Below are 72,089 nucleotides of genomic sequence, written 5' to 3'. Positions count from 1 at the left end.
CTTACGAAGTCAAAGACTAAAGTATACACATGGGCTGCATCATCACCATTTAAGAGTCAATGTTCATTTGTAGCCACGATGAAACATAAGAAAACTGTGGTACAAGCGTCTTTTCATGTACGTCAAGAAACAACTTCAAGTGCCTGTTTGCTGAGTTACAACACTGCTGCTGATATGAGACTGATATCAGTGAACTACAATATGAAGACTCATCATGAAATTGTAAGCCAATTTCTCTCATTATTTAATGGGTTAGGTAAGCTCAAAACAATTTAAGTAAAGTTACACATAAATGAGGGTGATTGTCCTGTTTCTCAAAGACACAGGAGAGTTGTGTTTCACTTGCAAGAAGCTGTTGAAAATGAACTTAATTCACTGCTTAAACATGATATAATTGAACACTCCAAAGGTCCAACACCATGGGTTTCCCCATTGTGATAAGGCCTAAAAGAGACAGAAAAGGAGCTGTATGCATATGCATTGACATGTGTCAGGCCAACAAGATAATTGAGAGAGAGAGAGACAACCTGGTCCACACATTGCTGATTTAATAACTCAATTGAATGGTGCAAAGTTCTTCACTTGACTCCACCTAAATAAAAGATATCACCAATTGCAGGATGAGGAAAAATCCAGGTACATTGCAACCTTTTCTATGAATATTGGTTTGTTTTGCCACAAGCACTTGGAGTTTTAATATATCCTCTGCTGCCAAACTTTTCCAAGACTCCATTTGACATATCATACACCCTGTAGTAAACGCATTTAACTATAATGATAACATATTGGTTTTCAGAGCTACACAGAAAGAGCACGGCAAAGCTCTCATGCAAGTATGTCATTTGGTGAATGATGCAGGTTTAACTCTAAATGCTGACAAATGGGAATTCCACAAGAAAAGCTTGAAATTCTTTGGCTATGTCTTTTCTGATGGGGTTATGACACCTGATCCAGCTAAAGTGCATACGTTGTCTACTGCAAATCCCCCTCAAGACGTTTCTTTGTTATGATCATTTCTTGGAATGGCCAGTTATTGTTCTAGATAAATACAATTGTTTGCTACGGTCAGTGCACTGTTACGAGAACCTAACGAAAAAGAATGTGTCTTTTCATTGATCACAAGAATGTGAGAAGAGCTTTCAAATGACTAAGCAAACTATTGAGAGTGCCACTGAAATTGCCTACTTTGATCCCAAACTTCACACGCAGGTTGTAGTTGATGCTAGCCCTGTCGGGTTAGGCGCAATCCATGCACAGTACAATGGACAGCCCAATGTCTGGAGACAAATTGTGGCATACGCCAGTAAAAGCCTTTCACAAACAGAGCGTGCTTATTCGCAGCCTGAATAAAGAAAGTTTGGCAGTGGTCTGGGGTTGTGAATATTTCCATGTGTTTTCGAATGGGAAGCACTTCACATTAGCACTGATAATGAAGCACTGTTAGCGATATTCTACAATCCCAAAGCCAAAATGCTTCCTAGAATTGAACGTTGAGGTTTAAGGTTACAAGAATATAACTATATGATTCTTCATCGTCCAGGGAAAGATCAGAGTCCTGCTGATTACTTTTCAAGAGTGCAATTACAATGCCCTGGTTCCACATCTAAAACAGAGGAGGCTTACATCAATTTTATTGTGAATTTGAGTACGCTTGCTGCCATGTCTTTAGAACAAATTGTCACTGCCATGAGCCAAGATGGTGACATATTAAAGTTCAAAGATTTATTGCTCATCAATCATAGACCCAGCACTCTAAACCTCACACTATTGACAGCGAGTATGCAAAGTTAAAAAATGTAAGAGATGACCTTTCAGTGACTCAAGAAGGCCTCATTCTGCAAGGTACATAAACTGTTATACCCGAGAGTCTCTGACAACAAATAATCAGCATTGCCCAAGAGGGACATCAAGAAATAGTTACCACTATGAGAGCTCTCCATGATCGAGCCTGGTTGGTATCTCGATGAAACGGTCGAAAAAGAGTTGAAGACTTGTCATATGTACAATTGTCTTTCATCTCAAGTTATTCTGCACCCTTTGAACATATCAGGATTGCTACATCCCGCTTGTGAGAAAATTGCTATTGATTTCTTTGGTCCTCTTGGAAATGGACATCAACTTCTAGTTATTGTTGATAAAAAAAAAATTCCCTTGGTAGAAGTCCTTTCATCCATTACACTTGAAAAAGTTATTCAAAAGCTGGATGGCATCTTTGCGACATGGGGTGTACCTACAATCTTAAAATCTGAGGCCCACCTTTTAATAGCCGAGAATTCAAAGACTTTCTAAATCACCTCAATATAAAGCATCAAAAAAGCACTCCTCTTTTACCATCCTCAGATCCAAGAACGAGGAAGATATTCATGCTATGGACTTTGGTAGCAAACAGAAGCTGAAAATATATGCTGAAAGACAATGTCATGTAAAAGATGTCAGATTTACAAAAGGAGATTGAGTGCTTGTCAGACAACGCAGAAAAAAAGTCTGATGGTCCTTTTAAGGCTGAACCCTTTACCATCACTAACACCAAAGGAGACATGGTGATGGCCCAGCGTCTGTTGAAGTCCCTTACGTTATGTTATGTTATGTTAAAAATATTTGTACCGCGCACTTACACCATCGGTTTCTTGGCGCTGAATGACAAATGACGGGGAGCCAGGATGAGAGATTAGTCGTATGCAGATTGGAAAAACAGAGTTTTTAAGAGTCTTCGGAAACAGTCGTACTTGGGGCAGATGCGAAGAGCAGATGGCAGAGAGTTCCAGGTGGAGGGAGCCAAAACAGAAAAGGATAAGCCACCATGTTTTTTCCTTTTATACTTAGGGATCTCAAGGAGGTTGAGAGATGAAGATCGGAGGGTTCTAGAAGGGATGTAACGAGACAGGCTTGAGGAAATAAAGGCCGGGGCAGCATCTGAGAGGGCCTTAAAGGTGGAACATGCCAATTTGAAAATGCAGCGTTTGGAGATAGGAAGCCAATGCAGACTGTGAAGGAGGGAAGTGACATGCTGAAATTTAGGCTGGTGAAAGATCAGGCGGGCGGCTTGATTCTGCACCAGCTGTAAACGGTGAAGATGGCAGACAGGGATGCCAGCGTACAGTATGTTAGCGTAGTCGAGCCTGGAGGTGATGAGTGCCATAACAACTAAGGTCAAGGCTTCTTTGGTGAGGAACCTACTGATCTTACGGACCCGTCTGAGGTGGTAAAAACAGGCAGAAGTGACCGAGTTGATTTGAGGCTTCATCGAAAGGTCATCAGAGATGATCACCCCCAGGCTTTTGACTGAGCGCACAGGGGCCGGTGCGGTCCCCAGAGATGAAGGCCAAAATGAGGAGTTCCAACGATGATTGGGGCTACCTACCAAGACGAGCTCAGTCTTGGTAGGGTTCAACTTCAGGTGACTATGATACATCCATTCCGCAATGGACAACATAGTAGACTGGAAATTAAGACGGGAGGAAGGGGAAGAATCGATAGAAAAGATTAACTGAAGGTCGTCAGCATAGTTGAAGGTAGTAACTGGCGAATTGTGGAGAGAGGCTAGGAGGGGTTGGAGGTACAAATTAAAAAGAAGGGGAGATAATGCAGAGCCCTGTGGGACGCCGCAAGGGAGGGAAGTGTAAGGTGCGGAAAAGGAGGAGAGATGGACGGACTGTGATCGCTGGTGAAGAAAGGATCTGAGCCAGTCAAGGGCCACTCCCTGGATTCCGGCATTGCGGACACGGTCGATCAAGATGGTATGATCGACCGTGTCGAAAGCCGCCGAGAGATCCAGAAGGACGAGGGCATGAGAGGTGTTATTGTCGGCACCCTTCCTAAGGGTGTCCATGACTGCTACTATGACCGCCTCGGTGGAGTGGAGGGGTCTGAAACCCGCCTGCTGAGAGTCAAAAAAGGCAGATTCCTCTATGAATGAACTCAGACAGCGGGTGACATGGGTCTCCAAAATTTTTCCCAAGTAAGGAAGAAGGGAAATAGGTCTGTAATTACTGAGTGTTAAGGGATCAGTGTTGGGTTTTTTTAAGATAGGAACAATGGATGCTTGCTTAAAGGAGAGAGGGACCTCACCTGTGGCCAGAGAGTTGTTGAGAAGAGCAAGGGGGGGGCTGGACATGTAAGGAAGGCTTCTCTCAGGATATGGGGGGGGGCAGCAATCATTAGGGGAGCCCGATCTGACTTTAAGAAGGAGAGAGACGAATTCTTGTGGAGAGATGGGGGGAAACTTAAACAAGGAGCTGGTGTTTTTTGGGGGAAGGAGAGGGGGAGTGGGAGATGCCGGGGTCGGAAAATTGTTTTTTATTGTAGTGATTTTCTCTATGAAATAAGAGTTGAGTGAGTCACAGAGGGATTGAGTCGGCAGAGGCTGGGGGGTAACTCTGTCCGGCAGGGATAGCTCATTTACGATAGAAAAGATGGTTTTCGGATTGTTGTTGGAGTCCAAGATAAGTTTAGAGAAATATTCCGTTTTGGCTGCCAGGATCGATAGTTTGTAGGACTTCAGAGCCTCAGTGTAGACTAGTTTGAGCTGAGGGTCATAGTGGCGACGCCAGCGGCGTTCAATTTGCCGCAGGGCGAGTTTCTCCACTTTAAGTTGGTCCGTGAACCAGCGTTGAGCGTCATGAGGGCGCTTAGCTTTGATCTTCTTAAAAGGGGCTACTTTGTCACTGGCCTGGCGTAACCAAGTATCGAGATTATCCGCCTGAACCTTAAGTGTGGTCGAAGAGGTAGGTGCGGTAGAGGCTAGTGAGGCGTAGAAATTGGACAGATTCGCTCTGTTCCAGTTTCGAGCCATAAAATTCTTGATACGGGGGGGGGGGACACATAGTGTGTAAGTGAAGGACAATGGAAATAAAATAATGGTCAGACCAAGAACAGGGAAAAACTGAAGGAGGTGAGATGTCGAGGTCGGACGTCCAGACCTGGTCTAGAATGTGACCTTTCTGGTGGGTGGGAGTGTGAATGTGTTGGGAGAGATTCATTCCTTTTAAAAGGTCTGTAAATTCCAGCGATAGTTGACTTTCATGGATGTCCGAAGGCCAATAGTTAAAATCGCCAATTACCATAATGTTAGCATGGCTAATTGCCAATTGGGCGATGGCGTCGCTAAAAAGTTTAGGAAAGAGGGGCATGTGGTCGGGAGGTCTGTAAACAAGAAGGCAAGTAAAAGACAACTTAGGAGAGGTAAATTTTAGAACTAAGTAGTCAGTTTTGGGGATCGGGGTTGCCGTAATCTCGGAAAAGATGTGAACCGAGCGAATGATCGCTGCCACTCCACCACCGGACTTCCCTGCAGGCCGGTTAGCATGTATGATGTAATATCCCGTAGGGATTGCTGCAAGGATATCAGGGGCCGAAGTTTCTGAGATCCAGGTTTCTGCTAAAAAGAGGACATCGATAGAGCTCTGATGCAGTAACTGGAAGATCTCGAGCTGGTTGCGGATGAGTGACCGGGTGTTAAGGTAATAGATGAGTAAAGAGGTGGTGGTCTGCTGTGTTGGGAGAGAAGGATTGGGGGGAGAATCAAGTGTCGGACAACCAGAGGGAACAAAAATGTCACATGCCTGGGCCATACTTGCAGCGCGGGCGGGTATGGGTCCTGTGGATTTAAATCTCAGGAGATCAGAGGAGGAATATGAGTAGAATTGGGCATTATGGCAGGGCCCTGGGCCTGGTCGGCCGCGGACGGGCGCAGACGGGCTTGACTTGTACGCGACTTCGGCGCGAAGTCGGCGCTCCCGCTGCGCTCGTCCGCTGCGCTTCCTCCATACTGCCATTAAATACTAGGGGGCAAGTGAACACTAGACCGCTAACCTGCGAAGGCTTCGTGCAGGGCGGAAGTGGTGTCACGAGCGGAAGTGACGCTCCTCGAACTGACCCTCCGCACAAACGGCACAAGCCGGGGCGGAACGGGGTCACGAGGTGGTGAAAATACAGGTCAGTGCAAAGTAATTTTTAAAATGCTTTTCAGCGTGCTCAATTAAAAATAACTGCAACAAAAGACACAAATGAGAGACAGCATCCACAACAGCGCAATAACACGCAGCCTAGCTCGCCGCGATTGTCAAAGGGCCTGGGAGCGAGAGTCTCATCTTAAATACTCAGCGAGCTCAGCAACACTAGACCGCTAACCTGCGAAGGCTTCGTGCAGGGCGGAAGTGGTGTCACGAGCGGAAGTGACGCTCCTCGAACTGACCCTCCGCACAAACGGCACAAGCCGGGGCGGAACGGGGTCACGAGGTGGTGAAAATACAGGTCAGTGCAAAGTAATTTTTAAAATGCTTTTCAGCGTGCTCAATTAAAAATAACTGCAACAAAAGACACAAATGAGAGACAGCATCCACAACAGCGCAATAACACGCAGCCTAGCTCGCCGCGATTGTCAAAGGGCCTGGGAGCGAGAGTCTCATCTTAAATACTCAGCGAGCTCAGCAACACTAGACCGCTAACCTGCGAAGGCTTCGTGCAGGGCGGAAGTGGTGTCACGAGCGGAAGTGACGCTCCTCGAACTGACCCTCCGCACAAACGGCACAAGCCGGGGCGGAACGGGGTCACGAGGTGGTGAAAATACAGGTCAGTGCAAAGTAATTTTTAAAATGCTTTTCAGCGTGCTCAATTAAAAATAACTGCAACAAAAGACACAAATGAGAGACAGCATCCACAACAGCGCAATAACACGCAGCCTAGCTCGCCGCTCGCCGCGATTACGTGAGAGTCCTCTCACTTTCGACATGTGGCCCATCACTCACAAACTATCTATGTCAATGCAGAGACTGGGTCCCGACAGATGATTGATGACTCTGTGCCTGCTGATAATTCCATCTCACCTATTCAGATCACTGTCACTTCGACTGCCAGTTCCCAGTTTCCAGTGACACAATTTGGACCACAATGCTTAATTGAAGAATTGCAATTGCCTGTATTATTTATGATTATCTATGTATTTATTCATGTATTTATTTTGGGTATTTATTTATTTATCTTTTTGAAAAGTTATCATTTTTAATTTAACAAAGGGGGAGATGTAGTGTTTTGTAAATAAAAAAACTCTGAAACTCTTTTGCTTCCCACTGTACACAATAGGCTTGTGAAGTAAGCGTTAGAGTGATGAGTTGAAGGTAGGTTTAGAATGTTGGGTTCTGACATACATGCGGCAGAAAAAAGACGTGTACAACTAGTCTTCGTGCGTCGTTTGGTTATTGGTGAGTACCTGGGCTGGCAGGACGCCATAATAAAGTATTCTGATTTTTTCTTCAAAACCTCTCTTTCCTCTTCCCAAATGTTGGCATGTATGACATAGGTCTGCAGGAGATGATTTTTGAAGCTAAAAATGTCTTTATTTTAGGTGTTGCCTGCCTAAAATTGTGTTGGCTTCAAAATAATTTTTTCAGAGGCCTACTTGGTTTAGGGAAGGGTACTCCAATGGTTCCCCTGTGCTTGGATCTTGGTATCCATGAGATATCATCACTGATAGCTTCCAGACCCATATTGTTCTGGATTCGTATTTGGAGCACTCATGAACTGAGCCATCTCAGGGAGGGCTTGCAGGAAGTTTCATTACCAATGGGATGGAGAAAGTTAAATGGCTGGGATCTCTCGAAAATGTCTGGATCGACCTGGGCCTAGAAAAATTCTGGAGTGAGCCTCATTCCATTGTTGAGGTGACGTACCTAAATTCAAATACTGGCTCAGGTAAAAACTGTGAGTCGCAGTGACCACTCCTCCTCTCTAGGCACAATAACAATTGCCTTTTTACTCTACAAATCTGCAAGTAAGGCAGAGGAATTCTTGGATTTTATCCCTCTGGTACATGCTCGGTTCCTGTACCTTCAATTTAGGCATGAAATACTCCCAGTAGCATCCTTCACCATCAACTGGGGTAGGACGAACCAGGGATATGATTACTGCTTTCACTTTAAAAATATTTCAGAAAGTGAGGAGCATTTGCTGTTCTTTTGCCCCCTCTATGCCAAACCTAGAAGCTAATGGATTGTCCCCCTGTGAAGATCCCGTAGTTTATTAAATCGAGGAGAAGTGTACACAGTATATAAAAGTGACACCTCTTCGATTGTGGTGGTGCTTGTTTCGAAGATTTTGGATACAGCTTGCTCACTTAGACATACATTATTAGCTACTGTGTAAAAGTCATGCCCCAGATGAACCTCTGCGCGGCGCCGTTCTCTTGTGATTGTAACTGCGTGTGAATTGTCATATGGGATTTCTATAGATATTTATTTTCGTTTAAAATAGTTTTTAAATTTGTAATGTGTTTTTAATGTTATATTCGTGTATTTTCTGATGATGAAACGATTGTTTTGAACTGTCAATAAACGGTACCATACGATGCTATGCAAAACCAGCTCTCAGCAGGTTACAGTATGCATTGGCGAGCATTCCCCTGGCCAACACCATTCCGGAGGGAGTTGTACAATGTAGACCTGCTACATCTTGCGCATTGTGTGCGTGGCGGGGTTTGGGGTGCGCTTTGCACTGTTCCCGGGTGTGCGTTCCCTGGTGCGGAGTGTGGCTACACTGGTGTAGCTAGGATGCCTCGTTCTGTAGTTTACGTGTGGCTGAACATTTTGAGTGAATTTTTAAACAAGTAAACTTGCCTCTTTTGCTTTTTCAGCAACGGGGGGAAAGTGGGAGTTATCTGCTACTCCGTGGACATTAAATCACCCAAAAATAAAAGTAAGGTTGTTTTCAGAAGCACTGTGAGGGACTGCGCAATATATTTACTGTAATGCAAACTGCATTAAGATAAACACATTGCCTGAACCCCTGACACTTCACTTCAAAGCAACTCCCCCCGCAGTGAAGTTTGTGTGTCCCGCCTGCCTGTGGGGTCTTCCTGGTGCTCTAGCAGTAATGCACCGCACACAAGCTGTCCATTGGCAAAGTTGCTTTGAAGAGCACTGTCTGGGACAGGCCACTTTAAATAAGGTAATGTAATCACCATTAAGTTATTTACTTTATCAGCTCCTGACTGCACAATGGCACAAAAAGTCGTTGCTCCAGCATTCCTCAAAGCAAACATTTAAGAATTCTTGTTCCCGTTGGGCATTTTACTTGCAGTCCACAGTGTTTTAATTTAGGGCAGGCGTGTGCAAAAACAGGCTGAATATAAAGGATTTTGCTCCCCCAGCCTGCACCAGGGAGTTCCTGTGTACACCGTTCAGTGTCGCCTGGGGCCCCTATGAGGGGGGTGCACTCGAAGGAACTCTGAAGATCACCTTAGGCACCTAGTGACCTATCACACACCTTAACACTTCAGTGGGGTGGCTGACAATCCCTCTGCACCTCCAAGACAGCAGCTCCTGGAATATCATCCGCAGCAACAGCCCAGATGGCTTTCCTATTAGTTACTGAAATCTGCATTGCTACTCTCATCGAGTTCCACAGGATCTTCCTTTTTAGGTCTCGCCTGACCCAGCGCATGCGCTGGTCTGGCAAGACTTATTGAAAGGGCTCCGAAAAATGCTACCAGGCCAGCCTAGAACTACAGTGCATGTGCGCGGGCGCGCGCGCCACACTTTACCGCGATTACTTTCATTTTCGCGGCTGCAAGGCCGCTTTGATGTTTGATGGTGATCGAGATCAGTTTCACTGTCGCGGCCCTACCAGGCCAGCCTAGAGCTACAGTGCATGTGCGCGGGCGTGCGCGCCACACTTTACCGCGATTACTTTCATTTTCGCGGCTGCAAGGCCGCTTTGATGTTTGATGGTGATCGAGATCAGTTTCACTTTCGCAGCCGCATGGCCGCTTTGCATAGCCAATAGGTCCCGCTTTTGGGACCTTATAAGTATTTAGTTATGCAACTGTTGCATGGCTAAACACTTATAAGGTCCCAAAGGCGAGACCTATTGGCTATGCCAATGCTTGTTAAAAGATGCTTTATAAGGTCCCAAAGGCGAGACCTATTGGCTATGCCAATGCTTGTTAAAAGATGCTTTGGCTATAAGGATGCTGACAGTCTGACTTCCTTCCTCAGCATGGATCTCCCACAGCAGCCTCAATGAATGGTTATTTTCATTTCTGCCTTCTTTGTCCTCCCTTCGCGGAGCAGCAACATACTTTAATTAGCCACCATAGCCAGTCAAACCCCAGCCTTCTTGCTGTGGCTGTTCCAATTAAAGTCTAACTTTGGCTCGTTTCTTTATTTTAACCTGCTTACCTTCCCCATGAACTGTAATCCTCCCACCCAGATTATCCTTTTGCGTTGGCTCACATTTACTTGCAGAGAAAAAAAGGGTAAAAACTACTTTCATTATTTACTGTAAACTTTCATTTTCTAAATGTTTAGTTGGTTTCAGTTAATCAATTACGTTCATATAAAGAGCCTTATTTCGATCTTTCATGCTTTGTACTGCGAGTGTGCTTATTTTCTTCTGCACCTCCACACCATTGTTGTGTCCTGTGTTGCTGTTTTATTTAATGCTACTGGCAAGACAGCCAATATGCAGAAAGCGGGTAAAAGAGTATTCACGCTGGGTAACTCACTGGGATGCGAAATACACTTATAAACGCCATAGCAATGCCTGAAATCTGGGGTGAGTGATGTGTTGGTCTCCATGTGTGAGGTAGGTGGAAGCAACTGAAATTTCAGAAAATGTGTGAGTCTAATGCAGATCCACGGGAGGAAGGAATTCTCACATTGACATCTATAATAAAAGAGGGCCTTGAAACCCCGTTAAGGCAAAATCCATATGTTGATAGGAGAAAAAAGTGTCTTTCCATGCCTCTGGTCTTGCCAAATTAGATTTTATTGAGTCGGTTGGACTACAGCTATTGCTGGTGATGGTGTTATGACCACTTTTTTGTGCAGTTGCTGCTGGTGTGATGTGTTGAATTCTGTAGCTGGTGATTCCACCGAACCATTAGACTGTGGTGCACAGCTCTCAGAATGGAGGAGGCGGTCTTTCTCTGAGGTGTATTTTGGTAGTTGCCTGTCTGGATTTATTTTTAACCTTGGTAACTGTGATTGTATTGATGTGATAGTTTGTCGTGACATGTTCTCTGAGTCTGCTGTGCTTTCAGATGTTTTCCTATAAAGAAGTTCTTTTGACAGGTGACTTAGTTGATTCAATAAACTTTGAAGATATGTTCCATGTGTTCATGTCATGGCTATTCGCATTTGCTTTTCCACCTGCTTTGAACTAGTGGATCTTGCACAGATCTAATAGACTCATGTTCGACCTCATTATGGTTTGATGTTCATGAGAGTTTCTTACTTTGTTTCTTACTTTGTCTCTCTGATATGTTTGTGTTCTGATTTCCAGGGTAAGGCTCTATTAACATATCCTGGTGCTTGGTGTGGGCCTGATGCCGCTTTAGTGGGTAGCATCACAGCTGGACAGCTTCTCAGATGTACCTGTCAGACTTGATACCTCAAGTGACATACATTGTCTTGTTTTTTTGTTTCCTGCACTGGCCTGGTCTCTAGATGAACAAAACTCTCCCTCGCCCTCCGCTTCATGTGTGTGCATCAGACAACAACATTGCGTGTGATACCGTTGGCAGTGATATCTTTGGGCTGACTGATCTTTGTTCTCGTCGTATCTTTCTCTCCTGGTGTCTTGTATCTCCCTCACTGGTTCTCGAGACATTGCGTGTATCTTTCTTTCCTTTCTTGCATGGGGGTGTTATGGTTTGGCTTTAGCAGGCTCATCAGGGTTGGCTCTGAAGGATTTTCTATATTGAGAGTGTTTCTTTGAGACATTTCAGTTACATGGTTATTGACAGGCAGTGTCCAATAATCTGCAGTCAAATGTGCCACATCCATAAATTTATCAAATGTGCAGTCTTTTCAGGATTTCAGGCCTTACAACATAAGCCGTTAAAGAGTCGATCCACATATCCTTACGGTTAAAGTGTGAACACAATGCATCGTTCAGTTTTATGTCTGTCTTTGTCTTCTTTCTTGAGAATGTCCTAATCAGGCTCTGACCGTTGGGTCCCTCAAGATCCATAGACACTGTAGCTTTTGTTTTTCTCACAATTCCCCAGCTGCTTCAAGAAAAGCTTCTACACATCCACCGGGGCCCAAATTTCATGTATCTTTTGTGACTGGGGTGACGCGGTAAGGGTGGTAGCGCAGTGATAGGGGCCTCTTTTTCCAGGTATGGTGTTTGTTAGGCCCTCCTGCTACCACCATAACTCTTCTTCATGCTACCTTCCTGTTTGAGATTGTTCCCTTGTTTAATCCATCCCACACGTTGTTCGGACTCCAAATTCAACAGTTTCTTTTACACTGCCCTCATGTTTGCATGAGCAGCACTGTCACTCAAAACAGTGCTGCTCAATGTAATGCTTTGATGCTTAGTAAATAGGTGCACCAGTGGGTATGTGGAGCACATTTCACCGTCTTGCAGGTTGTTGAGCACTGCAAGCAACAGGTGACACCCTCTCTCAACCCACTGGTACTCAATGTATTTACCTCAAAAGGATGGACTGCAGACTAGGCCCAGCCAGGTTTCAAAACTTGGGACGGGCAGATCATTACACATTTCAGCAGTCAGCTGCATTAATTCGGTTGAGCCTGTCCTATGGTAACTAATCTCTCTTTTGCTTTGTGGTTTTGTCCCTTGCTTATTTATATTTTATTCACCTATTTGTTATTAACAGCTGTATTCGCACATTCCAAGTCTTTTTTAGGTCTCGCCTGACCCAGCGCATGCGCTGGTCTGGCGAGACTTCTTGAGACGGCTCCAAAAAGTGCTACCAGGCCAGCCTAGAGCTACCGGGCATGTGCGCGGGCGCGCGCGCCGTGTTTTACTGCGATTACTTTCACTTTCGCGGCCACACGGCCGCTTTGCATAGCCAATAGGTCTCGCTTTTGGGATCTTATAAGTATTTAGTTATGCAACTGTTGCATGGCTAAACACTTATAAGGTCCCAAAGGCGAGACCTATTGGCTATGCTATGCCAATGCTTGTTGTGGTTGAGTAAATGGTATTTGTCTGATAACGTTTGATCTCCAATGACTCTGCTCGTCACTTGTTTGCTTCAGGTTATTTTAGTTGTATTGCTACTCCAAGACTAAGTGTGCCTCTCAGCCTAGGATTCACACCTCATGTGTATATGGCACCTCAATCTATAGCCAGTTTGCTAATTGAATGCAAGTCTTTCTCAGAAAGTGTGACCTTTTATTATACTGCATTACATTTTTCCCATTGTTTTGTGTTGTTGCTTTTTTTCTTGGGCTTTATCATCTGTTTTCCTATTCTCAGGCTTGACTTGTTCATTTATTTATGTAGTGGATTCAGTCTAAAATGGCCACCACATTACCATTTTACTTATGTCTGTTTGTTTGAGAAGATATCCTATACAAAAACGACCGTCCATTAACTTTGTATTATTAACTTGGCCTATTCCAATGTGGGTGGTCTGACCAGCACTGGTGCACAAACTGACCGGACCAGCACTCTGCTGCTGACAGCATTTTGATGGAGGAACCTGTCTCACTGTGCATAAACTATGAGAGGATGCTTCCAGGGCTGGCTTGAGCGCTGTTGGCGCCCGGCATGACAATATTTGTTGGCACCACCCTAGTGACCACCTCCGCCACGGATTCCCTCACTGCCACCCTTTTACAGTGCCCCTCAAGTCTCCATAACCACTTTCTCTCAGACTTATTTAATTCATTTTATATCGCCACTCATGTCAGTGTAGGGTGTCAGAGTACTTTACATCTCATACATATTACACAGGAGACAATCAATCATATGTGTGTAAATCAGTGTATAGGAAAAGTTACATAAGACAGCGGAATACAAGGTGTAGGAGTCACATGCCATCCATACTTGTAGGCAGTACAGTTTAAGAGTGCTTTGTCTGGAGAAGCGCAAATGTAGAAATTAAAACGTAACGCCATGGTTGGGGGTTCTCTTTAATAATCAGAATTGATTTATATCCAAATAAACAATTTTTTCAACATTAGGATAATGAAAGTCTGGGGAAAAAACTCATAACACTCTAATCTATACCTTGCAGTTTGCATGCAGCTCTTTGATGACAGTTAATAATTCACTGTTCTATATTAGAATTTTAACTTATAAACTGCAGTAGCAGCACCCCTCCAGCGCCTTGAGACCCTCATGCGTAAGTAGTGCGCTTTACAAGTGATATGATTGATTGATTGATTGAAAGGCTCTCTCTGACAAAAGCAGAAACCTACTGACATTATATGTACTTTGTGATCTGCATGGTACACGTTCTTTGCAGCAGGCATATTAACACTCTGCTATACTTTACCTTGAGTCAGAACTTCCACTAGACAAACCGCCAATCTCTCTCTAGGAAGAACCTTAATGAATAGACTTACCTTGCATTTTTATTGTTGCATCAAAATTGCTGGAGGCCAGGAACGCATCAGCAGGTGCTTTTAAGCCCCCACCCGAAGTCAGTGGCCAGTGCTGCCGCACCTGGCGCACCGCCCTAGTGCCGGCCCTGGATGCTTCCATGGTAGGTGATACAAGACATAGGCATGTATGATAGTGGTATAGTGGCACACTGCTCCTCTTTCATGGTGTGCACTCTTGCAAAAGCTGCATTTCAGTGTACCCTCTGCCCGAGGCTCTTTACACACTGCACAGTAGCAGGGGAGGGATCAAGCCTCTGCCTCTGTCAGAATTCTCTCAGGCCACTGACTTCACCCTACAAGAACCCGCACAACACTAGGCATAATTTATGGAGGAGGGAACTGCGAGGAGGAGCACGCACCACACGATCTCGACCTGGCTGCTCCTCACTCTCAGCTCGGCATACCAGTCTGCACTAGGAGGATGTTAACGCTGCTCAGGGATATAGTGTGCAGTCTCAGGCTCTTGGCATTCTCCAGTGGCAGTGAATGCATGCGTGTTTGGGCATGTAGGGGGCGTATTTGCTACGAAGTGACCGAGTGTGGCGTTAGCCTCCTTGGCTTAATGCTGCACTCTGACACTTCCGAATTGCAGGGCTGCCAAATATTTACAACAATATGGTGCAGCTCTGCATTGCCCCCTGCACTGGTGAAAAATTTAGCTGCCTAGTGCCAACGCAGGCACCCTTGCACCATAGCATTTTGTAACTTCTATGTATGCTACTTAACACAGCACACATAGAAGTTGAAAAACTTCATTTTTTTAAATGATGGTTTATGTGCAGGAAGGGGCACCTTCCTGCACATAAACAATAATGGCCTTTTGCTGTTTCTATGTGGGCTGCACAAAGCAGTAGTTGGTGAAAGATTCACATTGCGTCTGTTTTTCACTTAAGGATGTGTAACGACTCTAGATATTTTTCAACGAGACCGAACAGCAATAGTAAATTACCTTTCTAGTGCTACAGGTAAATCACAATATCTTTTCTAAGGCACATTGATGTATCCACCAAGAAACTGGCAGTCAAAGATTTTACTGGACAAGAGCAGGACAGGGTGTAGAGTTATCAGGAGATTATCTCTCCCAGACTGGAAAGCTGTGAACAACTTGTGACACCAGTGGCCATTTATTTGAAGGGGAAGAGGGATTTGTAGAGTCCTTGGCCTCGGAAAAAATGCTTTCACAAAACGTAAGAAATATCTTTGTTCCTTGGGAGAGAAACATTTGACTTCAATAACAGGTTTTATTTTTTTTACTTTTAGGAGCTATTTTTTGTTAGGTCGAGCCTAGAGCCAGCGCGCATGCGCTGCTCTGCAAGGCTTATTGTAGAGGAGTAGGTGAACAGAAGCTCCGCCCACTCTTTTCCCATATTTGCGATTGGCTTGTGTCATTGTCTGTCCTAAATGCTGGCTTCTGATTTGTCAATAGGCTTGTTAGTCCCTCCTTAGTACCGCCTCCTCTTCATTTGTCACCTCCCATGCGACTGGCCCCTTAACTTTGAGTGTTACACAGTAGTGTTATTTAGACTGTGAGCACTATTTTCGTTAATGGGGCTTCTCCCGCCGGCCCTCCCTCCCGTTATCCATGCCTTCTACCCCTGTTGTCCTGCCTTCTACCTACACCCCACCCCGCACTCCCGTGATCTGTGTTTCAAAATCCCCCCGATCCCCGTTGTTCGTGCCTTCTCCCCCCACCTTCCCTCCCGTTGTCCGTGCCCCCCCAAGCTCCCTCCCGTTGTCATGATGCCAATAATTTTCAATGCAATAGGTGTTGCGGAAATGCGCGGCCTATTGCATTGCAAATGCTTGTTTAGGGAGTTGTCGCCATATGGAATTTGATCCAAGAAGTTGCTCTGGTATTTTGAATGATAGGAATTAAATAATTTACCTACATCAATTTACTGCAAACCTTGGTATGTTTACTGTGGGAATACTTACATTTCATTATCAATTCATTAAATAGTAAAGTAGCAGGAAAGGTCAAGCACATTTCAGTTTCTCAAGATTGTGAAGATTGTTAGCATTTCATTTAGGATTAACGTTGTCACAGAGAATTCTACACAAGATATGCATAAATTATTATGCACGAAGTATTCTGAGATCTAGGAAAGGAATATGAATAAGAATTTCTAAAAAAGAAATAACAGATCATTAAGCGTGCTAATTATCTTTCACTATGGCACAAGAGTAAAGTAGAAACAAAATGCATCTTCCACAGAGAGTGCATAGTCACAAAGCTTCAGATAGCAACTTTATCAATAGGGAAATGTGTTGATGAACATTTATGCAAGGTACTCATCTCTTATAAGTGTTAGGTGCAGGAATAACAAGTTTCTCATCAAGCCACAGAGAGTTGGTGACATGGAGATACAGCTCAGGTTTATCAATTCATTGTTACAGTTAGATGCAGGACTTTCCATGGCAGGTTACTAAGATGTCTCTAATTACCTTTAGATGCCAACTTTACCCTGTAGACGTTAGTTCCAGCAGAAGGTACAAGTCAGAGTGGTGGTATCCAGTGTCTCTTTTGTCTCTTTTATCCTATTCCCCTTTCCCTGTTTCTACGACTGGCCCTTAGATTCTTGTTGTATGCGGTCTTTGCTGGAGGCAGTGAGAGACATACATTCCTTCTGTTGGACCTTAAGTAAAAGGTTAGTTCTTTGTTACATTGTGCTTCAATTTGAAGTGAAAAAAACCTGGGGTTGGGACCATTTAAACCCAAAAGGCATTTTACACCAAATATTAAACACATCAAGGAGTCCCTCTAGTTGAAACATTAATATATGGTTTTTACACTGCATATTATTTGTCTGAAAATTTGGATTTATTTGATTCACACTAAAAATTCAAAATGTACAGAGCACACAAAGAAATATTTGTATTAATTTATAAGCCTCAATTCACATGAAACAGTCATAGTATGGCAATTGCCAACTTACATCAATTTCTCTTCATTGTCATTTGTAAGTGCAAAGTGTTTCTAACTATAACAGAGATTTAACCTTTGTTTTTTTCATTGAAACTAAAAATGTATTTTGAAGTGCATAGTTTTGCATTGTAGAGTAGAGCGGAGTGTGCCGTACACTGTAGTGTCTTAGAGTGTACTATTGTATAGTGGAGTAGCGTGGAGTGTGGTAAAGTGGAGTAGCGTACTGTGGAGTAGTGTAGAGTGGAGTGAGGTACAGTGGAATGGCATACAGTTGAATAGCGTACAGTCAAGTGGTGCAGAGCGGAGTGGCATAGAGTGGAGGGGCGAACAATGGAGTGGTGTAGAATGTAGTGGTGTACACTGCAGTTGTGTACAATAGAGTGGTGTACAGTACAGTAGAATTGCAACAGTGGAGTGGCATAGAGTTGAATGGTGCAGAGTGGAGTGCTGTACAATGTAATAGTTCTGAGTGGAGTGGCATTCTCTGGAGTTCCATACAGTGGAATAGAGCACAGTGGAGTAGCTTAGATTGTAGTGACGTACAGTGGAGTGGTGTAGACCAGAGTGGCCTAGAGTGGAATAACATAGAGTGTAATGGTGTACAGTGGAGTGGCATGGAGTGAAGTGGCAAATATTGCCTCTCATCTGTATCACTGCATATCACTTTTGTTAGACACTACATAATATCTCTGAGGTGTTTAAGAATGGAGGAGAACTTGTATGTGATGATGGGTGTGTGCCTTTGAGAATGTCAACATTCTTGTGCTCTGAACTGGGCAGGAAAGCCCCAAAACGTGTTACAGTGACAATGGATGAGGCGGTGTAGATTAATACAGGTTGACATTTAATAGGGCTGAGCAAAATCTTGATTATACTGGAGTAATTGGCGTAATTGTGGTAATTTTGTGTAACAGAATTGTGAAAACTTGCCTAGATTATGCCTTTACTCCAAGTTGCATAGTTTCAGAGAGAATTCTTAATGCAAGATATACCGTTTGGGAAATCTTGAAATCCAAGCAACATTTCAGGTAGATTTTTTACCTGAGCAGACCATTTTGAAAAATTGTTATTGCAAAATTACAAATTTCAATGAGAGCAGCAGTGTGCTGAATGTGAGAAACTGGAAATCAATGAGAAAATAAATTTTCAAGCTACATGTTTAACCAAACAGACCACTTGGGTAATTGTTTCAGTTCTAGATGCATCTCGCATAATTGCGCATAATTTCATATAACTTTCTGGTAATTTTGCGTGATTATGCTACCTGAAATTCTGTGAGTTATGCCCATATCTAACATTTAATTGTTTTATTAATTGCATAGCTGCCTGACAGAGCACAATGTACGTTTACTGCTTTGGATTTTGGAGCTGATTTTCTCCTGCAGGACTGGTTAGAGTGAAGCTGAGCACTTATGTCAGATTTTGCAGTCTTCTTTATGAGTGAATTAATGCTCAATGTGACCACTTCCAAGCACCTTCAACTTTTACAAGGTTCAACAGAGCATTGGTGTGGCTGGGTGAGGAAAGTGGGATTGGGAAAAAAACTAAAAGAAAGGATACTTGTGCTCAACAAAAAGAGCACAGTTATAATAATTATAGCAATCACAGCAAGAGCTTATTAAAAGACTAATTCTTCAATAATTACAGGCTACCCATTTCATTTCTGATACCCAAGACTGCTAGTACATTTATTCATTCAAGTTTTTACTGGAAAGGCATTTGCTACAAAAAGGTAAAACAAGATCTTTAATCATCTCCCCACATATATTCAGCAAGTTGTGCATTCACTGTCATGTGTATCTTACTGTTTTTTAAATTGTACTTTCACATACTCTGCTTTAACCTTTTTTATTTGCAGACTTTCAGTGTAGTAATACCATTTCTTCAGGTTTACTGGATTGCTCTTAATCACATTTTATTTTGATAATTATTGGTAATGAGTCACAATATTATTTTTCATGGATTTAATTCACCTCTGCACTGACAGGTCTGTTAGCTTTAGGGTGGCCTTCCGCACACTTTTTGCCATCACTCCTGTTTTCCTGAATCTGTTTTTCTGACTGTAGGACTCTGCACACTTTACAGCTGCTAACCACTGCTAAAAGGCTTGTGCGCTCTCCTTTAAGCACAGTAAAATTGGCTTACCCCCACTTAGAACATTTTATTTACGTTTAAGTCCCTAGTAAACTGATACTACAGGTGCCCAGGGCCTATAAATTAAATGCTACAAGTGGGCCTGCGGTACTGATTGCCCAACCCACTTAAGTAGCCTTTTAAATATGTCCAAGGCATATGTCCATTGCAGCCTTTATGAACTGCCACTTCAACCTGGCAAAATAAACCTTTGTAGGCATATACATCACCTCCACGGTAAGCCTCAAACAGCCCATAGGGCAGAGTGCATTGTATTTAAATTGCGAGACATGTACCTTTGAGTTTTACATGTCCTGGTAGTGAAAACCAATCACATTCATTTTTTACTATTGCAAGGCTTACCTCTCCCATAGGATAACACTGGGTTACCTTATTACATTTAATAAAGTGATAATTTTTTTATTGGTAGGAAAGCCATGTTTGGTGTCTGAAGACCCACTTTATTTGACCCTCTTACATGCTAAAGTTTAATTTTAAGTCACAATTCTGAAAATGCTAGTTTTTGAAAGTTGATTTTTTTGGACCTAGCTATTTCATGCCTGCAGCCTTATTCCTTGGTCACAACTAGGTGTTGTTGGCAGTTGGCCTTTGTGTATACCTCCTAGAAAGTCTCACAGAAGAGGGTCTGAGTGACAGGATGGTCCATTTCTGACTTGGGAGGGGGCGGAGCTGTCACCTGTCACACTTGCAATTCTAAGGCACTGGCTCAGCTCACGCGCAATGAACTTCATACTAGCCTATTTTGGACCCAGACAGTCAGACACCTCCGTAGGGGGAAACTCCAGAATCTTCTCCATGTCAAAGCACAATTTGGTATCATGGTTTACACGCTTTGGTGATTATCATATTGTTTCTAGCATGGTATTCACAGTGGGTACGAGGGTTGGACACATAAGAATAATCAGTTTGTTTATTCCTGATGTTTATATGACTACAAGTATGTCGCTTATGATCTTTTATTTGATGCTGATGGGCTTATTCTTACATTTTAGTTACCCTTGAGGAAGGGCTCAAATAGCCAGAAATGCATTGGGTGAATTTTTGTCTTGCTGCCCAGTCTGTATTGTATATCTCCAGCGTGTTAACTGACAAAGCTCGAATGAGCGTGTCCATTGGCGTTTGAAGCTTGGAAATACATTGCCTCTGAAGCAAATTTGGATTAGTCTTAAAGAGTTATGGCATGAACATGGATCAAACATGGTTTACTTGGATGAGTTTGTATAGTGATTTGCTGATTTGCATTACCTGCAGTGCAACTTGATGGGTGCATGACGATCACCGACTATTTTCACTTTCTAAATTTGGCATTTTCAAATATACAATTTATTAACCACCATCACTAAAAGATGTGTTATTAAATTCTGAGTTCAGAGAGCCTAAACTACATTTCTCTATACTGTCCCAATGGAAAGTTACACTTGATGTTACAAAGCAGCTCCTATGTTAACCTATGGGACACACAGCCTTGCAATAGTGAAAAATGAAATTGCCAGTATTTCACCATCAGGACATATAAAACTCACCAGCACGTGTCCTACCTTTCACATACACTGCACCCTGCCCATGGGGGTACCTTGGGCTTACCTTAGGGGTGCCTTACATGTAAGAAAAGGGATGGTTAGGACCTGGCAACTAGGTGTACCTGCCAGGTTGACATGTCAGTTTAAAACTGTGTGCGTAGACACTGCAGGGGTAGGTCTGAAGCACATTTACAGGGTTGCTCTTTGGGTGGCACAACCAGTGCTGCAAGCCCACTAATAGCATTCGATTTACAGGCCCTGTCACCCTCAGTGCACTTTACTATGAACTTACCAGTAAATCAAATATGCCAATCATGGATAACCAATCAGAATCACAATTCACATAGAAAGCATATTCACTTTAGCACTGATTAGGAATGGTAAAGTACCCAGAGTCCTAAAGCCAATAAAAAAATGGGTCAAAAACAGGTCATAAAGCAAAAGGTCTGGTAATAAACCCGCTAAACTGGCCAGGTCTAATAGTTTAGTACAATTTCTCCATGTTTTTAATAAATTTGTAATATTCTTTTAATTCACTATGTGGGCTAATCTGCCAATAGGCCTTCTAGCCAGTAGGCCCAGTACTAGTCATGGGCACAACTGTTTTTGTGGTGTCCGTTAAATTGAAACATCATTTAGACCATGGATGGCATTGGATTAAATACAAAATGAGTTTTTTTTGTGGTATTTCATATTTGTTTCCCCTGCAAATAGTGTTTTGGTGGGGTAATACCCCTGTCAATTTTCATTTTTGGCATTGCTGAATTAATGATGTGTTCTTTTTGTTACCATGCCACCTTTGTCTGGCCAGTGTGTGAGTGTATTTGCCATAGGCCACCATTTGATTTTGTTCCCCATGCCATGTGTCTAAGGGGCATTTTGTAAAGTCAGTGTCCATAGGCCTGCATGTGTTCTTTCTTTTCCAGGCCTCCTGCTTGTTGCTGCGACCATGTGGCTGACAACCATTTTGTGTAGCCAGCCAGTGTGGTTTTGCCATAGGATTGCATGTCTTATTTGTTGTGGCCATGCCCTCTTCCTGGTTGCTGTTGTTGTGACCATGTGACTGGTGGCCATTTTGTGTAGGCAGCCAGTGTGCTTTTGCCATAGGCCTGCATGTGTTCTTCATTGTGGCCATACCCCCTTGCTTCCTGCTTGACCATGTGGCCAGTGGCCATTTTGTGCAGCCAGCCAGTGTGCTTTTGCCATAGGCCTACATGTCTTCTTTGTTCTCCATGCCTTCTTGCTTGCTTGTTATTGTAACCATGTGGCTGGTGTCAATTTTGCCTAACCAGACTGTGCTTTTGCCATAGAGCTGCATGTCTTCTTTGTTCCCCATGCCTTCTTGCTTGCTTGGTATTGTAACCATGTAATTCATCCGACATTGGCACCAGCGTCAGAAAGTGGGCCTCCCCGGTTTGGGACTTCTTTATCGTTAGCAAGAAGGAGCCGGACATTGCCATGTGCTCCATTTGTCGAGCAAATGTTAGTCGGGGTAAGCTTGGTACAAACTATGGTACCGGAGTCCAAACAACCCATTTGAGAAAACACAATATAATCCAGTGGGAGGAGTCCCTTAGCGGCCAAAAAGCTGCAAGTGGTGTTGGTGAAAGGGGAGAAAGGCTGAACAGGGAATCCGATCTTATCACGGTGGAAGGTCAAGAAGAGGAAGACATTTTTATTACACAAATCAGCCCTGTCCCCAGCAGTGCGGTAATATCACCCACATCAGCAACATTGTAATGGTACAAGACTCAGGTTGAGAAACAAAGGCTAGAGCATATGATGACTGCCCTTACTGAGATGCACATTGAGCCTACCAACATCTGCTCTCAAGATGTCACTTGCATCAGTAGCACCAGAAAAGAAAAAAAATCCAGGCTACTATTCTCGGCATGTTTAGGCAGGGGGCAGTACAAACGCAACCGCCCAACAGCACATTTGTACAATACGAAGCTGGCTAAAATGTTAGCACTGGACCTCCTCCCTTTTTCTTTATGGGAAGGGGTGGGTTTTCTTGAATTTGTGGCAGCCATCTGCCCAAAATGGAAGATTCTCAGACGGTCCTGTTTTGCCAGAGTTGCTGTTCCAGCACTACATCACAATGTGCTTGAATTGCTTGGACAAGCTTCCTGTTCACACTATCCACCTGAAAAACATGTGGACCAGTTGCCAAGCTACTGATTATGTAATCACTGCACACTGTATCTCTTTTGTGGAGGTTAGATAAATTATATCTACAGGTGTTGAAACTGCTGATATTTTTAAAGGCGCTCGGAAGCATGCAACAGTAGCCATGCTCACCATGGAGAAATCCCATACTGCTGCAAACATCTTGGAAGACTTTAACAACAAGGTCTTTGAATGGCTGTGATCAAGAGGGCTTAACATTGCATTTGTTGCCACGGACAATGGCAGTAATATAATTAAGGCGATGGCAGATGGTGGCTAAATTATTTCAGGGTCCTGTGTTTGGTGCACTGCATCAACATAATTGTACAGGATTTCTCAAAAAAGAAGAACGAGTTAGCAAATTACTGTCCACCTGCAGAAGAATCTGCACTCATTTCAGCCATTATTTTAAAGCCTAGAAGCAGCTGAGGTCATTCAGCATGATAATAGAATGCCAGTTAAAGCACTCATACAGGAGGTGCCAATACGTTGGAATTCGACTTATTACACGGACCAAACAAGGAATATGTCATGCAAAGAGGGGCTGCAACTGTGAAAGGCATGATCATTGAGATGGGCCAATGGGGCCTAGTCAAATGCCTGACAGAAATGCTGCTTTCTCTTGAAGTTTTCACACAGGAAGTCAGCAAAGAGGACAGTACCACGGGCCAACCTATCCTGCATATGCTACAGGAACAGATAAAGGAGGTGTCTGAAATGTACGCACGTGTGGATAAATAAAGATGTGCACGAGCTGGTGGAAAGCTTAATCCTTCGCCTAGCTGTTAATACAAGGGTGCAAAGAGACATTGTGTCATCCAAACATTACACATGTGCCAAAATTCTTGATCCATTATACAAACTATTACTGGCCACTTTAATTCCTTTTTCAAATGGGAATGTTTCCAACTGCAAGACGTGGTTTTCAGAGCAAGCCAGTGACCCTACAAAAGAACTACTGGGAATTAGACACCCACTCCTCCAGGGCACAAGTTCTGCGGTGCAGCCTTCAACTACAGAGTCTGAGGGCAGTGTTGTTGACTTACAACTACAAGAACACCAGCAAGAACAGGAACAGAAGCATTAACCTCAAAATCTGCATGCAATTGGTTTCTAAAGGCAGGGCTTAAGTCCAGTGAAGAGGCAAAGGCAAAAGAGGTCGAGCAAGGTGCAGTACCAATAGCTAATGATAGGATGGTCCAGGCCTATCTGGATGAGCCGACAGAGGTCTATCTTTATCAAAGCCTATTGGTGCATTGGTATGAAAAGAACTCCACAGCTCCTTAATGGCTTTACTGAAACCTGGAAGTTTGGTAGCAAACCTCTCAGCACATTAAACCCACACTGATGCCAGGGTGGGATTTAATGTAAAATGCACTCAGAGGGCATTTTAGAAATGCCCCCTGAAAAACGACCAGCCCTGATGTGGTTCCTGAATAGCTACCTGCTATTTACCACCACCAGACAGGTTTCTGGACACTTGGGTAGAGGGCCTATGCTCTCTGGGTCCAGAAACAAAGCCCATCCTGGGCAGAGATGTCATGCCTCCTTCCCCAGGATGGGCTGGGTCCACTAAGGGGAAGCTTCAAAGGCCTTTTGCCTTTGTTAGATGACCCTGCCTGTTGCAGCCCCCAGCAACTGGCTCCCACCGGTTCTGACCCCAACTTTGGGTAGGAGAATCGGTGGGAAAACCAAGTTAGGAAGAGAGGTGTGCCCACCTTTGCCAACCCCACCCCTCAGGCAGGTGGGAGAGGCCAGGTGAAACACATATCTCAGTCCCCTTCATCATGAAGATGAGGGGACACAGGCAATCACAGAGAGGCTCATACCCCCTCCCACTGGAGGGTGGCATAATAGGGGGTGTACTCACTCCAAGAAAGGAACCTATTAGCCTCAATCTGCACACCCCTGAAACACCTCTATATTTATTATTTAGGGGCGTACCTGAATCTTGCCTCCTCAGATGCCTGGAACCCACGAAGAAGAAGGATGGAAGAAATCACACAGCAGAGGAGACTGTAGAGAACAACTGACTTGGCCCCAGCCCTACTGCCCCGTCTGCGGTTTCCAGAGGTCCTGAAACAAAAGCCAACTTGTCCTGAAGCCAGTGACCTCCAGAACCCCTGGGAGGACTGACTGCCTCCAAGAAAGACTGGATCTCCTGTAAACAGCAGTTCTGTTTAAAAGAAACTCCATAGAAAGACAATGAGCCTGTAGAGGATGCAGAAATTCGATGCCTGGAACCACCGCACCTGTCGCCTATGACCCAAGTCCAAGTGGCACACTGGTCCCAGTGAGGTCCCCCAGTGCTCCAGAGTCCAAGTCTACCGGGGATTGACCCCTCTAGGACTCCCCAACATCACTGGCAGCCTCTGCACGGAGACCCAGCCACCCGCGAGGGGCCCTGTAAGGTGAAATCGAACCTCAAAAGGCACCCCTGCATCTGGATGACCTGCTCCCTGGAGAAGAGGACCTGATGTGCAGTTACGTCCCGAGCCCTCCAACTTACCTGTACTAGTGTTGGTTCCTCCCGAAAGTCTTCCTTGACCGAGCCTGAAGCCAAAATACCAAACGGTCAACCTCCATAGGATTGCATTGGCTCCCGACACCACCTAAGCACCCTGCACCCGGCAGCCCATGTGCCCTTGGTGGTGTGGACTTGGTATTGACCAGGAACCCCCTTTGCCCTGACCTTAGCCCTAGGAGCTTGACTCCCAAGACTGAGTGGCCCTCCTGTGAGGACCCCCCCAACCAAAGTGCCCTTTAGCCCCATTTGCTAACATTGGGCCTCTGCACTTTGCACCCGGCCAACCTAATGCTGCTGGTGGTGCAAATTGAGTGCCTAACTGGACTTTGGGGAACTTTGGTCCTAAGCCCCAAAAGCCATACTTGCAGGTCCTTTTCTTACTTGTAAACCGTTAATACTCCTTCCCTCCGTAGGAACCAATGTTAGGATTTTTGTCCAATAATGTTGTGTTGAACTGACTTTTGTATGAGAAACCAAAGTAACTTTCTTTGATCTGAAAACCGTCGTACTTACCTGTGTTTTGTAAGACCTATGGTATGATATCTAGTCATATTACCCGAGTAGTAAAAGTGACTTAAATGTAATCTAAAAGTACTCTAAAGAAATTTCTATGTGTTTTCGACTGTTGCAAATACAAACCTGTAACGAAGTCAATTTCACTCACAATTGCATTTCCTTGTAATTTGAAAGCATATCTTACTTACCTCTGACAAGTCCTGCTTGGTTCTAGAAATAAAACATAAGTATACCTTTTTTAGGTCGAGCCTAGACAGCGCTTGCGCTGTCTGGAAGATCTGTTGTATGTATTTTGTGGGATCTGGAGATCAGCCCTAGGACTTCTCTGCTTCCGCCTTTGCTAAGGGACTTTCTTTCTGTTCAACTGCATCTATTTAACTGTCTTGATAGAAAACAACCTGTAGATGTCAGTAAAATACCAGAATTGCTTTCTGCTTGTTCAACTGCCTCTAATGAACTGTCTTGATAGAAAACGACCAGTAGAGGTTAGTAAAATACCAGAATTGCTTTATATTTATGGACTTTCTTTTCTTATTTTTTCGCCAACTGCCTCTATTTAACTTTCTTGATAGTAAACGATCTGCAGAGGTCAGTAAAATACCCGAATCACTTTAACATTCCCTGGGGCCATAGAAACTTGTATTTAATTAGCACCAGTACACATTATTTTTTTTTTTAAATCTTGTATTTTCAGTGATATGACCACCAAAGGGGCTGATTCTATATTAAAGACAGAGCTTTGGACAATTCAATTTCCCACTGATAGGCAGTATTTCTCTCCATGTGTTCCCATACCTGGCGTGTTCCGCAATTTTGTGCTTACTTTCCTCTATGTTAAAGAACAGTAGATGTTTCAGCGCCCAGACTAATGTGCTGCATAACTAATACATATTAGATCCCAAAGGCGAGACCGATTGCATTGCAAATGCTTGTTTACTTACCTAATTGGTCTGGATTCTGTCTCTAAGTGTGTGCCATCAGCCTTGATTGAGTGAATACAATAAATGCTTAACACCCCTACTGATAAGCCAAATGTCTTGGCCACAATACCACAAAGAGAGCTGTTAGTGATTATCTAATTTAGCCTCTGCTATACCTCTGGGGATCCACTGGACTCTGTGCACTCTACACCTAAGTTTGGTATAGTATATTCAGAGTCAGATCCCTACATTGGTAGATCAGTGGTGGGGTCTAAGACTTTGCATTTGTTGGACTAACTTAGTCAGCATCTGATCACATGACAACAATCCCAAAACTGACTTTAGTACAACCCATTTTTCAAATTTACTAATTTCCAAATGAGTAAAAGCTTTGTTAGGGCCTTGATTTGAGTGCCTGTAGTATTTTGTAGAAACTTTAAAAACTCACTGATGTTAGGGGGCAAGCACTTAGACACATTTGTAGAGGTCTTCTAAAAAGAACCCCACTGTAGAAAATAATGAGCAAACCAGAGACGATGGCTGAGGAGCTCAACCTCGCCCCTTATTCCAGCCCAGAGGTTAGAGTGGTAAGGCTTCTCTGTAAAGCTAACAAATTAATAACTGGATCCAACCCTACCAGAATACAGCTCCAACAGTTCCTGGCAGTGTATGCAAGGGACCATCCTACTGCTGAAGGTGAGGATCTTCATGCAGTGGGAAAAAGTAATGAGGATGATAAGGTCTTAAACCACTCACCTCAACTACATTTAGAGAAGATGGGGACCTTGTGCCCTACCCCTCCAGACCAAGGAGTAGAGGGTCTAGATCCTACAGAGGTAGGGCAGACTCTGTACAAGACAGTGAGGGCAAATTCACTGAAGAGGACAACCTTTTAGCAATTTTGGTCAAAAGACTAGAGCTAGAGACTAGGCTCCTAGCCCTAGAAAAAAGAAAGAGCAAAGATCCCATCAATGGTGGCAACCATTTCAACAACAAAGAAAAATAAGAACCCTCTGATCCTAAAATCCCAAAAGGGATTGTCTCTAAATTTGAGGATGGTGATGATATCACCAAATGGTTCACAGCCTTTGAGAGGGCTAGTGTAGCGAGGAGAGTGAGAACAACTCTCTGGGGGACACTCCTTTGGGAACTGTTTATTGGTAAGTGCAGGGACAGACTCATGACCCTTACTGGGGCAAAAGCTGAGTCTTATGAACTCATGAAGGGTACCCTGATTGAGGGATTAAAACTCACAACTGAGGAGTACAGAATAACAAGTTAGTCCTGGGTGGAATTTGTAGACTACTCAGTAAAAACACTAGGTGGCTGGTTGATTGGAAGTAAAGTGCAGGATTATGAGGGACTTTATCATTTGTTTATGAAGGAACACATTTGAAGTAACTACATAATGAAAAGTTGCATCAGTATCAGGTAGACCTAGGCCCAATTTCTCTACAAGAATTGGTAAAGAGGGCAGACCATCGGGTCAAGGCAAGGGTGACCAGAATGTCCACTGGGGGTGACCAAAAGAAAGGGGTTATAAAACCTCCCAAGGGGAAAGAGGGTGAACATCCTAAAGACAAAAATAAGGAGTCCCAGGTAGCCTTCCAAAGACCTGTCCAGGAGGGTGGACCCAAAGACACCTCACAACCTAAAACGGGTACCAATGTAAGAGTTGGGATCCCAACAAGGTATGATGTTACAACTGTCAAAAGACAGGACGCCACACCAGGGACCTTATCTGCCCTTAAATAAAGGCTCTAGTATAGCCCTGGAGGTTGCCAGTGTAGTCTATGAAGGGCCTATGAGGGAAGACCCTGAGATGAGGAAGTCCACATAGCCTTCAAATGGAAAATGGGCCCAAGTGGTGAGTGAGAAATTCCAGAGGGGAGTAGTCAGTTTCACCACCTACTGGTGAATGGAATCCCAACCACTGCCCTGAGAGATACATGTGCCAGTCACACTGTGCTGCATGACAGGTTGGTACTCTCAAACCAGTATGTCCCAGTGGTGACAAAAAGATTAAGGGTTATCCCAGGAGAGGTCACTGTTAGGCTTCTGGCTGTAGTGCCCTTAGAAATAGCTGGGTCCCTTACCTAGAGAAAGGTGGTAGTCAATAAAGACCTCCCCCTTGACTGTCTCCTTGGCAATGACAACACAGAGGTTGGTCTGAGCCAACGTGAGGTACTGGTCTAGTGCCAGTCCTCATACAAGTAACTTAGGGGGGGCTTAACCTGATGTTAGTGCAGATAAGCCCCAAAAGACAAAGGAGAGAACATGTACGAAAGGTGTTAGCCAGAGTTCCACTGGGCCAGGGAGATTTTACAACAATAAGGGAGAACTCCAAAGTTGGCAGTGGTAAAGTCCTCCCTAGCCCACAAAAAGACCTGACTAGTCAGGCAACTATTGCTACTCCAGTTTGTGCAACAGCAGGGAAGGCGTTGGATTGTAAATCCAACACCTTCTGCCCCCTACAGCAAGTTGTTGTAATGATATGCGATGTAATGGTTCGCGTTGTAACAACGCGGTCATTGTAACGATGCATTGTAATGGAATGGGTTGTAGCGCATTTGTTCCAAATGATGTCTCCCAGCAAAACACAATCAAGCTGTATAGTTATAGTTAAACAATAAACACCCAGTCTAACTGCCTGCCACCACATAAATCATCTCAAAACACTCACAAACAACAATCAACCTTTGGACTGCACGCATGCCATTTACCTGTCCTTGGCGCTGTAACAGTGGTACATTGCGGATCAATTGTTTCACAAAACACACATTGGCAAGTCTTGTAAATAAAATAAATTGTGGAGCAGTCCGGCTAGGGGAATAAAGAAAGGATAGATAGGCATGGGAGGGAGGCAGGCATACATTTTTCTCTCCAATGTCCTTGAGGGGAAGGGGGGAACTTCATCACTGCACACTTGTCCACCTCCAATCTGGCAATTAAATGCGTCTAAAGTGATGGGCCTGCATTAGTCAGTGAGTGTAGGAAGCTGGCTCTGTATATACTACTCTACCTTACATCCTACTTTTCAGGTCAGTCCCTTGGAGGAGCTGGCCTACCTCAACAGATTCAGGACCTAATTTCCAATGCTCCTTTCCTAGATCTTTAGTGTCTTTACCCCAACTTTTTATTTTAAGTTCAGAGATGCCTACCTCTGCAAATTCTAACTTAGCTAGGACAAAACCCAGCTTACCCACAGAGGTTACCCAAAGCTTGAGTAACCTCATCATGACCAACAGGGTCTGTGGGCTAACTTGCTAGCTGGCATGGAGCTAGTCCACCGTGTCAAGGACAGTGCTGCCATGATGGCTAACACCCAGCAGAGGCCACTGGCAGCTGTCAGTACCGAGAACCACACCTTCAGCTCTTCAATGGGAGGTGAAGGGGCTAACTTACAGGCTTTTGTGGGTTTTGGTCACCTGTCTGCTGTTTTAGGGTGGGGGCCACTACACCATGTAATGAACACACTTCTTCCACCCTCTGTTCTGTCAGCTGAAGTGTCACCAACTAAGGCTGGACAGTTGCAGGAATAGTAAATTATACTATTCCTAAGTCCAGGGCGCAGTCGCTGTAATGGCTTGCGATGTAAGGACCGCGTTGTAATGGAATCCATTGTAGGCATTTGTTGTAAAGGGTTATATTCGTTTTTGCTGATTGATTTACAATGTTGGTGGCCTAATGACTGGTGATAATTTTTTTCCCGATAGTGATTTTTTCCTGTTCCTTTGACACATAGATAGATTTGTTTGCCAGGTCCACACCGCTATTCGTTTTTTTCTGCTTCACACTCCTCAAAAACCCAACCAAAAACGTTCCTTTAGCTACAAACACAAATCTAGTTTACACAAAAAATTACTCAATGTTTCTCTTGTTGTTCAACAGCATTGCGCTATAAGTCGATTGTTGGACTTGGCCCTTTTTGCGGGGTAATCCCCAAACCTTTTGCTTCTTCCTCCTATTTTTTTCCTGACCTGTTGTTGTTGGTTTTAGGACTCTGGGCACTTTGCCACTGCTAATCAGGGCTAAAGTGCATACGCTCTCTGTGTAAATTGTTATCATGATTGGTTATCCATGATTGGCATATTCGATTTACTGGTAAGCCCCTAGTAAACTGCACTAAGTGTTCCAGGGCCTTAAATCAAATGCTGATTGTACCACCCAGATGTGTAGCCCTGAAAAGGTATCTTAGATCTGCCACGGCAGTGTCTGTGCACAGTTTGTTAACTGCCATGCCTTTGTGGCAATTGCACCCACTTGCCAGGCCCTAACCTTCCCTTTTCTTACATTTAAGGCACCCCTAAGGTAGGCCGAAGGTAACCCCACGGAAAGGGGGCAGTGTATGTGAAAGATAGGTCATTTACTGGTGTGTGTGACATGTCCTGATAGTGAAATACTGCCAATTTAGTTTTGAATTATTGTGAGCCTGTCTTGCCCCATAGGATAGAATGGGAAATGCTTTGTAAAATCTTACAAGTATAACTTCCCATTGGGACAAGATAGAGGAATAAAGTTTAGGCTCTCTGAACTCAGAATTTAATAACACATATTTTAGCAAAGATGGCTTTTAAATTGTGTGTTTGAAAATGCCACTTTTAGAAAGTAGGCCTTTTCTTGTTTAACCATTCTATGTGCCTCTGTCTGTTTGTGTATTGACTGTCTGGTTTTGGAGTGACAGGGGCTGGGGATGTGCATTCACTGTAGACAGCCACTGGGGTGTTGAGGTGTGCCTGTCCCTTCCTGGATGACTCAGAGCTGGGCTCAATGGGTCTTGGCTGCATTTAGAGTAGTGGGAGGGAATTTCCTTGCACCTTAATAGGGCCTGTCTCCCTTGCACAATGCTGTCACCACCCCTTGCGATCATACTGCACCAGTGAGGACAGAACTAGTTTAGACTGGGCTCAGAGACCCTTGCACAAAGAGAACAAAGGCAAAATGGGGTATAAGTAGTAGACCTTAGACCCCAGAACTTTATATTACTTCTGGAATCAAGAGGAACCTTTGCCACGGAGAAGAGCTGGGGAGCTGTGAGGAGGAGTACTACCCATTTGCTGTGTGCTGTTGGCCTGAAGTTCCTTCTTCTGCCAAGGAAAGGACAAAGCACTGGACTTTTCTGTGTATCCTGCTTGGGAAGTTTCTCCAAGGGGTTGTGTGTGGTTGCCTCCTGTTAAGAATTCTCGGGGACACAAAAGACTTCCTGCAAATCTGATGGTGCTGCTGGACTCTGCCATCTGTGAGTCCTATCCTTGCCTGAGGTGCCTCCTTCCAGTTACAGGGCCTCAGATGTGAGTTTTGCAGTTAATCTCTGCAAGAACCAGCGCTAAGGATCGCAAAGCAGTGCAAAGTCTCTTGGAACTGATGCCGGATGACGCAAAGCCTTGCGAGTCCCGCAGGGTGACGCAAAGTCTTGCTGCGCAGCCCCCAGCACCAACGGCGGATGGTGCAAAGCCTTTCAAAGCGACGTATCACCTCCGGTGTGTCACACATCGTACCTGTGCACCAAGTTTTTCCATGCATTACCAACAGACCAGAATTGTCTTGGATTTCGACCCCTCACTTTCCCCTACAGTCCGGATTCGATGCATCACTTCTCCTGTGTGCAGCAGAACTGTTGCCTTGCCTCCTGAAGGACTCAGGAACTGGATTATTGCTGTGTTTTCCAAAGCTTCCTTTCTCTGTGGCTGTTTGGCCTTGTGAATCTTGATGCATCTTCAGGTACTTTGTGAGAAATCATGCATCCATTGTTTTCTTTGGACCAAGTTGCTTGAAACATTTTTAAAGTTATATTCTTATTACATGTGTGTTGGATTTTTGTCGTTTTGATCTTGTTGAACTTAGCTAAAGATAATTTATTTTCCCTAAACTGGTGTGGTGTCCATTTGTGGTGTTGTCACTGTATTACTTTGTGTTTTGAGTACAAATACTCTACACATTGCCTTTGGTATAAGTCTATCTGCTCGTGCCAAGCTACTCAGGGGGAGAGCAGAATTTTCTAAAGTGTATCCTCCTTACCTTGACTAGAAGCAAGGGTCTCTATTTGGACAAAGGTACCTACCTCTGCCAACTAGATACCCCCATTTCTAATATTGATCTATCACATTTGAGTCGGTACTCAGTCAGTACAAAGTTGGACACGTAAGTAGAGTCAGGAGGATGATGGAAAGACTCCGGGCATACCTATTTCAACAACTGTCACTGAAAGACGGAAGTTATCAACTTCACAGAAACCAACATTTGGTGAGGACTTTAAGAGGCCTACTGAACTCTGTGATGTGGTGGTGAGAAAAGGGTATTGATTTTACTTGATTTGGGAAATGCAATGTTGCGAAGTGGGTGTGCTGGCTGGCTCAAATTTGAAACTATGTGGTAGTTGGGTGGGGGGGCTGTTGTTGTAGGTAGCTGAGGACAGACATGTGGTGATCATCAAATTATGCATGTGCTAGGATACATATTATTATTATTATTAATATTAATATTACTATGAAGATGATCATGACAGTTGCGAGTTTGATCAGCTTGATAGTACATGCGGCCAATTGTCTGTGATTTCTGGTTGTTGTAATTACTCTCACCTGATTAGTCGCACATCAGTCATAAAATGAACAATTGCAAAAAGACTTTTCTTCTCTCTTGCGCCTACTCTGACTCCTTATGACATTTAACTTCAGTCCTTCTCCTTGATTCTATAGTATCATTTTTGTTTTATAATCAGCAGGCCTTGTCTTCTCCTGCACAAAAATGCAAAAGCACCATAACACTCATGCTTACCTTAACGCATCAGCCAGGCACCCAAGATTGATGGACAATGCAAGAAGAATGCTGATGCACCTCCCAATTTGACAATACATCATCATTTTATTTTTAATAATGATTTTTTTGAACTGTGTGTGTTGTTCCCCTCACTCCTACATCATTGTATTTACAATTTTTCAAACCTAGGTGACAGAACATTTAGATATATAATAACCCAACCTGGGTTTCTCTGGAGCTGACAGACTGTTTGGGTTGCACTGCATTTAAGTTAAATGTGCCATAATCATTCCCTCATTTCCTTTTCCTCTCACAACAAATTGATGATGGTTGGATGCTTATTGCCCAGAGGAAAATTATCTTTGTGTAGTGTTTGTCTTTGTCACAACTTTCCCCAAATCCCCTTTCCCATCCATTCATCAAACCCCTAACCCTCTTTTTCCGGGCTGTGTGATTTATTGAGGTTGTGACTTTATAATATAAACTATTGATTGATCATACTCTTGGTAGGGTAGATGTGGTAAAAACAACACCAGTTCAGTGCAGGATTTTCAGTTCTACTTCTATTACCAAATCAAAAGCCCAATCTGGCCCCATTTACCCACCCATGCATAAAAGTGATTGATATTTTAGATATAGAATTTCATCATTCGGCAGCATCATCATTCAGCCATTGTGTAAACGCTTAACCTTGTCCCTTTCACGATTTGAGTATTTACTAATTTAGTTTTAATTAAAATACTAGTTCGCCATTGCTCTGAATAATTTAGTAATGCATGTTATATTTTCACTATCAGGTATTCTTTATTGTGTAGTAGTCTAGTCTCAATTGTTTGTAAAGCTACAATGTAATAATCTATATAGACCATTAACTTAGTTGCATGCATTGAATAATCCTTCCAATTAATCCTACAGTTGGAGTTCACCTTGGTGGGATTGGGACCTTGCTTCTCCTTCACTGTTAGTGCACTAGCCACAACAACCACCATGGCAACTTGAGAATCAATGCAGCCCTCGCTTCATCTATTCAGGTAAGAGAACTGTAGAGCATTGCTGTACTTGTAGGCAATATAGGCAATGGAAAGTGGAAAGTTGTAAACCCACCTCCCATTAACGGTCAATTTAGTTGCAGACTGCAGAGACTAGAAGAGTAGCAGTATGACAAGGGTATCACCTAACAGATATACGCTATCAGCAGAATTAAAAAATTAGGCTGCTGCTGAGCTAAAAGAACTATTGATGGACAGAATGCAGAACAATGTCATACATTCACCCCAGTACAGAGATCTGGGCCTAAATCCATCGTTTTTTTGCTCACCATGCCATTCCAGTTTGGACCCAGCCATATGCAAATCAGTCCTGACCCTGTGCCCAATGGGAACAGTCCAGCCCGAACTACAAGGCCAGGTCCTCGCTGGACTGGAAACAAGCATCCTAGGACCGGTTTCGGGGTTTCATCCCTCTTCAGCCAGGATAGCTTGATTCCAGTGGCATGGAGAGCACGGGACTCGCGTCTGAGCATACCCGTCCCACTCGGGGTGACAAATGCAAAAAGAACTATTGATGGACAGAATGCAGAACAATGTCATACATCCACCCCAGTACAGAGATCTGGGCCTAAATCCATCGTTTTTTTGCTCACCATGCCATTCCAGTTTGGACCCAGCCATATGCAAATCAGTCCTAACCCTGTGCCCAATGGCGACAGTCCAGCCCGAACTGCAAGGCCAGGTCCTCCCTGGACTGGAAACAAGCATCCTAGGACCGGTTTCGGGGTTTCACCCCTCTTCAGCCAGGATAGCTTGATTCAAGTGGCATGGAGAGCACGGGACTCACGTCTGAGCATACCCGTCCCACTCGGGGTGACAAATGCAAAAAGAACTATTGATGGACAGAATGCAGAACAATGTCATACATTCACCCCAGTACAAAGATCTGGGCCAGGTCTAAACTGGGGTGGCATGGTGAGCCTAAGAATGATGGATTTAACCCAGATCTCCTGACTGGGGGTGAATGTTTTGATTTGTTCTGCATTCCGTCCATCAATTGTGTGTCTTTTGCTTTCTCGCCCTAAGTGCGCCAGGTATGCTCAGACGTGAGTCCTGGGCTCACTGTGCCACTGGAATCAAGCTATCCTGGCTGAAGAGGGGTGAAACCCCGAAACCGGTCCTAGGATGCTTGTTTCTGGTCCAGGGAGGACCTGGCTTGGCAGTTCAGGCTGGACTGTTCCCATAAGGCACAGGGTCAAGACTGATTTGCATATAGCCAGGTCTAAATTGGGGTGGCATGGTGAGCATAAGAATGATGGATTTAACCCAGATCTCTTGACTGGGGGTGAATGTTTTGATTTGTTCTGCATTCTGTCCATCAATTGTGTGTCTTTTGCTTTCTAGCCCTAAGTGCGCCAGGTATGCTCAGACGTGAGTCCTGGGCTCACTGTGCCACTGGAATCAAGCTATCCTGGCTGAAGTGGGGTGAAACCCCGAAACCGGTCCTAGGATGCTTGTGTCCAGTCCAGGGAGGACCTGGCTTGGCAGTTCGGGCTGGACTGTTCCCATAAGGCACAGGGTCAAGACTGATTTGCATTTAGCCAGGTCTAAACTGGGGTGGCACGGTGAGCATAAGAATGATGGATTTAACCCAGATCTCTTGAATGGGGGTGAATGTTTTGATTTGTTCTGCATTCCGTCCATCAATTGTGTGTCTTTTGCTTTCTCGCCCTAAGTGCGCCATGTATGCTCAGACATGAGTCCTGGGCTCACTGTGCCACTGGAATCAAGCTATCCTGGCTGAAGAGGGGTGAAACCCCGAAACCGGTCCTAGGATGCTTGTTTCCGGTCCAGGGAGGACCTGGCTTGGCAGTTCGGGCTGGACTGTTCCCATAAGGCACAGGGTCAAGACTGATTTGCATATAGCCAGGTCTAAACTGGGGTGGCATGGTGAGCAAAAGAATGATGGATTTAACCCAGATCTCTTGACTGGGGGTGAACGTTTTGATTTGTTCTGCATTCCGTCCATCAACTGTGTGTCTTTTGCTTTCTCGCCCTAAGTGCGCCAGGTATGCTCAGACGTGAGTCCTGGGCTCACTGTGCCACTGAAATCAAGCTATCCTGGCTGAAGAGGGGTGATACCCCGAAACCGGTCCTAGGATGCTTGTTTCCGGTCCAGGGAGGACCTGGCTTGGCAGTTCGGGCTGGACTGTTCCCATAAGGCACAGGGTGAAGACTGATTTGCATATAGCCAGGTCTAAACTGGGGTGGCATGGTGAGCAAAAGAATGATGGATTTAACCCAGATGTCTTGACTGGGGGTGAATGTTTTGATTTGTTCTGCATTCTGTCCATCAATTGTGTGTCTTTTGCTTTCTAGCCCTAAGTGCGCCAGGTATGCTCAGACGTGTGTCCTGGGCTCACTGTGCCACTGGAATCAAGCTATCCTGGCTGAAGTGGGGTGAAACCCCGAAACCGGTCCTAGGATGCTTGTGTCCAGTCCAGGGAGGACCTGGCTTGGCAGTTCGGGCTGGACTGTTCCCATAAGGCACAGGGTCAAGACTGATTTGCATTTAGCCAGGTCTAAACTGGGGTGGCATGGTGAGCATAAGAATGATGGATTTAACCCAGATCTCTTGACTGGGGGTGAATGTTTTGATTTGTTCTGCATTCCGTCCATCAATTGTGTGTCTTTTGCTTTCTCGCCCTAAGTGCGCCATGTATGCTCAGACGTGAGTCCTGGGCTCACTGTGCCACTGGAATCAAGCTATCCTGGCTGAAGAGGGGTGAAACCCCGAAACCGGTCCTAGGATGCTTGTTTCCGGTCCAGGGAGGACCTGGCTTGGCAGTTCGGGCTGGACTGTTCCCATAAGGCACAGGGTCAAGACTGATTTGCATATAGCCAGGTCTAAACTGGGGTGGCATGGTGAGCAAAAGAATGATGGATTTAACCCAGATCTCTTGACTGGGGGTGAATGTTTTGATTTGTTCTGCATTCCGTCCATCAACTGTGTGTCTTTTGCTTTCTCGCCCTAAGTGCGCCAGGTATGCTCAGACGTGAGTCCTGGGCTCACTGTGCCACTGAAATCAAGCTATCCTGGCTGAAGAGGGGTGATACCCCGAAACCGGTCCTAGGATGCTTGTTTCCGGTCCAGGGAGGACCTGGCTTGGCAGTTCGGGCTGGACTGTTCCCATAAGGCACAGGGTGAAGACTGATTTGCATATAGCCAGGTCTAAACTGGGGTGGCATGGTGAGCAAAAGAATGATGGATTTAACCCAGATCTCTTGACTGGGGGTGAATGTTTTGATTTGTTCTGCATTCCGTCTATAAATTGTGCGTCTTTTGCTGAGCTAAAAGGCAGCAGTGCGAAGTAAAGCAACCAAAAAAAAGATTTGAAGCATAAATACAAAGGTTATAAAAGAGGCAAAAGAGGGCACTAACAGTGGGGCAAGAGCTTTTTAAGGTGCCCCTCCATCTTGATCTGCCTGGCTTCCATTCGGTCCAACCTTGGCTTGATGCTGTGGAGTTGCTGCCAGAAATTGAGGGGGCAGCAGTGATGGAACGCCAGTAGGCAGCTGCCAGCAGACTGCGGCACCAGTGTTGAGAGGCTAGAGGTGTTGGGGACTGGCTGGGGCCCTGGGCAGCAGCCTCCTCCTGGGCCACCAGCCATCGGTATGCATCCAGTATCGACACCAGCTTCTGCTGCTGAAGTCAGGTTGCTACAACCTGCTGACTTGCATGACAACTGACAGCAGAAGTGGCTATAAAGAATAAAAAGAAAAATTATAAACAATGCTCTGTGTAAATCACTTGTTTAAATGTATGTAGTGGGTGGCACAAGAGGAGTATATTGCTGCTTCCTATCAGCCATTCAATTTGATGTGGTTTGAGTCACAGCCATTACCCACACATGCCTGACATAAAACTAAAGGCTAATGGCAAATGCACTAACTGTCTAAAAGGAATTAAGGCAGAATATAAACACAGCACACCAGTTTAAAAAAACTGGTATTTTTCTTTCTTTATCAAGGATATTGTAGTTAAAAAAACCTAAACAGACTCTTTGTGTGCAAAAAAGATGAAATGACCTCTCATTAATAAGTAAGGCATTATGCACTATGGAATATAAGTATTCTCTCTCTTGTGCTAAATTAATGGAGGCATGCTAGCTCAGCTGGCGCCCTAGTCGTACTTGTTACTAGTCATACTTAACTACAGTCTGCAGCTGGGCCAGCTCTAATAGGCAATTATCTTATTCCAATGGCCCTGCTCTTCTACAAAATGCCTTTCAATCTTAACCTGACTACAAGGCAGATGAATATTGATACATGTTACATATCAATCATGCAGACATCCTTTCTGCCATAAGTAGACAGTGGGAAAAGCAATGCACTGCAGTAAAGGGAAATGATTAAGTAATGCGATATAGATTGTATGTGACATGTTCGTCGCAGACTATTCCATCTACAAAAGTCAGGCAGTTACTTAGTCCCACTTTACTCCCTGGCCTCACCCTCCACCACACTTTATAATTTATTTTTCCAACAAATACATTTGCTTGGCAGTAAGGAAAGGAAGGTTAAATTACTCTACTGCAGGGTAAGTTAAAGAGATTAGGCCAGGTAAGTGGACATTTTACTGATCATCATCATGTGCCTAAGCTTTGACTTCTGAGTCACTGTGGCCGACAATGTTGAAAGGGAAGAATTTGAATAGGCGTAAATCTGTTATGGAAGCCCTGATGAAATAAATCACTTGGCTAGCAAAATGTGGCACATGCAAAGAATGGAATATTCACATTTTTGGGGAGGCTGGGGCAACAGACTTGGGAAAGAATAAAGGAGTAAAGTGACTGAGGGGACACTGGGAGGGAAGGGATACACACCTTCCTAGTTCTTTTCACAATGCCATGCATTGAAAACTTTGTAAATGCCACATTAATTCAAGCACAGCCAACACTACAGTGACAAATTGAACCTTTCCGTGGTTGGGTCATCATGGGTGGAACTGGCATGCCATGCCATGGGTAGGGAGGGAGGTGATGATTGATGATGGGTGGGATACAAATATCTGCCTCGCTTAAAAAATACTTTGAGTCAATAGAGTAGACAGAAATACCACCCCAACCCTTTGAATCAAAGCTTTCATAACACCATTCTAAGCAAGTGAAGTAGGCGAGCACACCCCTAGCCAGAAGAGCACCCTTTTTTCTTCATCCAAGCAATTATCCATTTATCATGTAATTATTCTAGTATTCCTCCCCCTTGGCTTGGATACACACTATTTATGCTCTCATCCAGTCTCTCACCCTTGAAAACCATTAACCCACCGATATCAATCCATCTAAACATTGCTCTCAATGCACCTTTCACCAACATCCATTTGCCCAACCACACATCCCTTCACCCATTCACCTATCCTCCTTTAAACCACTGAGCATTCCTTTCACCCACCTAGACATGCATCCTTTCATCCATACCCTTTTACCCACCTAGGCAGGCATCCTTTCATGGTGTATATCCTTACATCCATCCTACACCCACCCATGCATTGTATCACCCACCTTTATGCATTCTTTCACCCATGTATTCACCCACACATCTTTTCACTCATATTACATTCCACCCATCCTTTCTTCTTCAATCCTCTTTTCCCTTTTCTATCAACCCATTGTTGTTAATCTTAATTTATTATCAACCTTTCTCTGCTGAGTTCCAGATAGGAGAGGCCATTAACTACTCAACTCGTGCTGTATCTGCTAAAGTGGGGTGTTCCCGACTCAACTTCCTTGCAGTGAGTATATATTACTAATTGTCAATCAGCAAGCAATGTGACTTACCACTGCCCATCACTGCCGCCGCTGGGACCCCTGCCCCTTAATTTGCCATATCTGCTCCACTGGCACCCTCGCTGCTGGCTCCGGCACTGGTGTTCTGTGCCGCTAGAAAAAACATTACACATTTGATTTTAGATGCCAGATACGCCTCCCCATTATTATTATTTTTTTAGCAAAATACAACCACAATACATCACTACAGTTCGGTTACAGTATCTTCAATCAGAATATCACATTGGGCATTTTGTTGGTTGGCAATGTTTGAAAAGTCAGGTAGTCAAGCCAACCAAAAACATTTTGTAATGGAGGGGCAGAACTATAATGAATCCTAGTCATTGAAGAGTAATGAAGGGGTGGAATGATTGATCAACGAAGGATATTTTGTCTTGTTTGGCAAATGTCCTCATACTTCAAGCCGTTCTGCACTGTCATCAACTGCTGGTATACTAAAATAAAAATACACACACAACATTGGGGGGTCCACCATGACCATGGCCACTCTCTTGTTTTACTGTTTGCGCATGAGCAGGAAAAATAAAGCCTTCTCAACAAACATGTGTACAATACCTTACTTGGGCATGCAATCTTCACAGAAGAGTAGTAGCACCTGCCCTAAAATAGGTTCCCTCAGTCTTACAGTGCCACCAGTCTACAAGATATATAAGGCAAGAAGGAAACCTTACTGACAAAGCAGAAGAAAGGAAGATACAGAACAGAAAGACTAGTACAGTTTGATGTCAAGTACAGTAACTTGAACTATAGAAAATAAGTAACTAGGATTATGCAAGGATAGGAAGAATTTAGGAAACAAAGAAATAGAACAAAGAAGAGTTGGGAAAGAAATTAGGAGACAAGCGCAGCAAAAAGGAAAAGTAATTCTAAATGTGGAGTGGTAAAAGTTAGGGAAATATTAATATTAACAACAGCAGGACTTACTCAGGCCAGCAGAGCCATCTGCTGAGGCACTTGTGGATGAAGTGGCACCTCCAGCTCCCCCACCCGCCTCGCTGGATCCTCCAGGCCCATACCTCTTCTTGCCCCTGGATGCTAATGTAAGAAATAAATAAAATAAAATTAGTGGTACAGTTAATAATAATCTCCAGAAAAATATTTTGACAGGGAAAGGCAAACACAGTAACATTGAACTTTTCCAAATCAGATTTCCTATACTATTGTGGATCTAGTGCTAATTTCTGAAACTTAAACCTAACCCTAGTCTAAATTTCTTAAACTAAATTTTGGAACTACTAATAAATTGCAACAAACGATCTTTCCTTCTAATCTTATTCTCAATCTCTCAGTCTCAACTCCCTTTGACGGGTCAACTCAGTCTGCATTTGTTTTCACTGCATACATGCATGCATACTACACATCACTGGGAAATGACTTGGGGTTTGGATTGTACGAGCTACAAAATAATAAAGGCACAGAGAAGTGAAAGAACGTGCTAACTTACTAATACTAATAACTACCACTAGCTTAGTGACAGGGCAAAGAAGTTCTTGCATGACTTCTTAAATAAACCACCCAAGCGAGCACCAACAAGTAGGATAAGGTAGCGCCGCCGAGCACCTTTCTAGTCTATGATCACACAGTATTTGCAACATAAACTTAGATTACCTGAGTGTGAGCAGCATGCTTGCTATTTGAAAAGAAATATTAGCATAGATAGAACACAACAAATAAATAATTATCACTCATGAGCCAATCAACCTCGACACCCAAAATGTTGAGCAGGTCCTGGTCCCTTTCCAGGATGTCAGCCCTCCGGTGCGTAAGCTGTTGTTGGGTGCACTGGACCACAAAGCAGCGGTGGCCACCCCGTAGACCCCGGAGGGCATACCCACTGCCAGACCTGCCGCCTCCTGCCAGGGTGGAGGAGAGTTGGTGCTGCACATAAAAAACCAGCACAGCCAACTCAACCGCTGAAAAGATTGCGTGGGGTTGCACCCCTTTACTGCGCCACCAACTGCAAGGTATGTGGCTTGTGGTGCTGCTCCTGGGGGCCAGACACAGCCGCTCCCCTGCTCTGCCATAGCGCTGGGTGGATGGAAGAGAAGAAGGTAGGAACAGGAAGGAAAAGGAAGGAAGAAAAAAATAAGAAAGTAAAGTGAAAAATAAAAAAGTACAAAAGTCATGCAAAAACACAAAAAACCCACAGACCTCACAGCGCTCCTACCCTCCTCTTTCCTACTCTTTTTGCCCTTTTATCCCCTTACTCGCTTCAACGGAATCACAACACTTCCTAGTTTCAACCGCTCGCAGCGCTCACAACCAATAAGCAGCAAGCTCGTGCTTGTAACGCCTCAGCCAATCAGATGGCAGAATTCTCAAATATCGATATCTGTACATTTCGATATTTCTCAAAAACTACTGAACGGATTTACACCAAATACACAAAAGCTAGCTTTCTAGACCAAGACCCATCTCCCTGCCAAATTTGGGGTAATTCCATTCACCCGTTCGACCTGTAGCCTTGTCTAAAGTTTCCTATAGAAATTAACATGGAGAAAACACGTTATGGGACCCCACTTTTTTCTTGATATGAACAAAGAATAAGAATTAGTTTGGAAAATTTCATGAAGATTCATCAAACGACGCCAAAGTTATAAACAAAACAAAAAATGCTCTCCCTATGAAAACTTGGTCCTAACTATAACTACCTACTAGCGACCGCCAGTAGGTAATATATATATAATCGTGTAAGTAAAGTTCATTTTGTCTCTTTGATTCTTGAGTTAACTTAGCCTGACTTTAGAACCTAATTTACATATGTGTTTTAACCTTGCTAGTATGCTGTTTCTTTCCTTTTGCAGATGAGTTATCATGCTTCTCGTTAGTTAAAGAAAGACTCAATGTTTGTATTAGACAACTGACAGTGAGGCCTGCGGAGAGGAAATTGGCACTAAACTCTGAGAAATAATGGTCAAAGGAGGCCTTCTGTTTATAACATACCAGGATGGTGTTAGGCTTAAGGTTGAGTGCTGCAGTCCCACTTTTGATGAGATGGGAACTTAAGAGAGTGTGCTAATTTCCCTCACATTCAGCAATTTGGTTGGTTCCTGGTGGTATAAGGAGAGATAATGATGTTTTTGAAGCTACTGTTATTTTAATTGGGGATTCCATGGTTCTAGAATCTGAGGGAACAGCTCTCTTTTGCTGGGCTTTTCTTGAGGTGTGAAGCTTCCTGCCTAACACTCCTTTTATTTCTCTAAACTTCTACCGAAATTCAATTCAATGCTGACCTTCACCTCCTAGGGACAGAAATCCCCTTTAGCAAATCTGTCCCCGATCTATGTTTAGAATAGAAAAGAGAAGATTCTTTATGAAACTCATGTTTGTGACTGTTTTATTCTCATTGTGGCTGTTACCATTCTGTATCTCATATTATGCCTCAATTTATTGAGACATCTCAGCCTGCAAACCATATTATTGTATCTTGTGAATGTATTTGTATTCTGTTTATGCACTGGATTGATCAAGATACTTAAATAAACCCACTTAATCCTAATTAATAATTTCTGGTCCATCTTGTGGAGTCACAATGGCTTCACAACTGAGATTGTATTTCTGATGATTGCTCCCACACAGCACTTCAGGTCAACTAGCAAAGGTCCATACGACCAATGGGGAAATATTATTGATGACATTACAAAAAGATTAAGGTGTAAGTACCAATGTGCCATCAATGGCGTTTCTGGAACTGTAATAAACGAGAGCTAATAAATATGAACAACAATTACTCTACTTAAGATCTGGCAACAACTTAACCACAAATGATGCACACGATCCATTAGAGGGCATATATTAAAGTAGAGAGGGAAATGCCACGAGCCTCTAACCCTTAAACTTGTACAAACTGACAGCTGTCCTTGAACAGAAACAAACGCGGCTGTTGGTAAACTAAAAAAAAAGTATATTTTAGCAAAAAGCACCTTGTCCTGCTTCCCACACTTTCATTGTATTGCACACAAAAATTGACAACATATTGACAAAGCAGCAAACACTAGAGAGCTTAGCACAACAATCTAGCCACAATGCAAGGCAAAGTCACCGTGTGAGCGCTCCCTTTATAGTATGAGAACAGGAAATAAACAACAAACAGAGCCTGGGCAGGGATTGTCAGCAGGCACACTCGCCCAAGCTCTGAGCATTCTCTAACATGACACACAAGCAAACTGTACTCTTCCTATAAAATGACCTGAATACTTCAAACGTCTTGACAGTAATCAAACGCCAGATGCAGCAGTGAAGTTCGCATCCAGTTGCTTCTCCAGCCCGCGAGGATCCTTAAGAAGCATATGCTTCAATCTCTGTTGCTGCACAGCAGGTCCACAAAACTGTCATCGGCTTCATCTCATCCATGTCTGTGCAGCATATGATGTCAAGTGAGCGGCTCGTGTATGTATAACTGAACACAAGTTTGACTTGAAAGGCATGCTTACCATTACTTTGTTGTTTAAATCAAGTTGACACCCTCTCTGGTTTAATTAGGTGTGTTACTAGAAATATCTCTATTACTCTACAATCTAGATGTCTATTGGTGGCCACTCTAGCAGACAGAGGATGTCTGGCTCTCCTCCCTACCCTGACTGCCAGCACAATAACAACTGGATTTTTACTTATTTGACTGAATAGGACATCCCCTTCAGTAAAAACCCCTTTTCCTATTCTCTGCCGAGTCAGTTCTCTTACAGTGTCATTCCCTATTTCCTCTCTGCCCTAATGAATGAATGAATAATTGTATTTATTTGATTAGTTAAAATCTTTACAATAAATACATGCAATGCAATATATCCATTTCTAAAACAATAAAATCAGGTTTCAAATTAAAATATTTCATTGGTGAAAAACACAGAGTTTGTAATCTTCGACAGTTCTTTGGATTGTTAGTGGTCATCCGTTAAGTGATTTACAACTGTGTGAGGCACTTCTCATTTCATTTTATTGTTTACAATATTAATACTCTTTCCAAACCGCGCAAGTTCCGTGGTGTTGTTTGCTGTGAAGCGGAATGCTAGTGCACCTCTACATGTTGCAATTGCATTTCTTTAAAACATTGGCCTGAGTAGAGCATGGCGTGCATTTCAAAATTCAGGGCAGCAGCAAATTATGTGTTCTATTGATTCACTTACATAGCTGCAGAATCTGCAGCCCTCATTAACATTTTGCGTTTTACCCCCAAACTACTCTATACTCTTTAGTTGGCAAGACCATGACCCTTGCACACAGGAATTGGTTTCTACATTGACTGCTCAAAAGGCCTTTTAGGTATGGCTGCGTCAGATCTTTCTCATATGATTTACAGATCAGTTCAAATCCGGACCTGTTTTTTAATTTTAATTAAATCCACTTCTCTGGATAGGCAATGCACGCTATTTTTTAATATCGTTTTCAGTCTTAAATGTGTAATAGTGCAGAAACTAGAATCCAGAATGAAGTTTTAGTCAATAGAGGCTGCAGCCAAATAATTTGACCAGGGATTGTTCTTTTAGTTAAAAATAGCTTGGATTGGGGCGTGGCGAGGCTGCACATGGAGTTGGCTGCCTAGTTAAGTGGCTCCAGCGCCTGTGTAGACAATTATCCTGCCCGCGGCTCACAGCTGGCAGGGAAGTGCAGGATTAAGGCTCAGGGAAGGGCCAGACCAGAGCATCTGCGACCCCGGGGGAGTCACAGAACCAGAGTGCCATAGATAGAGCCCAGAGCGGTGACCTGACCTAAGATTGGGGCTTGGATGCCATGCGGTGCATCAGCCGCGTAGCCGCTGACCCAGCGGCAGCAAAGTTGGGTCGGTTGGGGGCAGCCCTTTCCCTACATGGGGATGCTGCAAAGCACCTGCTTCCCTGGGTGGTGCAGTTTATGGGGCCTGGGAAACCCCACAAATATTGCGGCATAATCCCCCAGGCGGCGGCATAGAGAGGAGGTCCTTTAGTGGTTTCTGGAGTGGGCGCAAAGGCCCTGCGGGTGGCGGCCGGGGAATGGCCATTGACGAGGGGGCCATGGAATGCAGCCCCGCTGGGCAAACGAGCGGCTGTGGACCCCGGAAAGCTGCAGAGGAAAAAAAGATTTAAAGTGTCTGGTCGGTGTGCATGGAGCCAAGATGTAGGATCAGTACCAGTTGGAGGATAAGTGGTGGCGGCGGCCCTGTATTGGGGCAGAGAAGACGGCGATGCACAAACCTTCGTAGGACATGTGCCCTGGTATGGTTCTGGGGAGCCGCGGGGCTAGAGCGTCTTCTCTCTTCAGGAAATGTGAGCATGGAGAGGGCCACACAATAGCTGTGGGAGCACTGCATGAGGGCCGGCTGAGCGAGGCATAGGGGTCCCGGAGAATTTGGCAGACATGCCCTCCATTTTTGTTGCCTGCAGCCACAAAAGAGAGACTGGTGAAGGTGGGTGAGACCTAAGTTGGGGGATGCTGTACAATGGATGGTGAGTGGGAGGACTTGGGAGGGTGCTCGTACTCTGGGGGCCACATTAGGACTGGTGGTGTGGTGGGGAGGCCTACCCTTGTGGACTTTCTCCCTTCTCCCTGCAATTGAGGGACTTATAGAGTAGTGCCTTCCATGCACCCGCTCACATTGTGACCTTGTGGCACCTGGTGGTGGTGCACTCCTTGGATCCTTAAGACATCCTTCACCTGGCAAACTGCAGATCAGCTGGGGGTCCGGAGGTGCCTCGCCATGCAGTGGCCAATTGGAGCTGTGAGGTCGATCCTACAGGGGTAACATTTATATTATGCAATACTAGGGACAGGAGTGATATGCAAGAAGGAGGCCTGGACTCTCAATGCCACACCCATCAAAATGTAGGGTTTAATCTAGGAGGGTGCTGCTCAGCCTCCTGGGTCCCCATAAGCGGATACAATCCACACCTTTATATACAAAAAATGATCAGCACCCACAATATGTCCATATTTTAAAAGTGATCCATTTTGTTCCAACAATGATTGGTAAAATACAACACTGGTTCTGAGTCTCATTCAATTTGCCAGATTAACTTCAGAGTTTCCCGTATTCATTAAGATTACTTCAAACATGCCCTGTGTTCAGAAAATTCCTTAATTGATGATATATAAAAAATGTTCAGCGTAGCCAACGTGTTTCGTCTCCTTTCACAAGACTTCTTTAGGGCTACAATTAAAAAACACAAATAACATATATACCTATTAAAATTACATTCACAGACAAATTTAAAATACAATACCTATTGTTCTAACCGTGTACAGTTCAACACTCTGTGCCTACATCAAGACTAGTGCAAGCACCACAAAACATAACTCAGAGATATTTTCAAAATATCAAATATTCAATTGCAAAGGACCATGCTGCTTGACATACACTACACTTACTTGACTACAAATCACAATTCAATTCCAGAAATTCTAGATATCCAACTCGGTACATCATAACAATTTGTATAAAAATAATTTGTGTATTTCAAATCCAAATACTATATGATTAAACACGCTTTGTAAAGATAAAAAGAGACAGGGAAGAAAACTAAAGATGACAATCACATTAATGTTCATAGGCTATTAGTCCATTTTTTAACTGACTGTATAGACACTATTCATGTTATTATCCTAGGAGAGTTTTTCCTAACAGTTTTTTTAACATAATTTCAACATTATTACCTTTTCCTTGTAGAGATGCGTTTCTCAAAACATCCGTGTTTGTTGAGTTATACATAAAAGAACCTATTAACAATATAAAAAACACAGTTTTACAACTCTATTCCATTATTATTAGATATTCCCAAGATATTTATATGACAATGGTTTGTCAAGACACCGGAAAATTGAGCAACCAAAATATCAAAAATGTCTTGCATGGACCATGTCGTCCTTTAAGCCTAATACAATAAAAGGCAAACAGTGAGTCTATGTTGCTTAACACTACTATAAGTTGTTCATAAAGTGTCCAAATCATTGTAACTACATAATGCACAAATGCGGAAATTTCTCTTAGTGACCGAGTAGATCAATCACACATATCCTGACTCACACTTCTATTATTACTCTGTCATTATCCGATATTATTTAAATCTTCATAGTGCATAGTTCCTTAATATTATTTAAAAGGATTTATTTTGAAATTTCAGAACACCCAAAAACAATGATATCTTTAAACTCCATCAATAAATTTCAATTCATTGTTATATATTTACAATAATTGGGATCATTTTCTCACTCAAATATTTTTTTTGTTTGTATGAATCCCCACATGGTCAGCAAAATAATTCATATGTATGAACAATTGGTGCCGAATTCTAGGTTGCTAAATATCTCTATATCCAATGGCAACATGACCAGTATTCTGAAAATTGTGTGAGTAACCCATATTATGACATAGAAAGGCGACCCCTGGGTTATGTAGATTTTAATATGTTCCATGAGTAAGAAGAGTCCTGTGTCGCTGGAGCCGCCATACTCAAATATTCACGTTTACAGGCAACCAGCACCCATTTACTACATTAAAGGGTTTTCAAGTCAGTGAGATTTGAAAATCAACATTGTTGTTACTCTGCATATACAATGACTTCCCCAAATAATTCAAATTCATCCCACAGATAATAAAATTCCGTATTGCAGAGTCCGCCATGTTTAGAATTGGCGTATCCACGCTAACCGCACCCATCATATTGCATTAAAGGGGTTTTTGAGTCCCACAGTGAAATTTCAATAAAAGCATGTATAATGTCTTCCCTAAAGGATTCAAATTCATCGTAGGGTTAGGGAAGTCCCGTGTTCATGGAGACCACATACTGCAAAATTTGTGTTACTAAGCAAACAGTACCAGTTTGCCACATTAAAGGGTTTTTCAGTCCCACAATCAAAATTAATTATGAGCAAGATTATTACTCTGCATGTACAATGCTTTCCCTAAAGCACATAATCAGTACCAACAATACCTTTTCCATTATTCAGTAATCAAATAATATAGTCACACTATCCCCATTGATCCTTAATATAACTTTTTTATTCGTCTTTCCCCCCCCCCAAGAGCAACCAACACTCATTCTCCATACCATGTCAATGGTGTATGTCCACCACCTCTGGGTTTAGAGTCCAAACTCGACTCCATTTTCTTACCCGCTTTTATACTTCGTCATTAATGCGCGACGTCATCGCGCTACTCATTATTCCTTCCATGATTCCGTGTGGCAATCATAGTGTATCATTCTATCCGTTACCCAATTATTATGACATTTTTTCAATAGTCACAAAGATGATAATCCTATATTTTTCACACCTCTACATCAAACAATGTGATATGTCTCAGTAAAACCATCCCATATCTTTATTGATATTCACGCCCACATTCTATGTTATTCGCTTATGACATCCCAATTGGATTAGTCCTCTCAATTTCTCCAAACAGAGCATCCATAATTGAATGGTTAAAGGTAGCCGTTAATTACACCCACTGCAATACAGTAAACATTTTTCCAAGATAGCAGTCACAATATGTAATTTCAACTATAACTCAAATATTATCTGATCACTTCAGGGATCTAAACATGTTGAACATCCATGTTCCTTAATAGCAAGTCCTATTTAGATGGCTGTAGGTGATATACTGGTTTCATAGACTACGATACATCTGCCATCTTTGGATGATGGTTACAGAATATTTCCCTCATATAGCTCGGTTGTAGGGACAGGAGTGTTGGCCGCTCGCTTGGGGGTGGGGGGGGGGGCTCATGCCAGGGCATTGCATGCAGAGGTTTTGAGATGGGGCCAGGCTACAACGTCCTGAGGAACATCGGGTCCTGCAAAAGATATTGTTGCAGAAATATACCCAAAGGATGGCCTTGATGCAGTCAAAAATGATCAAGGCGCCCCAGCTTGACCTGCCAGGCAGTGTGGGAGATGTGCGTGTACTGACAGCAGACTTACTGGACCACAACTTGCAGACCCACATGTCCACCATTCTGATGGCCATAAAAGACATGAGTGAGAGCCTGTAAATTCATGCAATGACACAGGAAGTTGGCCTCCTCTGTGCAGATCACAGGAAATTAGTGGACCGTGTGACCAAGGCAGGATCTACCTTGGCCCTTACCCGACCAATAGTGACTGAACACTCTAACTGTGTGCAGAGGCCAGAACATGAGGCGGCCAAGCTGCTGGAAGGAATGGATGATGCAGAAGGCTGCTCCTGTCATAATAACATCTGACTGATTGGATTTCCATATTGGGCGGAGAGCCCCAGCATAGATCTCTTCCTAGAGGACTGGTTGTTGTCGGTGGTGCTAGAGGGGAAAACCTCCAAATGGTTTAGTGTGGAACGTGCTCACAGGACCCTGGGTCAGCTGCCACCACCCAGGGCCCTGACAAGAGCAATGTGGCCTGGCTGCTTCATTTTATGGGCAAAAATTACATTTTACAAACAGCATGAACTCATGGCACATGGAGTGTTTAGAGGCAAACTTTCAACATGAATCCTGATTACACAATACTGGTCCAACGCCAAAGAGAGACCTTTATACAGGTTAAACAACATTTGAGGACATTGGAACTCCAGTACGCCTTGTTGTTTCCAGAGTAACTGAGAATCATCTAGCAGGGCCACTTGTACTTCTTCACCGCCGCAATGGAGCTGTGGGCCTGGCTTGTGCAGTGGGGGCACCACTTGCTTAAAGATAGGGGAAAAAGCAATAACAACCAGCTCTAGCAGGAGCAGAGGTACAAGCTGAGTCAGAGAGGGCATAAGTGGCTGCAGAGCTGCAGAGGGCCCCCTGACCAAAGTCTGAGAATAGATGAGAAGGGTTGGCTGAGGAGATTGAAGATACCCCCAAACGAGGATGCGCCCCAAGATGGAGCCCCTGAAGACGTGCTGCTGCCGTGGGTCATGCAAGAGATGGAGGACGAGATCATCTGAGCTGCATGCCCTCGCCTGGGCATGTGAAGGTTGTGAGGTCGCTGGGCCCCATCAGGAGACCGCCAAAGGAGACTATTTTGATGCCATTGGTTATTACCAGATCCAAGTAGGAACTCTGTAACTGCAGTTTCGTCATGGTAGCATTACAGACAGTTTGTGAACTAGAGCAACAGACATATTGTGAATTGGGGTGATGGCCAGTTCGAAGGCCACAGTACGGTAAGGTAGGGAAGGATGATAGTTGGGACAAAGTTAATTGGTAACAGTGATACTGGGGCACCCGTCGCCAAAAGGGGGCCTATACAGTTCTGCGGGGAAGCAAGGGTGCTGGGCTAGGGTGCTGATGGCAGTTGGATGGCACAACATACCCTAACACTGTTGACTCAGAGCATTAATGGTCTAGGGAACAAAATGAAATGGGTCTAGTAGCTAAGGCCTTAGCTATGTACACTGCAGATGTTTTCTTCTTGCTAGAAACGCAAATGAAGGAAACTAATGGTGCTGTGCTAGGCAGGGGGAAATACACAGTGATATGTCATGAAGTCTACTCCATCTAGTTCTAGGGGGCAGCGGTCTTAATCAACAAAACTTGGTCTTTCATGTGCAAAGGGTGTGGGCGGATGGACTGGGGAAATGTTCGGTGGTACTGGGTGACTGGGAGGAGGAGCTTTTTGCCCTTGTTAATCTTTAAGTCTCACTGGGGCTTCAAACGGTTACCCTAGTATGCCTGGGCCGACTGCTCACCGAGCTACTGTATGCCACCACCGTAATGGAGGTACGATTTTGACATGGTGCTGGATACTCACCTCGATAGGGCTCACAATAGATAGACCCATCGTATCGGCATGAGAATAAATTATAGCTTCATTCTGGCTGTGGGTATGGACAAGTTTAGGGAACGCTCCTTGGGACCCATAGGGGTTATTCCTTCTGCTCAGGCACCCATAATAACCACTCCCTAATATACCTTTTCTTTACCCGAGTTGAGACCCTTCATAGATTTGTGGAGGCTGAGTGTAAGGCGAGAAGGATTTCTGATCACCCCCCACTTAGCATCCGACTAGACTCACCGCATATTCGGAGTGAGTGGAGAGTGGCAGCATGGAGACTAACCACTGAAAAAGAGGCAGCCCGCCTGCAAACAGCCACAGACCATTACTTTAAAGAAAATGTCTATTCGGTGGGGGAGGCTGCCCCTTTATGTGTAGTGTACAAAGTCACAATATGACGGGTGATTATATCAGGGAAAGTGTTCAATAAATGCAGGAGAGTGCAGCAATGTGCAGATGTGGAAAGGGAAGTGCTGAGTCTAGAGGAGGAATGAGTGCGGCGGCCCTGGAGGCCATGAGGGCACGTCTCCTATGCAAATTTGAGGAATATCGCTCCCTAGCATCAGATGTGGCAAAAATGGACTACATGGCGCACGTGAAATGACTACGATATTGGCTATAAAGTGGGGAAGATGCGAGCATGGCTCAGCAAGAGGGAGCAGAGCTGACAGCATATCCAGGAGATATTGGGCCCTGATGGAGAGCCAGTAGTGGGCTGTGAAGCTATAGCAGAGACAATGGAAGCCTACACTCAGGACCTCTATGGAAGTCGTGAGTGGCCGTCCATGACAGACTTGTGTGGTTTTGTGCGGGACTGCCAATGCAAAAAGCTTAAACAACATAGGGCTTTAGAATTTGAGGATGATTTCACCCATGAAGAGGAATAAAGGGCATTGACCCTGTTACAGTGGAGGAAGTCATTGAGCCCCAATAGGCTTCAGGCAAACTTTTTCAAGAAAATGACAGGTACCGTAACCCCACATCTCCACGAGGCATACCGAATGGGTGTGCTCCCTAGAGATTTTAACTTGCAGAAAACAGTGTTGATCCATAAGGCAGGGAAGCCTGTGGACCAATGGGATACATACCGTCCGAAATTGCTGCATAATTTAGACGCCAAGGTGCTCTCCAAAGTGCTGACAAACCATATGCAGTGAGTGATTCTGGATTTAGTACACCGCCGCCAAAATGGATTCATACCCCACGGGTTGACTAAGCTCCATCACCGCTGGCTACATAACAAAACTGCCGTGGCTATAGGGACAAAGGGCCAGATGTACGACCATTGTGATTTGCGACTTGCAAATTGCGACAAATCACAATGTACAAAGTGTCTGAGACACTGTTTGCGATTCCCAATGGGGTCCCAAATTGCATGCCTCATGAATATTAATGAGGCACTTGCAATTTGCGATCCCTTTGGGAATGGCTGGCCCTCCCAGGTATGGTGGCCTGCTGGACTCAGCAGACCTCAACGCCTGGGACTGCTTTTAAATAAAGCATTTTTTTTTAAATGCAACCCGTTTTCCTCAAAGGAAAATGGGATGCATTTAAAAAAAAGAAAAATGAAACGTTTTTGTTTCATTGTTTAAGGGCAGGTAGTGGTCCTTGGAACCACTGCCTGCCCCTAAAAAATATTTCCCCCTGCCTTCACAAAGGGGAAGGGGAGGGGGTCCCCTGGGGACCATGTCCCTTTTGGGAGTGCTTTACCAGCCTTCTGAGAAGGGTGGTAAACTGCAAATGTTTTGCGACTGCAATTGCGGTCACAAAAGAGTCATACATAGGGCTCAGACTCACCATTAGGAAGGCACGCCCTCGGAATGCCCCATCTTATAAGTGAGTTGCTAATCCTATTTAGTGAGCCACAAATAAATTGTGACTCGATAAATAGGGTTAGTCAATGGCCCCTATGTATTTTGCATGCGCAAACGGGGCGCAACCCCATTTGCGCATGCAAAATAGGGTCGTACATCTGGCCCAAGGTTCCCACTGGTGGTGGTGGTGTTAGTCTCAAACAAAGCAGTGGAGTGGTCTTTCCTGCTAGAAACCATGACATAAATGGGTTTCAGAGCAAAATGTTTATGGTGGGTTGGGCTCCTCTATAAGACTCTGAGATCCTGGGTTATAGAATGGGATCCTGTCCCAGGAGTTCCCCATCGGCCGAGGCACCAAGCAGGGCTGCCACCTATGCTGTTCGCTCTGGCGACAGAGGCGCTGGTGGAGTGGATTAGGGTGGATGCCCAATATGGGGCTCACAGTGGGAGGATATCTCCCTATATTGATGATGTCCTTTTATATTTAGCAGAGACAGAATTGTCCCTGTCTCGTGTGGTGGAAATCTTTGTAATTTATGGCAGGTACATGGGATTGGGTATTATCTGGGAGAAGTCCCTCATATTCCCAGTGGGGACCTGGGAAATCCAGGGTAGCCTCCCCATGTAGCTTAATGTGGTAAAAGACCGCTTTCATTATCTGGGTCCCTGGATATCGATGGGTGAGGTGAGAATACTCATTGAGGATAATTTAGCCCCACTCCTACACAGAATAGACATGGATTTCAACCTTTGGAAGGCACTCCCACTGTCCTTGATTGGTAGGGCTGTGTTCTTTAAGATGATCACCCTTCCCAAACCCACGTATATCTTGCAGAATAGTCTGCATTCATAGCGAGAAACGTTCTTTCGCAAAATAAATAGGCATGTGAGGGCCCTGCTCTGGTTGAATTGCATTCTGCATTTAGCACATTGCACCCTCCAGCGGTCCACATATGAAAGCGGAATAGCTCTGCTGAACATTCACAAGTACAATGAAGCCACCCAGACCAGTGTTATGAATGAGTGGGTCTATGTGGCAATAGAGGACCCCGCCTGCTGGCTTGATCGGAAAGACCTGGCCACCAAGGGTTACATTCTCTTGGTCTACGGCAGAGGGATCTGCCTGGCTGCACCAGCAGCAACCAAAACGGTGACTTCTGTTTGGTGTGATGAGATGATCATTACATGTGCTCTTTAGAAGATCTAATATGAGGGGTAATAAGTCCAATAAGGTGCACAGCTTGTCTACTAGTGGTACACGCTCGCAGATTAACAGAATTATGTAGGTTGTGGAAGTTATGTGGGATAGGGCTTTTAGAAGGTCTTCTAGATTGCTGATTTTTTTCTCGATGTTAGCACTGCTTGAGGCAAATGATTGCATTAGATAAACCTTGAGTTCCAGCTTATGCATTTGCCAATTAAAGGCATTTGTTACCGCAAGAAGGTCTAAGTTAATACAGGTCAGAATTGTACCTACATATGACTGTTACCTACAGTAGAAGGCCTCTGCAGTGCGCCCCTCTACCTGATTGTGCGCTCAATTTCATCTAGGTGTTTAGCTCTGTGTTGCTGAAGGCCATACTGCTTTTCTTGTTATATTTATGGTTTTGGTCCCAATTGAAGGAGTGCAGGGTGATGAGGTTGATAGGTGATCTATTTTTGGAATATCCCATGATTCCCTAGTTTCGTATAATTGCAGTTATTATGACCCTGCGTATTCGTTTTTACTGTTTTGTACTGCTTAAGAGTTGAAGTTAGCTTTTGATGTTCCAACTCAGGTAAATGTTATTGGAGAAAAGCCATCTGCAAGAATCATAGACTGTGATGTTAAAGTTTTTTGTAGATGTTGCTCCATGACTCCAGTAGTTTCAGTAAATTTGGTATTTTTTGATTAATTTTGCAGTGGTTGTGAAATACATTCAATTGTTAAGGTCTGGGTGCAAGTGAAGTGCCTGGATTGGCTGTCATGACTCCAGTGTTCTTGAAATAATTTTTTTTTTTTTTTTGAAAAACCTTTATTGACATTTCGATCATTGACAAGTACGGCCCTACAACCCCCCAGGGCCGGCCGCTAAGCAATCAGAGCAATAAGGTCAAATATAAGCACATGCGGCACCTCGGTAGCAAAATCTTCATACTAAGATAGTTCGGCCCGGGAGCCGCGCAGGTAGGACACCAGGAGAAAAGGGGTTTTTCATTTTATAATGAAACAAACCAGTAGGATCAGGTGCCAAACAATTTCCCAACAGCGATAAAGGGCAGGCCGCATGATAGACGTTAGCAATAAACATCAATCTATTGAATCCATGGCGCAAACACAGGAAATGATGGGGAAGAATATCAAAAACAGTTGCGCCTGCAGGCCCCCATACCTAACGCCCAGAGAACCCCCGGAAACTGTGGCACACACGGAGAGGCAACGGTTCACAGCAAAAGAGGCGTACCACGCTGATCCCAGAAAAGAAGAAACAAGAAGAAACGGAGAAGAAAAAGGAGGCCATGGAAAAAGAGAGGAAGACTGAGAAAGAAAAGAGTCCCCCCCCCAACCCCCCACCCTGCACCTCTGCAAATGAGTATGGCCCCTCCCCCCAGCAGTGTGCCTGTCGCCCTGGAACTAGACCCGAAATATAGAAGAAACAGGGAAAAAGGAATAAGAAAGAACCCCACCAGGCGGGGGGGTGGAGAAAATATAATAAACTGGAGGAGGGCCTTCAGAACATACCCCCGGCTTCTCCCTCCCGCACAGTAAGGTATCCCAACAGCAAACAATAAGTAGCACCAAATCGACCATAACAAAAGGGGGAATGGGGAGCATTGCGCACCGAATATGCTAGTAGCTATGTCCTGGGAGTACACAACCATGAGTCCGCCCGTCTACCAGATGACCACCCCGAGGGATCAGCCTCATCCCTGACCACTCCTGGCGATGCTGCCCATGCCTACCCCTCGACCCAGCGCCATGTCCAATGTTCCAAGGTGAAGGGATGTCCCAAAACAACCGGGAAGCGACGCACACAGGTGGGGTGGAGGTCTCAGAACGCCAACACAGTCCGCATCTCGGAGGGACGTCTTTCCCAGTGCTGCCCCAGGATCTGCACTGCACACAAGGTCCGGGAAGGCTGAATCATCCAAAGTAGACAGACATTGCTGGTAAAGTCCCTGGGTCACCGGAGGTCGTGCACGGGACGAGGCCACCACCTTCCACTCGGAACCACTACCTCCGGAACAGATCAAACCCTCAGTCAGCCGATCATACGGTAGCATACTGTCCGGAGTGTCCGGCTGTGCACTAATCGCAGGGATGGCCGCGACATTATCCTCCTGTGTGCAGTGTAGGAAGTCCCTGTGTAACTGTGGACCAGCATGCCGCCATTGTCCCAACGCTGATGCCACACCGTCGATCTTACTCCCCAAGACCTCGATGCCGCGAGCCAAGGAGAAATGAAGGGCCCCAAGGGCCTCAAGGAGGTCGCCGTACCCCAGCACTGCTCCCCGCGGTCGCTCTGCCACACTCCCAAAAGTCACACACTCCCAATCCTGCTGCGACCCGGTGGACAGGATAGTAGGCTGCATCGCAACAAGATGGCCGCCGGGGGAGGCCCGACTCGTATGGGGGCCGGGACCCAGGGACAAGCACCTCGGGGTCCACGTCGCTGGAGACAGGGGTCCGGGGGCAGGTACAAATTCAGCCGTTGCGTGGACTCGGGCAACAGTCGTCTCCACCAAGGACCAGCAGCCGCGAAAATCCGGGAGCAGTCTGCAAGGATCAGGGCGAGCTAGGGGCGGTGTCCGGGCAGCTCACCGTCAAAGGCAGGGGCAAACACCGAAGAGTCTGAGAACTGCACCCCCGGGCATGCCCTCGATCCACTACGCTTTAGCAACGGGAGCGGCCGTGGCGAGATGCAGGCCGGGGGCAGCACCGCTCCGGTGGACCGACTCCACCCAGTCACCACAGGCCGTTGTTGTTAAACTGCCACCCGGCCAAGGCGTCCACTCGAGGTCCCGGCTCCGGGGCTGCACGGGCCGCAAAGTTCATCCGCAGATTTCTCAGGCGGTACAGTAGCCAGAAACCCCGGAGTCACACGATCGGTTGCCACTCTCCTTCACAAACACGATCCCATGGCGCAAGCTGAGGATCTAGTACAGGATATCCGTGCGGGATGCGGAGGTTCACGGAGCCGGGAATCTACGCTGCCGTCTCGGTCGCCATCTTGGCTCCTCCCTCCTTGAAATAATTTTTAATTGCTGTTTTATGTTCATGTTTGGCTGATCCCATAGTGGTGGTGGGTCCCTCTACATCTGCAGCTACCAGGATTTGATTTGCTGATTTTTTTCTCTTGACCTTCTCAGGTGGTTTTGTTTGGTATGCTCGCTCTTCTTGTGACTGCCCTTCTTTTTTTCCCTGTTTCGTCTTGTTATGTCTCCTTTTCAAGATCTTGTGTTACAACTTCCAGCCAGGTTTGTCTAGATCGAGATTCAAGTTAGTCAAAAGGCTGATGAGTGGGGGGGAGGGGGGGCGTGGCTTCGGCGCCAATCAAAATGGTCGCTTGACATGGCAGCTCTGCCGCACCGGGGACAAGTCGCAGCTTTTTGGTGCGTTTTTTGCACCTTCCAGCATCCGGAAAACAGCTACTAATGCAGCGGAACATGGGGGCATTATGAGGAACTGCTTACTGTAAGGAAGCGCGCTGCACTTCTCTTCATTTCCAGCTCGTCATGATCGCCTCACTGAATGGCCGCCATTTTGTTTCCCCACACAAGTAAGAGCCTGTCATGCACCACACTGGGAAACCGCATTTGGCATCATCTTTTTGCTTCCTGAAATGTTATGGGAACCCCTGCAACCTCATCTTTCAATTTAGCACTTGACTGGATGTCTGTGCTTCAAGCCTGGAGGTGTGCCTCTTTTGGCTCTCCGTAAATCTTATAAGTTCTGAGGAGAATACTGTTCAATCCGAGCAATTAGACTAAAAATTACTTTCTAATTCAACTGTCGTCAAACTTTCATGAACATGGAATTTTTTGTACTGGATGTGGAGACTCAACTTTTTTTTGGTCATGTACAGTAATTTTAACATCAGTCAGTCAATAATACTTTTATTTGATTTAATTAAAATCAGAAAAGGGTGGAAGAAGCCTCCGAGGTACATAGACATCAAGCAATCATTTAGTAAAAACAAGGAACAAAAACACAACAAAATTCATATCAAGGAATGATCAACTGGTTAGATAGAAAATGTATAAAAATGTTAGCAATGCGAAAGAGAAAATGTGCAAGTAATTCAGTTTAAAAAATTTCAGATTAGTTCTCTTTTTTGTCCAATTCTTTTGCCGCAACATTCCAGAGTTTTATGGCTCTACAGGATAGTTGGATCGACGAGCTTCCAAGGCATTTTATAACTGACGCTCTGCAAGTCCTTATTTGTTCTCTCCTTATTATTTCCCGAAGGGCAGTTTTTCGAATTTCTAGTACTGATGGACAGATGCATAAAAGATGTAATAGTGACTCGTCATCTTGTCCGCAGGGACGGCATTCCTTGGTCAACCACGTCTGTTTCCATTTTGGGGTAAGGTCTTTCATGGGGAATGACCCCAACCTCAATAGCATCAAATTTTGCTTTTTTTGGTGTGAGAAGTGTTTGGACAGGTACAGTTGGGGTTTCAGCATTTTATAAGATTGTATCACCGCCCATGCGTGGTTTTTTATTCAAAGGCTGTTTTGTCCATTGACAGTGAGATCCGTTTGGTTGCATTGTTCACTACATTTGTAAATCCAGAGTAAGTAGTGATTGTAAGCCAGGCCTCCTCTAGCTGTAGTGTCAAAAGCGATTCTTTTAGGACTGTAATAATAGATTTGTTTAACCTGGCTTGATTTTCAATCTCCTGCCAACAATAATGGGCTAAGGTGTTATAGATTGAGCTGTTTTTAGGACTATTGCGTCCTTTGTGTTCAACATTCCCGACCTGTACTATATGGCTAGCAAGAACTTTGCTGCAATTACCTTAAACAGGTGACATGTTGAACAACCTTTGAGCTTTTTCTGTAAAATTTCAAATGCAAAGAGCAGTTGTTTTGCTTTCGTTTATCCTTGGTACATATGTTGCTTAAAATTGAGGTTGCGATCTAATTGGAACCCCAGGTATTTATATGAATTCACCTGGGAGGGTGGTTTCTTGTTTAACTTCCAGATGAATTTGCTTTTTTTCTTTGTTTTGTGACATTTAGAGAAACACCTTCGCTTTTTGGTGATTGATTGATTTTTAATTGAGCGGAGGTGGTGTATGCTCCTAGTTGGGCAATCAATCACTGCAGGCCTATGGGTGTTTGAGCTAGGAGGACAATATCATGCGCATATTGGAGGCTTGTTATTGGTGTTTTACCCAGTTTTGGGGGGTCAGCTTGAATTGAGCGAAGGTTCTTCTCTAGGTCGGCTGTGTAGATGTTAAATAAACAGGGGGCCAGCATGCATCCCTGTTTTAGTCCGTTGGTTGTTGGAATTTTGTTTGTTATCCTCCTTTCCTTATTTGAACCCAAGTTTGTGAATAAAGATTGATAATTGCCACCAGGAGTTTGGTTGGGGCACCCCAGCTTTTCATTTTAGCCCATAGCTTAGCTCTCAGTACTTTATCGAATGCTGCTTTGAGATCTACAAAGCACGCTTACAGAGTGCTAGATTTTGCGCAGGCTTGGTTAGCTAAAAGAGTGACCGCAGAAATGTTTGTGAGGGTGCCCATCCCTGCCCGGAATCCACTTTGAGTATTTGGTATCAGGTTTGTTTGGCTGACCCAATCCACGAAATCTACCAACAGATTTGATCCATTCATTTACGCCTCAACATCAATGAGTGCTATCAATCTGTAATTGGATGGGTCAGAGCGTGCACCCATTTTGTATATTGGGTGTAGGATGCTTCCTCGCCAGGAGTCAGGAATCGTGCTGGTCTCCAAAATGTGTGTGAAAAGAGGAATGAGGCGGAGAGACTAAAATGGTAGATCTTGTCGGAATAAAGCATTTGGCAAGCCGTTGGGCCCTGGTGCTTCCTCGGATCTTAATTTTTTTTATGATTTTCGATACCTGCTCTTGAGAAATCCACAGGGAGAGTTCCTGTGATTCTGAACTGGGTGGATCCTGGACTGTTAGTTCACAATTGTCCTCCTACCCTGTTGATTTTCCAGGATTTATGATGTCTTGCTCACCTGGGAGTGGAATTGCGTTGTACGTGACTTCAATATGGGCTCGCCATGTGTCCTCCATTATATCCGAGCTGTAGTGCCGGTTCTTGCCATTTGATAACTGGTTGATGGTTTCCCAGAAAAGTTTGGAATCACTTTGTTTACTGGCGTGGAGAAGTTTCACCCAAAAGTTTGGAATCACTTTGTTTACTGGCGTGGAGAAGTTTCACCCAAAATTGTTCTTTGTACTCTTTCTTGGCCGCCTTAATGTTCTTTTTTAGGTCATTTTGTATTCTTGCTATTGACATGAGGATTTCCTGGGAAGGTTCTGAGCCCAGAATTTGCAGTAGTCTTAAGTGTTTGTTCAATTGGTTTTTTTTTTGTCCTTAGGTTGTTAGTGTACCAAGCTGCCCCTGTTGGTCTACCTACTTTGTGAGCATTGCCCTGTCTGAAGAATGTTTTGTTTAGTTCACAGATGAATGACTCCCAGGCCGTTATTCGCAGCGGTTTGACTTCGAATCCCTCCAGTAGTCTGGTGCATGTCCCCATGATGTCACCTATGCTGTCCTTTTTCCAGGTGAGATGTTTTAAGTTGTAACATTGAGTTGATAGAGACATCGCACTGTCTTGGCCTGATCTTTCAGTAGTTGTGAGCAATGTGAAAGTTTGAGGATGATGGTCGCTTTCTGCCCTTTCTTTAATTTGGAATTGCAAAATAAGAGGAAGAAGGTCGTGTTACTCTTGTGAATGCTGCAGGGCTGTCTGTCTGCCCTCGTCCATTGTGCGCGCACATTGAGAGGTCGTCCATATGTGTCACATCGTTTTGTGGCTTGTGTGCAGCCTGGTGTATTTTTTTTCTGCCATGTAGTAGGTTCATATTGAAGTCTCCGGACAGTATTGTGTTGGCTTGTGGGTAAACGAGTTTTAATGTTACTAATGTTGCTATTAGTTTCTCGATTCTTAGTCCCTTCTCTTTAGACACAGGGTGGATATAAATGTTTAATATTAGCAGGCTGATAGAGGGCGAAGCGTCTAGTTTAATGCATAGCATCCAAGAGGAATCAAGATCTATAACGGAAACTTGCCATAGGATGTCTGTCAAAATAAAAATAGAAAGGCTGCCTTTTGCTCTCCTGTGTTTTGTGTCTCTCTTGGCCGGGTTCAAATATTCCTTGTAGCCTACTATTGATGAGTGGTTTGTCTGCCACGTTTCTTGGAGAAGAAGTATGTTGTGCTGTAGAATAAATTCCACGAAGTCGAAATTTTGTGTTTAGGCCATTCACATGCCAGGAACAGATCTTGCATCCCTGGATCGGTTTAGTGACCTTGCTCGGTTTTGTTCATGCCATTCAGTGGAAGGTTGGAGAAGTTATCATCTGTCAGGTACCGGAGGACTTGGATGCTTCGGGATGAGCAAAGGTAATGGTAATTTTCCTTGAATGTTGACCAGTGCCGTTTATTAAACTGTGTTCGTCCAGGCCTTTAGCACCTTTTAAAATACCCTCTGTCTGATTGAATTGTTGTTGCGGGCTTGGGTAACAAGGGTAGTCGGCCTTTTTTAGCTCAATGCCCCATTTGGTGAATGTCTCCTTCTGCCGCCAGATATGCTTGATAAAGGAGTTATCGGACAATGTAGCTGTTGTAATTTCTTGTCCGATAAGGTTGGGATTGGGTTTGAACTCTATGCTTTCCAAATCACTGGTATTGAGGTGGCTCAGGGAAGAAAGAGTTTTGAATAGTTTTATTAGTGCATGTCTGTTAAGAATATCATGTGTTCCCCTCGAGGCATAATGGGAAATGAAGTCTATCTTGTGGCTCTTATTTAAAGTATCAAATCATAGTTCCTTGTCTGAGCTCCTTTCTGTAGCTGTATTGAGCATAGTAAGCTCCAAGTGGTTTGAAGGCAGGTGCGGGTGATCTTGTGTGTTATTTTGTAGATTGATTTCGAGATTCGTTGCAGGGTTGACCTCGTTGCCTCCCGAGCAGTGTCTGTTTGTTGTTTCAGTGTTGCGCCTCTCTTCTCTGATGATTAGCTTGGTCATGATGGCCTCCTGAGGGCAATATGTTCTGATTTCGGTCTTTTGCCCCTTGATGTTAATGTGGTATTCGTGATTTGGGTAGCTTGAGTTATTGAATTGTTTTTCTCTCGCCCCTCAGAGGGCTTGAATATGCTGTATATTTTTGTTAATGGAGATTTTTCCCTTGTATGTTGGTTTTGGCTGCTTAAGGCGATGGACGGGTTAGTAGGTGGAATAGTGTATCCCTCAGTGCTTATGCAACCATAATAGTTTGTTTAGCGTTGTCTTTACTTTTGTTCTCAGTCAGAGCAATAGTTATCTTTGACCCCTTTCTAATTCGTTTTCTTTTCCTAGCTTTTCTCAAGTGTTTTCTCTCCCTCTTGGTTAATGAAGTTGATGCTTGTATTTGACTTGCTGGTAATGGCAAACATTGGTTGGTGGACGTTGTGTCTAGTACACCTATATTGCCAGGATCGCTTGGTGATTTGAGTGTGAATGAACTTGCCTGTGCTGGGGATTTATCAATTCCTGTTTCTCTTGAGTTTTGCCCCCTGGGAGTCCTAGGGCATGCCTGATCCTCTCTCCTTAATACGTCGTTTTCTTGCTCAATTGTCATTGCGGTCTTAAATGGGGCATCCCTGGTTGCCCCCAATAATTCTGACATTAGGGTTGTAACTACTGCTTGTTTGTCGATTATTTGAGTGCAGTGGCAGTAGCATATATGATATGTTGTTTCCCAGTTTCGCTGGACCTTCATGATCATCTTGTTAAAACTGTGCAACTTTTGTTTAACTCCCAGGATGTGGGTTGCTAGGATATTTAAGAGGTCTACTTGGGTGTCAAACTTGTCTGCGTGGTAGATCATTGCTTTTCCAATGGTATCCCTGGAGTTTAGCAAGTGGAGCAAATTAGTTCGTCTGTGTGTGAACAAGCTTGTTCTTCCCATTGGGGTAGATAGTCTGGATAGCCCAGGATCCTGTTTTATTGTTAATTTTTTTGTCAGGATGACTTAGTGGGAGTTGTTTTGTTTTTTTTGGGTTTGAATTGCGTGTAGTCGCTTAGTTTGGGGTGCAGTAATTCCTGACCAGGTTGGTGTGCCATTTCCAATTAAAGGAATGATAGGTCGAGGTTATCTTGCACGTGAGCATTTATTTTGGCAAAACCCAGCTGATCTGGGAGCGATGAGACTGCCAAGAAAGTGTGTGTATCGGCAAAAGGGCTGAGGATGTTTATATTCTTCTGATTGTTGGATCATATTCCTTTTTTTCAAGTGGCGTTTGTTGTTGCTGCTGCTAATGCTGTGAACCTGGAGGAGGCGAATGCCTGAATTAATGCCTCACTGACTTGGAGGTTATGTCTTTGGCAGGTTTCTGGAGAATGAGGGACTTTAGTTATTAATGACTGCGAGCCTAGGACTTCTCTGTTTAAGGCATGCAGAGCATCTGATCCCATATCCTGGTGTCCTTTCCTTTTGTTCTTACAGCTGATATTACAACTGTGACCTTGGGATCATTGCGGTCCTGGTTTTTCTTGATGGATATTTGACTGCATACTTTTAAGAAGTCTGAGATCAGCGCCCACTTGCTGCTGTTTGGGCATGAGTTGTGCCTGGCCGATACTGATGATACGACTTTCTTGTTTCCTTCGAGTCGTCGTGTGGGGCGGACTCTGTGACTTTTTTTGAGGCAGTTGGCATGATTGTTGCAGTTGCTGTGGTTGCTATGGTTGAAAGATCATGCACAAACGGCTCGTCTTTGTTTGATGTCCCTGGCTCTGAGAGATTCGGGGCCTCTGACTTTGTTCCGGGTGTTGTGGCCCACAGGGGGCGCAGAAGAGCACTGTCATTCAGAGCGGCAACCAACCGCGGTAGGCGGACATAATGGGAACTACAATTCCCATGGTGCAAGGCGTGCTGACGCTCGTGACGTCAGCGCGCTTGACGCAGAGTCGAAGAAAAGGAACATCCGGCATCAGTCCGGTGCCGGTTATTTTGAATTCCAGGTCGGAGTGCGGACGGAGTACGGCGTTCTGGTAGGGGTGCTCTGCACCAACCCTGTAGTCCTTCGCTGACTTCTTACGCACTTTGTTCGTAGATATCTCAGTCTTAGCAAGGCGGGGTGTAGCCTTGGTATTCCGTATCTGATTTCCGTGGCCCCGTTGGATGCCGCTCTGAGGCGTGCGAGGTCGCAAGTCTATAGGAACTGTTGTTGTTCTGACATTACACTCATCAGCTCGAGCCCGCCTCTTGACATTTAATAGGGCGGAGGGCTGTATCTAATTTCCGAGCGAGATTTACTCGCGGCTGTGGTGTGGGCAAACCCATACATTGGAGTATGGATGCATCAGGGATCTTATGGTCTCATCTATGTATTTTGTACACACTGCCTAAGAGGTTTAGAGACAGTGAAAATAGGGTTCGTTCTGAAACCTTGTAGGGCGCCAGGGAGAATTATCGTTATCCAGTGCCCTGCTGCATTTCATGTGTTCGTTTGTAATCACTACAGGGGTGGAAAGGTGACTGCTGGCATACGTCCTTCCCCCTGTTAAGAGAAGAATCCAGAACTCATGGTAGGTCAGGTAGCCGAGGGAACTAATACGAGGGTGTGATAGTAAGAGTGTTACAACATCTGCTGATTAGTGTCTTGTCTGTAGGGTTCCAGTTGCCTTGCGATCAGGTCCTCCCGGTCTCCTGTTTCCAGAGTGCTTTCTTTCTTTTACAGGTATAAGGGGGAGTTAGGGGAGCGGGGTGATAAGAAAGCTAGGGATTGATCTAACCACTGCATATTGTTCTTTCTCTTTCAGATCTCCCTCCCTGCTGTCCCCTTCCTTTCCTTCCCTCGCCTGATCACCCTTCTGTGTCTGTTCCATATATATCTCAGACCAAGGGGTTATCGGGAGGTGGACCCCTTACAGCATCGTGCGACTCTGAGGACAATTGGACGGCGACACCGGGTGATTTGCTGGTATGATCCATACCCAAAGTTTTCCTTTTTAGACTTGGCTTGTGTTTTTTTGTCTTTTTTATCTCCACCTCTCGTTCTCCAAGACATCATGCCAGATTAGATCTCACCAACCTGATGAGTTAAGGCCACTAGGAGGCGCCCAAGGAAGGGCCTCATTCTGAGAAATGGCACACTTAAAGGAACCCGCTCTGTGAGGAGAGAGCAAGGCAGACACCCCTCACCTGCCTACCTGCTTGCTCTCTATGCCTCTCTGCCTCTCGTCCGTGGTCTGTGGACTTCCCTGTGACCCCAAGTGAGGTGCTGGCTAAAACGCACCTGACTGTAGCGCAATGCAGTGCGGTGGTGCAGTGGTGGTGAGTGGTGCTGTGGTGGTGGCGGTGGGTTGATGGATTGTGTTGGAGCGGTAACTCGGGGCATACTCAAGCCAGCTGCGGAGCGGGGCGATGAGAATGCATTGGGCGGTAGGTTGGAGCAGAGACACAGGGCCGACTCAAGCCATTTAGGACAGTGAGCCCGACCCCCGCAGAAGAAGGTGGTAACTGCAGCGGCACTGCAGCAGCTCTGCAGCGGCTGCGACAGCTGATATGTGGCTGAAGGCCCTAGGTGGACTAGCGGAGGTAAAGGCTGGGCCAGGGGCTGGGGCAGGGGTAGAGAGGAGTGCGAGAGCAGGGCACCCTGGGGCGCTGCAAGCCACACCAAACCTAGTTGGGCCAATTTGTATTTATCCCTAAAGGACAGCCTTCGACGAGATCTGTTTCTCACTCATCAACAGTAATACGACCACCTGTTATTGAAGAAATGGCTGATGTGGCCTCTACTCGTACTTCCTCATCACAGTCTGTAGTAAATAAGACTTCTCCACCATCTTCAGCGTCAAAACGGCTGAAGCATGATCCTCCCAGTCCTGATGAGCCATCACCACCTATTTCCTTGGAGCTGCTGCTGGAGGAGATTCAAGCTCTACGTCCTTTTGTAGAGGAAACGAATAGCTATATGCAGCTTCTAGATGAAAAGTGGTCTTCAATGGAGAGTAGGGTATCTGTAATGGAGCAGCAACTTTTGGATGTCCAGGAAGAGACTCAGAGAATTAATTCTTTGGAAAGGGAGGTACACAAGCTACAACAGCACACTGAAGATTTGGAAAACCAAAACAGGAGGAACAATCTACGTATTTATGGTCTGCCTGAATCTTTGGCAGAAGACGATCCTGTCTCCTTTTTTTCCTCCTACCTGCCAAAGTTATTGGATATGCCCTCCTCAACCTCACTTAACATTCAGAGAGCCCACAAGCTTGGTCCTCGCCCATCGTTGTCTGCACCTCCGGTCAAGCCTAGAGGTGTCATCATCCTCTTCTTGAAATTTACTGACTTGTTGTCGGTCATTTCTGCAGCTAGGGCCAAGCGTCAAGTGTCTTGGCTGGTCAAAGAGTGTTCCTTTCTCAGAAAGTCGCCAATGCCACCGCACCTAGAAGAAAATAATTTCTTAACCTTCGTGCTCCTCTTTGTTCTCTTGGAGCCAGATATGGCCTCTTGCATCCTTGCATTTTCAAGGTGACTTTCCAAAATAATACTGTGTCATTTGAAGATCCTGCGGAATTGAAGAAGTTTATACATTCTCACGCTTTGAATAACATGGACACTGCTGGTCCTTCCAATGGATGATTATTTTATATTTGTTTGTAACTATGGTGTTCTCATTGTTCTTGAATTGTAGTCCTATTTCGTGATTCCTTATCATATCTCATTTTGTCACATGATAAGTTTTGGGAGGTTTTACCGAACTTGATATCTCTTATGTTGTTCTCTTTTGTATTCTAGCAGGTTCGTCCGATGTAGTTAACATGTTTGGTCCATTTTCCTCATTGTCCTCTTCTTTTGCCCCATGTGTGGCTGGGACTTCCCCGTCTTGAGTGTGTCATTCTCTCGTGTGTCGTCACCACCCCAGTGTTATTTCGTTCTTGTCCCATACATGTATGTCTTTTCAGCTGTCCTTTATGGATATGTACTATCTCCTCTTTTGGCTTTTCTATTTCCCTTTTTTGTCTACCCCTTTTCTGTTTTTTTGTTTCCTTTCATCCTCTCCCTTTCACCCCTTTTTAGGTCTCGCCTGACCCAGCGCATGCGCTGGTCTGGCGAGACTTATTGAGAGGGCTCCAAAAAGTGCTACCAGGCCAGCCTAGAGCTACAGTGCAGGTGCGCGGGCGCGCCCGCCACGCTTGACCGCGATTACTTTCACTTTCGCGGCCGCACGGCCTCTTTTATGTTTGATCGCGATCACTTTCACTTTTGCGGCCACACGGCCACTTCGCATAGCCAATAGGTCTCGCTTTTGGGACCTTATAAGTATTTAGTTATGCAACTGTTGCATGGCTAAACACTTATAAGGTCCCAAATGCGAGACCTATTGGCTATGCCAATGCTTGTTTTACTTTTGCTCTGCAACTCTCTTTTCTTTCCTGTACTATATAATATAAAATTCTGTTCTATTCTTCTCTCTTTTCTCTTATGTGCCTTTTTTCTTTCCTTTAGCTTGCCGTATTGCTCTCCCTATACTCGTTCACTATTGTCAATTTCCATTTTTTTTTATTCTATGGTTATTTTCTTGCATTAAGAGTTGTTACATGGAATGTAAAAGATTTTATTAATCCTATAAAAAGGCAAAGAATTCTTTCACATTTAGCCTCTCATAATCCTGACTTAGTTGTATTACAAGAATCTCATTTATCATAAGCTGAGGCTCTAAAGATTAAACGTAATTGGGTTGGTTTTGTTTTTGTCTCTCCTTCAACTGCAAAGAAGAATGGTGTTATTATTTTATGTCACAAAAAATTTAAATGCTCTGTTGTTTCACAAGAAATAGACGCAGATGGTAGATGGATTTTAGTTAAACTACTCATTAATAATAATGTTTCTCTAACTGTCTTTAGTATTTATGGTCCGACCCAACCAGATTATGCTTTCTGGCCTGCCATTACAAACAAATGTATGCAACACAAAGATACATTTTTTATCCTTGGAGGCGATTGTAACCAGGTTATGGACCCATTTATTGATTGTAAATCCGAAGAACGTTTCATTCCCCATAAAACCTATAAACAATTTCATGACACAATATCAGAGACACGTCTAGTAGATGCCTGGAGACTATGTAACCCAGATCAAACAGAATTTTCCTTTTTCTCCCTACCACATGGCTCTTTATCCCGACTGGATTACATTTTTCTATCCAAACCTCTAGCTCAAAATCTTATTTCTTCTTGGATCTAACCCATTTTAATCTCAGACCATGCTCGGGTGATTGCTGATTTTAATTTGCTCCGTTCACAGCCCAAATCTTCTAGATGGAGATTTAACAACTTTCTTTTACAGGATCCAGCTTTTTCATCTTCCTTTGCTTCCTTCGCGGAAGAATTATTTTCTTTGAATGAAGGTCCATCTAGATCCCCCACTTTGGTATGGGATACCTTTAAAGCCACCGCCCGTGGATTCATTATTGATTTTGTAGCCAAGAAAACAAAACGCACTCACACTCAGCATAAGGCTCTTTTAACCAATATTAAGCATTTAGAACATCAATTTTACACTTCCTCACCTGATTCTACCCTTCAGGAGCTTATTCGCACTAAGATTGATTGTAACAAGATCTCTACTGATAATACTTCATCTATTTTACTTTGTAGCAGTGCCCAATATTATGGAGGCCGCACTGGAGGAGTTGGTTCACTCTTAGCTAATTACCTTAAATCTAGAAAAGAGAGGAACTTGATAGACTCTATTCAGACCGTGGATGGGAAGCATCTTTTTAAAGATCAAGAAATCCTTGATGAATTGACAACTTTTTATAAGAATTTATATACTCCAGAAGCTCCTGCATCGAATTATCTTATTGATTCTTATTTAAGTAATATTTCATCTCCTTCATCCACTGACCTTGATTTTGATTCCCTAGACCTGGATATTTTTCTCTTAGAAATTACTAGCTCTCTTAACTTAACTCACTAAAGAAAAATAAATCCCCTGGTCTGGATGGTTTCTCAGTAGAATTGTATTTACACTTTTCATATTGTCTCCTCCACAAACTTTTTAACCTCTTTAAATACTAATGTACCACTGGTAAGGCAAGCAGTACTTTCTTGGAAGCCTCTATTTGTCTCATTTACAAAGAAGGTAAAGATCCTAAATTCTGCAAAAATGATTGCCCCATATCCTTGGTACATATGGACTATAAAATCTTTGCTAAATTATTGGCATTACGTCTTGAATCACTACTACCCCATCTAATTGGTCCAGAACAATGTGGTTTTGTTAAGGGCAGATTAACCTCTGATAACTCTCGGTTATTTTTCAATGTTTTAAATAAGGCTTCTACTCTATCTCATTCCCTGGCTGCAATATCTATCGATGCAGAAAAAGCTTTCAATAGAGTTGAATTGTCTTTTTTTATTTGAGTCACTCCGTTGGCATGGTTTTGGAACTAAATTCGTCTCCCTGGTTTCTTTACTTTATACGGCACCTACTATGTCCACAATAGCAGTGGTTCCCAAACCTTTTCGACCCGTGGCTCCCTTGACCCATTGGCTATTGCCCGTGGCTCCCCACGTTACTTTTTTTGAAGGGTGGGGTGGATGTAAGCCCGGCCTCGGGAGTACTTGCATTTTTCTCTCTGAAAATAATTCAGATGAAGCTGGTGAAGGTATTATAATCATATACGCAGGCTGTTTCGTATTACTAAGGCAGCACCTGTACTAAAATATTCTTAGTTACACTTCTTTGCCCATACCTTTTTTTAGAGAACGCTCTCAAACATTTTCATCCCACTTACAATGCTAGATAGCACCCCTTTGGATGTAGGCCGTTTGCCAAAGTGTTTGTGCTCTTGAAGAATATTTGCATGCACTTCCATTTCTACCCATGTTATACGTGCCAACACACCTGTCTCAGCAAGGTGACTCATGATTTTTTAAACCACATACAGCTTTATGCTTGCGGTCTCCTCCCTAAAATTGCTTCCAATTCAATGCAAGTAAAATAAATTCCTCTGATTTTTTTTTTTAACGTCCCTATTTCTTGCTTCCAGATGTTGGCATTATGCTGTATACGGTGTTTTACTACCCTGTGGTCAAGGAGAGAGCCGGCCGGTCTGGAAATGTGTGTATACTGAAAGAAATGTGTACTGAAAGTATCGATGATTCAAGTGCAAATGTCAATACTTAATAATACTTCGTGTATTTAATAGACAGGACAACTATACTTTCCTGATAACTTGCATTGGTGTAAAATGCATTTGGCTAAAAACGAAACTATTAACGAGTGTAGTAAAATAAATCAGGCATCTTCCGCTTACTTTGGGAGTGTTGGAACGTGGGGATCCAGTGCAATATGGAGGTCATCTACCTCGCAATTCCATCAATTAAGCACTATGTTTACAGCTTTAGGCATAAGACTTACAAATCATCAACATCATGCATTTAAGTCTCATTAGTCAAACTAAAGCCAACAGACCCTTCAACATTAAATGCATTAACGTGTTTGGTGCGCTGCTCCCCTGGCTAGGTTTCACGGCTCCCCAGGGAGCCCTGGCGCACAGTTTTGGAACCACTGCACTATAGTTAATGATCTTGTTTCAAACCGATTTTCGCTTCACCATGGTCCCTTCTCCTTTTTATTCTTTCCCTTGAGCCCTTTCTGGCTCACATCCGTCATAACACTTCTATTTCTGTTTTTTTATTCAGA

Source organism: Triturus cristatus, chromosome 8 (assembly GCF_964204655.1).
Source record: "Triturus cristatus chromosome 8, aTriCri1.1, whole genome shotgun sequence".
Classification (NCBI taxonomy): domain Eukaryota; kingdom Metazoa; phylum Chordata; class Amphibia; order Caudata; family Salamandridae; genus Triturus; species Triturus cristatus.
This window is presented reverse-complemented; position numbering follows the sequence as displayed.